Source organism: Equus caballus, chromosome 2 (assembly GCF_041296265.1).
Source record: "Equus caballus isolate H_3958 breed thoroughbred chromosome 2, TB-T2T, whole genome shotgun sequence".
NCBI lineage: Eukaryota > Metazoa > Chordata > Mammalia > Perissodactyla > Equidae > Equus > Equus caballus.
In genome coordinates this window covers 110329756-110390703 of record NC_091685.1, presented here as the reverse complement: position 1 = coordinate 110390703, position 60948 = coordinate 110329756, and the positions used below count along the sequence as shown (strand labels likewise).

Sequence of the window (60948 nt, the reverse complement as noted above, 5' to 3'; positions counted from 1 at the left end):
CTCTTTTTGCTGAGGAAGCCTGGCTCTGAGCTAACATCCGTGCCCATCTTCCTCTACTTTATACGTGCGACGCCTACCACAGCATGGTGTGCCAAGCGGTGCCATGTCTGTACCCGGGATCTGAACCGGTGAACCCCGGGCCACTGAGGAGCGGAATGTGCATGCTTAACTGCTGCACCACTGGGCTGGACTTATTTTCATTTTATAAGTTTATTTGCTTTACAGTATGGCATAAAATTATTTACTTAAATAATTTTTCCCATTATTTAATTTACGAAACAGTTTAAGAATGCATCTAATAGTTAAAATATATTTAACTTTAAAAAGTTCTTGTTTGTTTGTTAAGTCTTGCAAAAAGCAAAATACAGATGATCTGTCTTCAGCACAGCACTCTCTCAGCTTATCAGAATGGCTACAAGAGGCAAGGTCTATTCTCTTTTTTTCCTTAGATTTAGGATGTTTTGAACACATATACACGCAAATATTTATGGCGGATTGTACTGTTGTTCCTAATTATTCATTTTCTCCTTGCTCCTAAGAGGATAATACATTCTTGTCCCTTCAATTTGAGGCTAGGCCATGTGACTTGTTGAGCCCAGGGGGATATGCCAGCTCTAAGAAGAAGTGCTTTCACTTCTGGCCCCTACCATGAGAAAAGCATGTGTGACACGGCACTACTCCTTCACACTGGATCCTGGAGTGAGAAGACGAATGAAGCAGACGCCATTGACCCACAGCCTACAACAGAGCTACAGCCAGCCAACAGTCCTCATTTACCGTGAGTGGGGAATAACCGCTTGTCATCATTAGTTCTGAGATTTGGGGGTTATTTGTTACCATAGCAAAGACTATCTAGTACGTGTTTTAAGTATTGCCATAATAACTATTGTTCTAAGGTTTACAGCAATCATCGCTACTTTATACTTTTATAGCATTGGAGGTGATAAACGGCTATCAAATAGACGACCTCATTTGAGACTCACAGCTGTATTCAGATTGGGTGAGGATGGGGCCGGCTGGGTGGCATAGTGGTTGACTTTGTGTGCTCTGCTTCAGCGGTCCGGGGTTTGTGGGTTTGAGTCCTGGGTGTGGATCTGCATACTGCTCATCAAGCCATGTTATGGCGGTGTCCCACAAAGTGGTAGAAACAGATGTTAGCTCAGGGCCAATCTTCCTCACCAAAAAGAAATGAGTACGTAAGTTGAAGCTAAGAGAATTTCTTGAGTTCTCCCAGGTCAAAGTGCTAGTAAGTGGAAGGATAAGATTTGAATTCAGATCTTATTTCACATTGTCATTTTTCTGGACCTTAGTTTATTAATCTCCAATCTGCTTTACAAACTTCTTAAGGGTTGCATGCCATCCCAATTATCCATCATTCCAGCTCATGGTGCCCTTGTCTGGACAGGTACTTCATATATACTAATTCCCTAAGTAGCATGTCAAAACTCTCCCACAGACTCAGGGGAAAGATTAAAATCCTTAGTATGTTCCACACAATTCTGAGTTGTCTGCGTGCTGCACTTTTTCGTAGCTTCAAATTCTTATTTAGTCCTCTCCTTAACTGCTCCCTGGCCTCTAGCCACACTGGCTTTATTTCTGTGTCCAGTGAAAACTCATGCTTCCCTCAACCACAGGGTTTCGTGCATGTTACAGTCATGTGTCCCTTAAAGACAGGGATATGTTCTGAGAAATGTGTCCTTAGGCGATTTCATCAGCGCGCAAACATCGCAGAGTGCGCTTTCACAAACCTAGATGGTATAGCCCACTACACATCTAGGCTATATGGTACTAATCTTATGCTGCCCGTCATTGACTGAGACATCATTATGCAGCACATGAATATTCTTTTTTCCGCCAAAATGCCACCTCTTCACTCTAAATTCCCACCATGTACCATCTTCTTTCTCCTCACAATCTAGGTCACTCCTGTCCTTTCTGTAGTCAAAGGCAAGGAGACCTCCTCTGACTTTCTGGATCACATTGTACTCCAGGCTCTGAAAGAACATTTGCCTCTGCCTCTGTTGTGACGGGTGTGGTTCAACATGTATAATGTCTCTAAGTTTCACTCTTTTTCCCTTTATTTTTATTTTATAAGTGTTTATTTATTTATTTTACTCACTCTCGCACGTAGCACACTATTTGGTACACAATAAGTACTCAACAGACATTTCCTAAATCACTGAATATTCAGATGCAACACTAAATCTTAACTCAGCAGCTCTTGGTGCAACTGAGCTGATAGAAGTGGGCTAGAAGTGTCTTAGGTTTTGATAAGGGAAGGGGTGGAGTTGGAGATAGTGATGAGAAGGAAATTTGGTGAGAGAAAGCCAAGGTCATTGGTGGCCCTTGTAACATCACCAGGTAATAATCAGAGAGATAGTAGGAAGCATTCCCACTGAATGTTTCTACACAAGGCTCATCACTTTGAGAGGGCATATGCCAAGAACTCACTTACTTCCATTTAGTGGCTCAAGTCTTCAAACTTTCTTTCCAGTTTTCACAAAGGTTTTGTTTCCAGACTTGACAATCAGTGAAGCGTAGAGGTTTGCCTGTGTTTTGCTAGCCCTACTATATTAGGAAGCTTTTATTTCCTGAGATCTGCTTTTCTCTGTAGGTTTCATCTCTCCTTCTTCTTTTTCTTTTCTTTTGCTTGAATAAACAGCAACTTTTAGGCCAAACAGAACAGAGGATGAAGTATAACCTGTAAATCTATGAATGGCGCTACAGTCGGCCCAGTTTTGGAGCACTTACTCCTTCTGGTACTATTGTTACTTATGAGGGCAACCTCGCTTATTCTTGCCTCTTATCATTGTACACCTTTTCCTTTCCTATTCTGTTATTTGTAGTGCAGATCTGTTAAGGATTTCCACTCTTTCACTGGGGCTGCTTCCTAATCCTATTTCATACACAGCAATATAAGATTTCTACTTAAAAACAAGCAAATAAACAAAAACCTTCCTTCAGATTTTCTGATGATAGATGTATGTGTGGGTATTGGTCTTACATTTTTGAAAATCAGATGTTGGCTTATGATGATCAAAAGAGGGAAGTGGGATAGGAATAGAAAAACGTAGCAATAGTTTGCCTTTAAGAGACTGAGATTAGATGCAAAGATTCAATTCAATTTGAGAAGGATGAGGGAGGCATGAGTATTGATGTGGGCAGAGAGCAACTGACTGTGAGCGGCAACATCCAATGAGGCTAGCCAAGGAAACATCTCAATGGGAGATCCAGGGAAAGCTAAGACCTTGTTGCAAAGCTGGGTGAGTGCACAGAATGCATTTGAATCTCACTATACATGTTTAATCTCCCAACCTAGTTCCTCCATTTTAGTCAAGAGTACACCCAAGTCATCCCCAGTATAGACTTACCACTGCGTGACCCAGAGTCCCGTAAGCTCCTCAATCATCTAAAAGTCTCCACTCTTCTGGGAGGTCAGGGGCTGGTTAAGATGGCTTAACATTTTTCTATTAAAAATGACACACAGCGGCTGGCCGTGTGGCTGAGTGGTTAAGTTCGTGCGCTCCGCTTTGGCCCAGAGTTTCGCGGGTTCGGATCCTGGGCACGGACATGGCACCACTCATCAGGCCATATTGAGGCAGCATCCCACATGCCACAACTAGAAGGACCCACAATTAAAATATACGACTAGGTACTGGGGGAATTTGGGGAGAAAAAACAAAAGAAAAAAAAAATGACACACATGCTTTCTCCCCTTCCATGGCATCTACAGAGGATTACATGTAGTTAGCTGGGTTTAGTTTAGAAACAATCCTACCACTTCCCCAATGGGTGGCCCATGTTTAGTAACAGTAGTAAGATTAGCTACTGTTTGCAATCACATGCCATTAATTCATCAAGTAAATTCCTGTTCATTCTAGGTTTGAACCAAGACACCAACAATATGTGATTCCATGACACTTTCTGTCACCAACTTGGCAATGCCCCCATCTGTCCTCCCCTTGCTTGCCATCATGCCTATTTGGGTCTCCTGACAGAGGTCTAATACCCACATTCCAAAACTTTTGATTTTTGATATCCTCTTTCATTCATTCTGCTACTATTCCTGCTTGTCTGATCTTTTCATAATTCCTTTTCTCCACCATCCTTCTTAAAGGAACTGTGCCGGTATCCTCATCCACCCGCATATAATCTACCCATCTTCATTGTCAGTTTCCTTGTCATCCTCAGCCAGAATGTGATGGTACTGTACTTGTTTACCACATGTTTTTAATTGTAACATAAAATGTTAAAGGCATTCAATGATATTCACACATTTTTCTGTATTTAAAAAGACTTACACCACTATACTTATTTTTTTACACAGGTAGATCCACCTTCCCTGGCGTCTGCTCATCACCTTGCTGGAGAGTAGAGCATTTTGTCATAGAGATTTTCCCCATGACTAAAGACCACCAGAATCTAGGCTTTTACATATGGGAGTAATAATAAATACCTTCTGTGCAGCAGCCTGGATTTTGAGTAGGGACAAAAGATGTATCAGTCTACAACCTCTATATGATTTTCTGGAAAATGTAGAAGAAAGATGAGTTAAATAGGGTTTTCAGTATCACAGGTTCTGAGTGTCTCTGTAATGCACTTGCCAGACGGTTTGTCTCTCCCTTTTGCTATATAATCTCCGTTGGATTATTCTGATGCCCCCTAAAAGTGAGAAAAAAACCAATTTTCTCTATTTCTGGCAATAAAGGAGCAGAAAGTTTCTTTAGGCATCTTTATCATGGACTCCTTTTCTCTTTGATCCCAAGCAAAGGAATGGAAAGATTACTTTATTAATTATAATATAGAATTATGAAGCCTTATAAAATAGTTTTATATGATCCAGCAATTCCACTTCTGGGTATATACCTAAAAGAATTGACAGCAGGGACTCAAAGAAATATTTGTACACCATTGTTCGTAGAAGCAGTATTCACAGTGGCCAAAAGGTGGAAGGAACCCAAGTGTCCATCTATGGATGAGTGGATAAACAAAATGCAGTATACACATTCAGTGGAATATTGTTTAGCCTTGAAAAGGAAGGAAATTCTGACACAGGCTAAAACAAGGATGAACACTGAGGATAGTATGCTAAGTGAAAGCAGCCAGTCACAAAAGGAAAAATACTGTATGAATCCACTTATATGAGGTACCTAGAATAGTACCTCATATTCATAGCAACAGAAGATAGAATGGTGGTTGCCAGGGGCTGGAGAGAGGGGGAACAAGGAGTTATTGTTTAATGGATGCAGAGTTTCAGTTTTGCAAGAGAAAAAGAGTTCTGTGGATGGATGGTGATAATGGTAGCACAACAGTGTGAATGCACTTAATGCCACCTAACTGTACACTTAAAAATGGTTAAGGTGGCAAATTTTATGTTATGTGTATTTTACTGCTATTAAGAAAAATCCAGATTTCATCTCTAGTGTGAAACTAATTATAGGTTGCCTACTACGTGCCCGATGTTGCACTAGGTCCTTTATATACATTTTTTTCTGACAAACATTGTTTTCATTTTACAAGTGAGGAAGTTCATAGGATTTGAAATAATTTCGTGAAGTTATGCCATCAAGCAGCAGAAATGAAATCTGAATCCAGGTCCCTGTAGTTTCTCCATTACCCCACACTTCTGCTACCCTTATGGCGCTAACACACTTGTGCAAACACACACATACATTTCTGTATTTTCGTCTTGGTATGTAATATGTATTATTCCTTAACTTAATTAATTGTGTTAATTACTATAAATACAAATGTTGAGGCTAACCACTCAATTAATATCGAAAAGTTGATCCACATAATCACTTTATAGTATGTGGCATGGACCAATTCTCGTTGCCAAAAGAATCTGAGATGAAGAACCGCCCAAGCACAAACAGCTTTACTGGTTGCCTCAGGAAGCAGAGAATTAGACTGATTGCTTAGGCTTCAGGCTTTGCAATTACAACCTGGCATTTTAGTAATGGCAATTTAAAACCTAAGTTCCAAAAATGTTTAAGACCAAGTCCATCATCTGACATGTTTTTCTCCCACGTTTTTGGGAAAAGAATGAATTACTAGAAGATTTTTCTAAATGTTTTTGGTCTCTGAGTGAACTTAATATTTGTTCATCGTGTAACAAGAACAGTCTGTCTGGTGCAGGCAGAAACTGCATTGTCCCGGTTAACAAAATGGCTTCAGCCTTGCTCGAGCATGTATTTCCTAAGTAGTGGGCACAGAGGCAGGGTAATTGGCTACCTCCTGGTTGTAAGTATAGGTATGTTAACTGTGGGCCCGAGGGGAACCTCCATTTTGGGTTGTAGTTTATTACTAGGTGAGGAAATTACTGGACACCTCCAGCTGCCATTAATCAGCCACAGAGTCAGACTGGAGCCAAGTGAGAAGCCTGTGGGTGGATTCTGCCCAGTGCTGTGGAAATACAAGAAGACAGAGACAAATGTTTTCCAGCCTAGCAGCAGTAAACTCTGCCCTTTCACAGTCCTTAACATGCATGTTCAAATTGATTTCGTCCATTTACCCCCTCAACCTAACCATCTATTTTCCTTGAAGACTGACATTTTTATGTGTTGCTACCATGTTATTATGTGTTGCTGCTCTGCCGGTAGCTATAGTATTTCAGAAACATTTACTTCCAGACACAAAGGATGAGTGAGGAGGGGGTGTAGAGAAAGGGGGGTGAGGTCACATCATTTTAATTCCTTTTTTATGGGGTGCAAAACGTGCCCATCATGGCACCAACTTTCTCTCTCCCTCTCTTTTCTTTATTCCTTTGCTGTGTCAATGATTTCCATGAAAAAGCCTTGAATAAAATTTCCCACTTGAGAAACACATCTGTCAGGTGATGTCAACGCCTGGCTTACTCCTCTTCCTGTTGGGTTGCAAACATGGCATTCTCTCATGGTCCTGGAATGCTGACATGGTTGAGTGGTGAAAGCCAAACACAGGTAGGGTCAAGCTGAAAAAATCAACGGGGGCTTTCTGTCCTCAGCTTTGCTTTGGAGGATATGGGAAGAATATAGAAGCAATTTATTGTCTCTGCTGCTATGTGAATTCAGAAAAGGGGGATGGTGAAGATAAAAAGCAAGACAGCAAACAGTCCCCTGTCAGCTGCAGGGACGTCCGTCAAGACATTCCAAGCGCTTGTCCAGTTGGAGACGCTTGCCTCAGGATAAGCAGGAATTCAGATCTGACCCTCACCCTCCACATTTTTGGAACTGGATGAAAGTGACTTATCTGAACATGTAAGAATATTTCTGGCACTGAAGGCCAAAGACTAAAATTCAGAGTTAAAATAAATACTCAGAGAAGGAAAGGAAACAGTGAGGTTAAAGGTTTGATCAGATATGAACCGCTAAGCTCACTGACTTCACCATACTCTCGTTTTACTCTATCCGGTTTTCATGGGCTAATCTATGCAGCAGCAAACAGGGAGACGTTCCTTTTACTCTTCCTGTTTTTGTACTGAAGAGTAGAAGAGGAGAATTCCATTGATTTATGTAGACGAACGCAAATAAAATAAGCAAAACAAAATTAAATAAGCCAGTTTGAAGTGTGTAACCAGATACGAGTATTTGCCACAATTTCCTGTGCATCAGTATTTAGTTATGTATAGTATCTGATTCTATTGAGTAGTCATAATTAGTACCCAGGTACAAAAATAGTACCCTAAGTATGCATTTGCCGTTTCAGGATGAAATGGAATCTGGGGAAGGACATTGAGTGAGACAGACATGTTTACACACGTACACACACACATACTTTTTTTAAGAAAAGAATGTTATTACTCTAGCATAGATTAAACTTAAAGATCAGGGTTTTAGTCATCTAGTGACTTTCCAGGTAGCTCCTCTCTGGGCTGCTGGAGGTCAGGGGGAGGACCCCCGAGTGGGTGTGGAGATGGCCTTTGTGGTAATCCTTACATCACAATCATTTAGATGACAATCCCTTGTTTTCCCCGCAGTTCTCAGGGTTTGCATGCTTGGCTGTTCCTAATCAGAGGTCACCCCAGTGACACACTGAGTTCCTCTGAAGCAGGGCACCCGTAGGCCCTTAGGGAAACGAAGCATGTGGTTACTTTAGCCAGACACTCCGTCTCCATTTGATGGCTGTGGAATGACAGAGAGAGCCTTACTCACATCCACCGGCTTTTCTTCACCTTTGTGCTCAAGTATTGTCGTGGGCTGGGTGCTTGGAGCATTGGTTCAGCACTGCCTTTTGAGGTTGGGGGTGGTCAAATGATTTATCTGTCCTGTTTTCTCCAACAACTCAATTTTCTTTGATGGGAGCCACGCAAATACCACTTGATGACACAAACGTTCTCAGTATGAAGGTCTGATAGATCACACAACTACTGCAGGGAATCTTTTCTCCTGACAGTGACCGTTAAAAGCTATTTAAAATAACTCTTTAAAGCACATGAGAACATATGTACACAAATTACTTAGTCACTGTAAAAGTTACCTACCTTTATTTATTGTTTTGGAAATACGATGCAGAAGCTTTTCACGTTATTGAGAAGTGATTGTATGACCATTTGTTCAGAATCCAAAATTAGGACATACGTTGTAAAACATTAAGACTATCTTTATGGGAACCACAGGACAGACTGTTTAAAATCAAGAATGTTCCAGAAAATTGGAGAAAGTGATTGCCACAGTTATTAGCTTAAGTAATTAATGTTTTGGTAGCTTTTAGTCATTTTATCTGTGTAAATCTTTTCCCTAACAAAGAGAAATAAAAATGATTCAGAAAAAACATTTCTGTTTGAATTATCCAAGGAAATCTCTCAGGGGTCAGAGGAGAATCAAGATAGACAAAGAGCTGATAAAACTGGTCATCTTAATCTACCACTTTCTTCCTCCTGCCAAAAGTTAGCAGTCCAGTATGGCTTCCTGGTGCAGAAACGACGCTTGAGAACGATCAGCAACGTACGAAAAACCTGTAATTAAAGACTTGGAAGGTTTCTTTATCGGCTTTATCTTTTAAAAAAAGTACACCTGTTCAACTGCAAGCAAAACTCTCAGAGGCTATTTTTATTTGAATAAAATTCAGTGCCTAAAATTGCTAGAACATGCAAGTTTTTATATATTTTAAATTGTGTTTTTGCGTGTGTGTGGCCTTGTTATCAAGTATTCCTTCGGAAGATGCAAATCATCAAAAATGTTTGTGGGATGGTAGCTAGTGGACATAGGGGCCGATGGAGAGTAACTGAACAAGCAAATTAAATTTTACTCTCATGTATAAATCATCATAGCACAAAACGCTTATGTCTTATATTCCTTCTAACACATAATATTTGTTGAAAGAGCCAATCTTTTGCCTTTTCTTATTTTTCATTTTCTTGCAGTTCACTATTAGATATAGAAAGAGAATTGCCACTTTTGATTGAAGGAAAATGGCCCTGGCTTTCCTTTAGGTTCAACAAATTCAGAGAGCTAATTGTTAAGGCCGATGTCCCCTACTTTGAAGCCCTAAGGGGAAAGTCTTTTTGTCATAAAGCAGTAAACTTCATCTTGGTTAGATGGTAGTACAGGGTATAAACAAGAGAAAGATGATCAGGGTAAAGAAGCCACTGCGAAAGAATACCTATCACCGGGTAATTAATATTTTTTAGTTAAATATGTGTGACGGAGTTGTGTTTAGACTACAGGAGGAGGGAGGTGACTTTGGAAGACTATCAGTGCAGACACCTGTTATCAGTTATATCAAACAAGGTCTTTCACAGCATCAACACACGGTAAGAATACAGATTACTCTCCAGAATTCTAGAAAATACAACCCAGTCAGGGTAGGTAGGTAGTGATTTCTCTGAGTTATTTTGTCATCCTAAATCATGCTATTCCACATACTTCAAAATTGAGGGCAGGTAAGTACAAGAGCTGGCCACCATGATTCCATCTCATTATTTTATTCACACTACGGCTTATTCGACTCTATATCTCAGTTTATATTTTTAATGAGAGCTTCCATGCTTGCCTGTCTCTTCTACTTACTTTACTTTTCATTGTCTTTCTTTTTCCTAATCATTACAATAAGTATGGGTATGGCTCCTTTCCAAGCAGTTCCTGAATGCCTTGGACGCCTCCCCGATGCTGCAGGAGGGTTTCTGGAAGGGCTGAGTTAGAAGGGAGGAGTCCTTGGAAATATTTTTTGATTTCCAGTCTGGAATTTAAATCCTGAACTTTTATATCTGACTGTATGCAATACCAAATATTTATCAATAATTTCTCTACTCTAAACCATACTACTCAGGAATGAAAGCTTGAGAGTTTAATGACAGAGCAGTTTGATACACATATATATAATTTATATATAATGATATATGCAGTTGTATATCGTTATATATAAATGTATATACACATATACATTATATATAAATATATATGTATAATTTATATACATGCACACTTTCCCTCTGTGTGTAAATATATAACACAAGAAACCAACTTGAATAGATTTCCCTTGTTCTTAAAAGTTACCATGCTGGATTTAGTGTAATTCCACAAACATTTATAGAAAAACAACTATATACTAGATGTTAGCAACAGAGAGAAAATAAGATATGCAGATTTTTGTCCTTAAGGAACTTATTTATGAGACTGGAAAGTAAACAGAAAATATTATTGTATGACAAGGTAAACAGCAGAAGTGCTACCAGGCTGCTAGGCACAGGTGTACAAACTGCTCTAGGGGGGTTTCAAATGCAGAGAGAATTGTTAAAATTTGACCCGCAAGTTTGCATTTTGATTTGAGCTTCCCTTTGTGGATGATCATCAAATTTCTACAATAACCTTAAAACCCCACAATGCTTTTCTCAATTATTTCCCTGACTAGATATAATTTTTTCCCTTCCAATTTTGACATTTTGTTATTCTGGGATTAAAGAAATTTGGTCTAGCTGCTTGTTTTGGAAGGAGCAGAAAGTCTGAAGAATAGATAATGCTCCCTTTTCTCCCATTCCTAATTTTTTTGTTGACTTTGGTAAATTTTATAAAACTTAGCCCCATATATGTTAGAGACAGTTTCAGAAATTTTGTGAATCATTTAATAAATTATTACCTTGGTATTCAACTTTGACATAATGATCATTACATAAATTAATGCTTTCAAAACTGCTGAGTTTTGGTTAACTCTAGATTATAACAATGTGAATTATGACATATTTTATCTCATATTTTAGTTATCAAAACCATCCTGGATTAGCCTGCAGGAAATCTGGTCAATTTTTGTGATAAATTGGCTTGGCCATATCATGCATAATTCAGCTGCACAGCTGTATAGTCTGGTGTGGTCTCTGAGGGATGCAGCTTTGCATCAAGAAAATCTACTCCACTAAGTCTGATTCCTCTCTCAGAAACTATAAACATCTGCATACTAATTTTTAACACAAAATCAAATTGTAAACTTTATTGTAAATACTGCATTTATTTTTTTTCCTAAAGTTCACATGCCACGTTTTCAAGAACCGCATGAACCTTTTGTGGATGTTTTCTCACATCATTCTTGTAATAGATCCCTTATTTAGAAAAATTCTTTTTTTGTTTCTTGTCGTAGTTCCAATAAAAATGTTCCTTAGTGAATATGTAAAGTAGGTGCTGGATTTTTTATCATGAGGAGGCTGGATGGCATAGTGGCTAGGAGCATGACTATTGAAGTTGTAGGCTGCAAGTGTTCTTTTTCTGTTTTTGTAATTGCTGAATGCCTCAGGATGAACAAAACTAATATATACAGATACATGTTTTCTTTCACCCCATCTGTGATTGAGAAAAGGACAACAGGGAAATGTAGAAATCACTCTAGCATGGATCCAATCCCCGTGAAGTTGCCATCCTGGTTTAACTTAGAAATAATACATATATATTAATAAAGACAAAGGATTAATGTGAGTCTTGAAGGTACTGAGGCCACCTGAGTTCAGCGGTAATCGATAAAAAGACTATGAAACTGTATGGAAGCTGTTTGATGACAGGATTGATTCTGAGGGCTACGGTAGGTGTGCTAAGGGGAGTTTCCATGAACTTTATTAAAATATACCTCTTAACCATGAACGGCCCAGGGCACCCTCCAAACTGGAAGAGACCTGTGTGGATATAGCTCCAAAGTGGAGAATATCTGTTCCACAGTCATTAAAATAAAATTTCTTCATCAAGCTTCAGCAATGTGTAGTTCTTAAGGTTTTAAAAGGGAGGCAAAGGAGTGTTTCCAGATGTTAGAAAAATATCGTTTTAGGCAGAACGTTTAACAAATGAGTTTTTACTTTGGTTGTGCTTGCTTCTGAGGAAGTTCAGAAATTTCAACTTAAATAGTGGATGTGAAGTCCATCTTGAAATTCAATTTCAGGTGAGTATTATGTTCCTTTTAATTTCCTCTTTTACAAGACTCCTTAACCAGCTGGTATATTTCAGACACTGTTGGACACAGCGAGCAAGCTAGTTGCTAAATATTCTCGACTTCTTGCTTCTACTTTATTGTCATTTTTCATGGCGATTATCATTATTTATAAGCATCAGAAATAATGAATGGAGATGAAGATGAAATTAATACTATATTTTGGTTCCTTATTAGGATATTAGAATGACTATTTGACAAAAATATGTGTAAATTAAATGTCAAATATGTTTTCAAGATTTTATATAGATGCTTGCTATTACATAATCATTTTTGTGAATAGGAACATGTTAAAGTTCCTGGGAAAATATCAAGCAAAGATTATATTAAATGCTGTTGAACTGTTTTATGTATTTAGCCTCATTATAGGCAGATAGCTGAAACCCAAATTTTGCTGTGGTAACTATCTCTCAAGGTTATGATACCATTAGAACATAACCTGTGAACCATATAACTAAATTTCACCGATCCTTCAAAATTTTAAGATGGTCTAATTTTGTGAATTTATGATTGTTATATTTGTCTAGGATAATTTTGAAATGTAGATAATTTACTAAAATGTCATTAGTAATTTTCAGTAGCTCTTAATTCCGACATTTTGGTGTGTACTTTCCCTATTTCTCCCAGTACTCTAAGATTTTCTCTATTTCTCCCAGTTCTCTAAGATTTTCTGTATTTCTCCCAGTACTCTAAGATTTAGGAGACTGCAGAAGATTACTACCCATTCATGCAGAAAAACCCAAGCTGGAAAATGAACAGCACAGCTGGAAAGGCTAATGAACTTAGCTTTAAAAATGCTTGTAGAGGCTCGTAATCTATCCCTGGATCCCAGAGGTGGCTCTTTTTGATATAATCAATCCAATCCTGAAACTTCAGAACCATTCAAATATCACACTGGTGAAATACGTTTGTCCATAATGAAACTTCCACGATTTTTCCTCACAATTGTCTTTCACCACTCACCCTTTGCTTCTGACAAAGTGCATTTCTTCTATTCACTTTAAAAAGACAAGTTGCTAATTGACCGGCAAGCTAGCTGGCCTGGGTTAGAACTCTGTTATTGAATTCCTATAGTGGGAGTGAAAACAAAAATACTGACGGATACCCATGTTATGCCTACAATTAACAGAGTAAACATCTTAATAGGCATAGAAGACACAAACAGATGTTCTAATTGCATGTCTGTGAGAAACTGATGTTGACTAGCTCCACTCTGGCTTGGCCTTTGAGACCTCAGGAAGTTTCCCTCCCAGTGGGGATTTCAGTGATTTATTGATTTCAGGACAATGAATATTTCAGAAACTAGCAGGATTTTTCAGAGGTTAAATACATCCTTACAAAGGTTAGCATTAATTCATGCTTGGAGGGGATGCTTACTCTGCTTTAACCTGGGGACGGTCACATCTGCCACATTCCTGCCTAAGTGGGAGGGAACATGGGCCAGCGAACGGAAGGACTATGCTAATAGAGAATGTAGAAATAAAACATCAGCACAGATTTTTTTTTTCCCTTAAGCAGAACAAAAATGACGGAGATATGAATAATGGCAGACTCCTAAAAATTCCCAGTTGAAACACTGATTAATCTTGATCAAAACAGTAAAGATGTATTTTAGGCTTGTATTTGAGACACTCAGAATTGAATAGTGTTGTAAGGCTCAGAAACCTGAAAGTTTTTAAATGCTTAAGAAATGCTTAATTTACCACTCACCTCCTACATTGAATTTGCAAATATATTCTGATGTAATTATTTGGCCGGTGCTCACCACAAAGAGTCTAAAATGTAATTGATGGGTACTTTGCACTCGTGTGCTTTCTTTCCTCTTAGACCCACTCACAGACATTGAGAAACTGATATGTCCTCAGTGGTATTAATAATGATACTCAATACTGCCCCAGAATTTACTTCATGCCAGGTACTGTGTAAGTGCTTTAAACAAAGTATCTCATTAAAAGAATGCCATTACATTAAATGAATAAGAAAGAAACCATTGACAGAAGATTTCATAATAAATGCAAACAATATTTTGTCTTCTTAGCTTCTCTTTCAGGTTGTGTTCCATTATTGGTTATTTGCCATAGATCTGACTAAATGTTTTCTTCTTGAGATTAAAAAAACTAGCAGATCAGTATTTTGTGGTGGAACAGACTTCCTGCTTGAGTGTTTTATGGCCACGCGTCGCTGTTGGGCGCCTGAGTGTGACTGGTCTTAAATGAAGACATAGTATGCAGAAAAGAACTTAAAATATTACCTTAATATTTTTATATTGATTACATGTGAAAATGGTAATATTTTGGACATACTGACTTAAATAAAATACATCATTAATTTCACCTGCTTCTTTCTACCGTTTTTAATAGGGCTACTAGAGAGCTTAAATTTTAATAACCAGAATTACATTGGGCATTGTGCAGTTTCTCAAATCTTGGAATGAGATTGGATACCACCAACTTCATTTCCTGTTCCATACTGATTTTTGCATGGTACTTGCTTTTTATCAAAGTAACCATAGAAATCCCAGTTTCACAAAGATATGACATCATCAAAAAATGTTGTATGATCTAACATTGAAGTTGTGAGCTAACTTGATCCAGCAGTTCTCATGGTGTCTAGTACATGTTGAGTATTGCTTTGATTTCCTCAAACGTTTAAAATACCCAGTGACACCTCTACGCGTTAATTGAGTTTCCCGTCTGTGCTTTGGCACACAGTTTGGGAACTATGACCATATACTATTAGAAACCTGACAATTTTCAGTTTTGTACATATCTCTGTAGAATTATAAATTCTGCAATGTTATCAGAATATGTAATCGAATTCATCTTTATACTCATTCGTGTATCCGTTCATTAGTCATTAATTTAGTCATTCAGATTGTTTTTAAAATGTGCAAAACACTGAGTGCTGGGTGCTGATGATATAATAGTGAGAACACAGACAAAATCTGTCTCAAATGGAGTTTGCATCCTAATAAATTGAAACAAAGAAACAGATTAAAAACCTCTAAGTAGACAAATAAAAAGGTAATTGCAAATCACGTTAGGTGCTATGGAAGAAATGATGTCATTGAGCATTGTGGGGCAGGGGTGGGCGGAAGGGCAGGGGACTGGGGGCTGGTACTTTGGATGGGGTGGCTGGAGAAGCCTTCTCTGAGGTGAGATTTGAACAGACACCCAACACAACACAGAGAATAGCCAGTCTGAAGAGAATCGGAAAAGAGCAATTTGGAAAAGGCAACATCAAAGACCTTGAGAGTGGAAATAACTTGGGGCGTTTGAGCAGCAGAAAGGAGCCGTTGTGGTTGAGTAGGGGAAGGCTGACATGAGAAGCTGGAGAGGTTGGCAGGAGCCAGCGCATGCAAGATTTTACAGGCTTCAGCCATCAGTTTTGATTTTTGTTTTCCAAAAGCCAGGGTGAAGCCACCTCGCACAATGCTTTGTGTGTAACAGGTGCCAAGTAAATGTTGGTTGAATTAATGTAGTTAGGCAAATAATGGGTGCCTAAAATGGATACAGGGTCCGGCTTAGAAAATAAGACTAAAATACCTGGGACACAAAGAACTTTATCTCATCATTCGGGTCCAGAATATGCCTGAGTCAGGTTTTTTTGATCTGCCCTACCAAAAAGTCAGAATTACTTTTCTAGTTCTAAATGCTTCCTGGTTTGAGCCTGGCCTTTCTTGTCTGCGGCGAAATACTTCCCTCTTTGACCTTCAGTTTCTACTCCAGGCTTAAAGTTATCATTCCTGGCAACCCAAGCAGTATGCCGCTTCTGGTTTCTAGTTTCTACTGACTTGAAATCATTTCCCTTTTCTATATCTACTTCTTCCTACTCAGCTTTCTAAGTTTCTTTTTGATTTTTTACTATTCTTTCAGAAATAGACTTGTTTCTTTCCAGGGAAGATAAATGATCAATTATTTATTTTCTGATTTGCGGTTGATCATGGTTTACATATATGACGTTGTGGGGTTGGGGAGGCTCCATGTGGGGACCAGCTAAGACTAAAATCCTGTTGTTTGGGGAGTTACCTTGATTTAGTGGTAGGCTCCACGTCCACTCTCGGGCAGATCATTCTAGAGCTCATGAAACAGAAAGATAGACACACCAAATGAAGATGCTTGAATTACAAAGTTTACTAAATGAGTTGCAAATACACAACAATAGCAAAGGAAAGGGAACTGAGTAGATTAATTTAGCGAAGAGATGGAAGGTCCACACCACCCAAGACCTAGGTTATGTCATGTTTACACACTCTGGTCTTCCCTGCTAACGGTGGGTACTAGAAGCAGGTATAGCAGCTGGAAGGGCCCCCAAAACATGTCCGTGCTGTAATGCCCAGAACCTGTGAGTATGTCGTCTTACGTGGCAAAAGGGATTTTGCAGATGTGATCGTGTTAAGGACCTTGAGGGAGGGAGGTTATTCTGGATCATCCAGATGAACTCATTCTAATCCCATGTGCCCATGTGCACTTAAATATCTGAGAACATTTCGTGGCTGCAGTCAGAGACACATGCGAGGATGAATATAGAAAAATGTGATGTTTGTTGTTGACTTTGAATTTGAAGGAAGGGACCACTAGCTAAGGAATGCAACTGGCCTCGAGAAGCTAGAAAAGGCAAGGAAATGGATTCTCCTCTGGGGTCTTCAGCAAAGAACATGGCCCACTGGCATCTTGATTTTTGTCCAGTGAAATTTATGTCAGACTTCCAACCTACAGTACTGTGAGATAATAAATTTGTGTTGTTTTAAGCCACTCAGTATGTGGCAATTTGTTATGGCAGCAGTAGCAAACTAATACAGGAAGTGAAGCAAGGGGGCTAGGCAGGTAATTGGTGCCTTCGGCCAGCGCACACTTGCTCTCTCAGTGAGACGCAAGAGCAAGGGTGCTGGCCAGCAGCTGGCCACAGATGTAGCTTGCTGAGCATCTATGGCTTTTATGTGCATTCTGCAAACAGAACACATCTGGGGAACGAATTGGTGGCTGCACCCAAGATACCATAGGTATCAATCTGAGGTGGCTTGAGCTCCTACGAATATTTAAGATTTGCTGGGTCTTTCCATCCCTTTCTATCTGAAAATAAAACTCTCATGTGTTTCATTATTTTTATCTATATTAAGCACCATATATTCCATTTATTTAATCTATCTTTAATATGCGTGACTGACTTACTCTCTGACATTTTATAAGTTTTATCCATCCCATTTTTTCCTGACTTCTGTAGCAGATTTGAACACTCCCAAACAATGCAGCAAACCTATGGTAAGAATCCCACAAAAGACAGTCCTCCATAGGTGTGAACAATTGGATGTATTCAATTGTGTTCCTCTGTTGAATACGTTCAAGGATGACCTGTGACCTTGATGAGGTCTTTGCCTCACACCCCCCCAGTGGAGGATGTCTTAAGAATTTTCCAGCACTTCAAGCGAGACAGACTTGAAATAGATGTGCAGGCTTTTCCAGTTGAGAATTTGTAAATTCTCTGTTTACAGTCTGAAAGTGAAGTAAACTGTTTAGTTATGCCAATGCATCAGTGGGGGCTTTGTGAACAAGGACAAACTCTATCTGTAAACATTGGTTCTGCATGTAGCGTACAGAGGGAAGAAATCGATTTGCGCACTTGAGGGATCACATACGATGACAATTGTAGGAGAAGCAAAAGCAGTTTAAAAATTATATTTGGCTTTTGTTTCAAGTTTTAAATATTAAAAAACAAACAATAGATGATTATGTTTTCAAAGTAATAGATCAAGGAGGCTATTGTTTGCCTAACTAGTTCAGAAAAATGTGGCTTTTGATAAAGTTTTGAACTCAAAACTAGAGACCAGGCTACTTTGACTATGTTTTCACAAACACTGCTAATAAGTGATTGGGTTTGTCTTCATCCTTCCTCATTTTAAAGTTGTCTACGGTGGTTGGAGATGGTCTGAAAGATGAAGTTTTTTCCTGATGTGGAAAATCAGTTAATGCTCTCTTGAATCAAAATATTTGTGGTACTACAGGTGAAGCCAGGTTTCTCGTTTCGAGAATCCTCAGTTATGAGAAGAACAGCCCATTTCTGAAGAGCAGGAGTCACTTTGCATTAACTGAATTTAGCTAATTGACTCCATATTTTCATTTATAAGTTCTTTCTCTTCTCAATTTGTATTTGAAGGATAGGAAGGTATTATTAATATTTAGTTATTTTACCAAGATTTTACATGTGAATACAGAAGTCAATGGCATATTAAGCTCTTCAATTATATAGGAACTATTTAAGAAGCCAATTTCTTCTAAAACTCAGTTTCCATCCATTGTTTTCTGGAAGAATTGATCAGTGGCTAATACAATAAAATTAATTTCTTTGGCCTGGAAAAATTCAGTTATACTATTCAATTTCATAGGAAGAAAGCAGTTTTTTCAGCAAATGTTATAATAATTGAACTGGATAAGCATTAATTTGATTCAGATTTACTAGGATCAGCCAAGTGGCCACTATTTGCTGGTCTGTAACAATGAGGGCTTAACATTGAGTTTTCCTGCTGTCACCAGCTTGCAATTTTCTCGGAGATCCATCCTCAGAGAATTAAACAAAGGCCATTTTAACAATTAGTCCATGAAGGTGTTAAAATTGTCTTATGGCTCATTAGTTCCACTTTGATGTTGCCAGCATCTATTAAATAAATCAGGGTTTAGGCAGTAGGGAAGAAAGATCATTGTAATGGAGACCTTGTTGCTACTGAGAATTACAAAAGATGTTGAGAAGTCATAAAAAGCTTATTTAATAATGACAATAACATGAAACCTGAAAATTATTTTAAAATGTCATTTAAGGACTTTTTATTAGGAGATGGTATGGGAAATAGGAAGGAACAGACTGAATTTTAACCCATGGTAAATCAGTGATGCAGTGGGCATGCGTGCACAGCCCCCACTCCAAATAAACAACAGCTATAACCAAATAGAGTATGGATAGCTCTATACCTCTATTAAGTTAAAGACTAGATAAGTTTTTTTGGAGTATGGGAGCCTTAGTATTAGGTCTCAAAATTAGAATTCTAAAATCTAGAATTGACAGCTAGCTCTTTCATTTTAAAAAGGAACAAAGCTTAATCTTGTAGCTCAAACTGGATGGAGTAGAAGTTCAGTAAGGGGCTGCAGATGTGGCTCTTACCTTGGGCATAGTGACGACCATTGCCAGTAGTCCACATGGTTTCCTCCTCTCACTTTAGTTTGGGAGGATAGGAAGAGGTGAGAGCCAGTGGGTGCCCTGGAGCCTTAGGTAGAGTGGACAAAGGGAGGAACCATGTCAGGGAGCTTCTGTACTCTACGGTCCCCTATGTCTGTCCCATGCTTCTAGTCCATGTTGTATGGACCAATTCAGTAGCATCTCAAATCATCTTCTCACTCCTACCCTTTTCCTAATACACACAACACCAAATTCTTTTCCTGATTGAAGCTCCCAGATTATTTTTCTCCCATTCCAAGAATATCTTTAATTACTTTACATTGTATTGAATTGATTTAAATGATTTAATTGACTTGTGGCATCTAAGGCTTCTGTAACAAGATTGTTTCCCCTAATTTCAGTCATCATGTCCTTGAAGTTTGCTCTTCAGTCTTTTAGGTACATGAAGGGAATGAGTTGCTGGAAAAACTCTCAACCTACACGAATGCATTGGAATTACTACCGACATGACACAAATGTAGGGTTACGTGAAAATGAATTTACAGCCATGGTTTTAGTGAATTTGTATATGATATTATTAATATCACTTCTATAATGTGCTATCTCAATTTACCAGTTGTGCTTGTGTGACACATCTGATGCAAGATCCTCTATTTTGACTGTCCATCATTGTTGTTTGCATTATGGGAAAGTTCCCGGGAGATCCATTGTAATTGCAGAGCAGGCAACTTTTGACTCCTGTTTTTTCCTTGCATATTGAGTGGTCCCATGATGTCTTTAAAATCCAAGAGTCTTGCCTCTGTAGAGACAGCTAGAATGTACTCTCTACAGAGAGAAGAGGTGGTTGGCCAGAACTACACCCACAGAAGTTTTACTTCTTCTGAAAGAGCACCATGTGTCTAAACAGGATCTTATCGAGCCTGATACAAAGGCAACTTTCAAAATTTAAACTCCTTCTCTTCGAATATTGCCACTCTATGCTCTGTGGTCTTGAGCAATCTCTGAATCTCAGTTCCCATTTTTGAAAAAGTAAAATAAAAACCAAGATTAAAGATATACTTAAATAAAAAAATTTTGGATAGTCGACCAAAAAAACTTTGTCAATAGTTATTTTTTTGAGAACTAGCACAAGTCCAAACCAGGGAATGAGAAGTAGCATGGGGTGAAGGAATTTGTATTTTGGCATACATAAAGACAGATGTTGATCATTGAGCCCTCACTAAAAAAACTCTATGGAAAGATACTTTATGTAGATTCACAAATGCCTTGTAATTATTTAATTCTAGTTCAACGTTTTCACAGTTTGGGGGAAGTGGCATGGAAAATTTAGTAACAACCAAGAGCTAGGAATGAAGATTATGAAAGTGGATGTTTCTGCTTTGAAACTACAAATATTATTTTTCTCATTCTGAAAATAGGTCAAAGATAGCTTTCAAATGTTATCTCTCTCATGGAGACTGCTGAAAATTATGCTTTAATGAAAATACTTATACTTTTTATTAAGATAAGTGATAAAAGACAAGCCTCTGCTTTGAGGTATCTATTAGGTGTTTAGACACATTGCTTTCTATTTCTTTTTAAAATATTAGCTGATCTTCCAGCAGAAATGTAAATATTTATTTAGTACCTTCTAGGTATTTTGTATGATGCATACCAGGTACCATGAAGGATACAGAGGCATTTAAACTGTAACAAATATAATATAGTAAAAATGGCGTCTAAGCCCCAGTTGCCCAGAAAACAGAGCCTGTGGTGAAGCTTATGTGCTAATTTTTCTTGGAGGAATTGAATTCTGAGGGAAGCAAGGAGGAGGGAAAAAAGGGTGTAAGTCAGAGAAGGAGGGAAAGTAAACACAAATGTTACATTAGTGCCCCAGCCAGAGCTTAACAAGAAAGACTACATAAACATGGCGTCGTCTCAGGAGAAGCAATAAGGGACCTTGTGCACTCAAATAGGTTCGAAGGAAGGTAGAACTGAGAGAATTTATTTGCCAGCTCTTCTTTCCTATCCCTCCCTCTCCTTCTTTCTCTTTTGAATTCCTGTACTTCCAGGTTCTGCTCTCCAGCCCCTGTGGAGGTCCCAGATCAGCCAGAATCAAAATGAGTCCCACTGGGTAGGACATAGGCATTGGGGATTGTTTGGCTCCAACTGTCCAGACGCAAAGGAGGCTATGCTGCTGGTAGATGAAGTGATTCTGGGACAAGTTGTCCAGGCTTTTAACTGTGGGGAAGCAGGGCAAGTGACAGAGGCAAGGAGGGGCAGATGAGAATGGTCTGATCTGGGAGGTGCATAAACTGGGCCTCGGCAAAAGTATTTACTATTGGACAATTGTTTTAAAAAGTGCGTCAGGTGTTCAGAGAATGGAGAGATCTCTAGCTCTTTTGGAGTTGTTTTTGAGCCTTCATTTTAAGAAACAAGAGGAAACAAACATCGAAAGTATGCCTACACAGTGCCAAGACTAATTTTTTTAAAAAGAAAGTGGAAATAAACACCGGATACCCAAACTTTGTAGTGGAGAATAAGACATATTCAAAAAGAACCTTTGAAAGCAAGAGTGAAGCGTCGTTTGGAAAGAATACTAAAACGGATTTAATCATGTTTAAATAAAGATTTGTACAAATGGTTAGCCAGATAAAATAATTTATGTCTCACATTTCATAGTTCTGATGTCAAGAAAAGATCCTCTTTTATTACGTTGACGATCTCTCTTATGACACACAAGAGAAAAATACAAAGTCAACCAAAAATAAATTCCTAGTTGTCAAGCATGATGGTGAACAGAAATGGCTAGCCTTTGTTAAGGTTTCTGACTTTATTACATACTTCTCCACATCATAGGAAACATTTTGGTCACTTTTTATTGTTCTGTAAGGATAGAAAAACATTAATACATTTTTTTAAGAAAATTGTAACTTCAAAGAACTGTAGAAAGAGCCAGAGACTCAGGTAATGTTACAAGTAGATAATTAATAAGAATGATCCTAAACTATAAAAATAAAATAAATCATAAGGTCTACCTTACTGTTTTAGGCTCACTTTCTTCTTCCTAGAAAATTTTATACCCTATCCTTTAAGATCGTGCTTTTTCTAGGGTAAAACATTGTTAATATTGAAATATGTAGCAAAATCTATATAAAAAGCATTTTGTATAGATAAATAAGAAGTAATTCATGCTTTAAAGAAAACCTGTAAAACTAGCTGCTAATGCCAAAAGGAACGGAAAAGCTGCGATTTTTGTTAGGTCTGCTTCTAGCGAAGTAGCCTCGCAGGTGGAGGCAGGGCTGGCGCGAGCAAGTGTGGAGGCTGGGCGGCAGCCGGAAGTCATCGGCCCTGTATAATAGCATAGTGCTCTCTCTGTAGTGAGTTTGGGTAATAATTATTGATCTAATTATCTTTGGTTTCTGCTTCTCAGGGAATTCTGCTTTTCTTGGACTTTGTATAAGCCGTCCTTAGGATTACCTTTACCAAATTGGAAACTGAAGGTCAAGCATTCTTCCCTTTTCTGCCTCCATAACCTGCACGTGAGCAACACACACTGCAGGGAAGGGAGGGTGACGTGGGCCCCTTGAAGTGCCAACTTAGAGTCGTGGAACTGCATGCTTCACTTGACGGAACTGCCGTGAGATTGTGGTGCGTTCTTTTCAACCCATCCCGATGGAGCACATTTGTGGTAAAAATCACAGAAACTCTTCAAGATGGCACAGCGTAGTCCTCGTAATTCTGAACATAAGAAAGCTAAATGTATCTGAGGCTTTCAAACACAGAAAACCAAGTCCATATGTAACCTCTATACTGCTGGAGCAGACTGTCTGTTGAATAGTCTTTCATAGGACTCGTCTCACTCCATAACATGACATTAGCCTTTCTCAACCAATCGTCTTGTTGGTTTGGAATGACTCGTCCCTTCTAGGCAGTGTTGGAGCTCGAGAACCTCAGTCAGTGGTACAAGTGGTTCTACAGCTGGTAGAACTCACAAAATATTGATGTGCTGATACCCCAGTTTGCATAACCAAGATATTTCGCAATCTCTAAAAACTTAACATTATTAATATTTATTTCTTTAGGACAAAAATACTCAATGTTATGAACTCTCACAATACATATAATGCCCACAAGCATGGACACCTGACGTCCAATTTGTTACCATAAACATTTGTTGAACATCTTATTTGACCCCATGTTAGGTCCGGGTGTATAAAGATAATTAAGTTAACACACAAAAAAAGAGGCAGAAAATCTACAAGAAACAAAAAGAATCAAATAAGATAAAGCACAATCATCTTTTAATGTAGGGGCAAAGAGTTCTAGTCTCATTAGACCTTGAGGGCATTATTATATAGTTTTTGAGCCTGGAATACCAAGAAAACTATAATCTTCTTTTAGGCATATTATGTTTCAGAAGGTATGAAACACAGGCATACATATGGAAAAATCCACCAAATTGTATAAGATCTATACTTTTTTTTGGTATGTAAATGATAACTCAATTAAATGGAGGCATAAAAGTGTGTATTACATGACATCCAGCATCATTAAAAAAATGTGGGGCTCATTTCGATAATCCCTCACCCATTCACCGACTTATTCAGAATATTTATCATCTGTGGGTTCTGCGTAGCTCAGGCTTTCCATGTTCTAATATATAATCTGCATTAGCATAACATTAAATTCCTTTTTGTTTATCTCATCATCACTTTGGGTGAATAATTCAGCTTCTTCAGCGTGATCCCTAAATACCTGCTCATTTACCTAATTGTTTTTCAACATATACAATTCCCATATTATATGAGTACATTCTTCAGTCTCATGAGAAACACTAAATGCTATAATTATAAAAAGAGCTTCACATTGTGTCATGCTTTGGGGATTTTCTAGAACACTGGACTAGGCGCGAGCAATTTTCCGCCAAGGCCCCAGATCTAGAACAAATATTCTGGTGCTCTGCAGCCCTGCAACACCCTCACCCCAGACTCCAGGGTTGCAGGTCTCTATTTTCAACTTTATGAAACTTCCTACTAAACAATAGACAAATGGATTTTGTGGTCAGAAAGCCCGTGTTTAGATATAAGGCAGGCTAAAAATGTGAATTTATGCAGTTTGAAGAAGGCATAGAGATAATGTCAACTTTAATTCCTGTTTTTTTCCAAACACAGAGAGTAGGCCAAAGGTCATGGGTGGAAATTAAAGAAAAATGAAAAACAGATGTTAGGAAGCTCACTATAGGCATGGAAACACAAGCAGCACTGAATATTATTAAAGAAAAAAAGACCACTGCTTAAAAAAAAAAACCCAGAAAGTGAGGATCTTATGAAAGTTCTATTTTCATAATGGTATTTTAAAAATAGTTTGACTTTTTAGTATTTTACTAAAGTGATTTAATTCCATATATTCTCTTCCTTACATCTAGAATCAATTTGCAAGCAAAAGACGATCCTAAAATCTGCCCATTATAAACTCCCTCTATAAAAGTAAAGCCTGGAAAACAGTCTTTTCTCAACAATTGAAAATACAGGTGCTCCACCCCTCAATCCCAGCATCAAACTTCAACAAAAAAAGTTTTTCTTTTCTTTCAATTGACAGTGGTTGCTACTTTTCAAAATATATTTATTCTCAAAAATTATCTTTCCGTTAGGACACTTGAATAAGTTTCCTTGACATTAATAAGAGCTGTGCAGATTTAGATTTAGGTGAGAAATAGGTACTTAGGCAGAAATTCATGTTATTTTTTTTATTTTATTTTATTCTTTTTTGAGGAAGATTAGCCCTGAGTTAACATCTGCCACCAATCCTCCTCTTTTTGCTGATGAAGACTGGCCCTGAGCTAACATCCATGCCCATCTTCCTCTATTTTATATGTGGGACACCTGCCACAGCATGGCTTGATAAGCTGTGTGTAGGTCCACACCTGGGATCCGAACCCGCGAACCCTGGGCTGCTGAGGCAGAATGTGCAAACTTAACTGCTGCACCACGGGGCTGGCCTCGCAGAAATTCATTTTAGCTTATAGAACACATCATAATGACTCTCAAATGAATTGTTGACTTTTTTTTGTATTTAAAGAAGATCTACGTGTTTTGACACGTTTTGACTTTTATATATTATCTTCAGCTAAAATGAAGAAAGATATTGCAAGATCCATAAAAATGCATAAATGTGTGTATGATGTCTTGAAATCTTATAACTAATAACAGATATCTAGAGTCTGTCCCGAAACTTTCTCCTTTGTTGACTTTTAGAAAGTCAGAAAAGATTTATAAAAATGAAAAAGAGGTGTTGTACCATGATTAAAAAGCAATTCTCAAAATTGAACAGCACACAAAAAGTTAAGAGAAATTACTAAAAATATATATTCCTTAGCATATGTTTTGATTCAACAGCCCTATCTCTATGTATTTGTTTTGTTTAGTATTAACTGATGGACTCAAACGTAGACAAAGGGGAGTTGGCACGCATCTGCACAAGGCATGTAATTAAGAGGATGTAATTAAGCATCATTGCTGGATGCATTTACATCAGAGATGTAATTAGGAAGAAAGGAGAGTCAGTGCAACAGCCAAGGAATCAATGCCAAAGTGGACTTGGAAATGCAGAAACTGAAGTGAGTGCCTTTGCAGGAGGAGCTGCCACGGTGCTCCCAGTCGAGGGCTCTAAGGGCAGTAGCAGCAGTGGAATAAGGAAGAGCCTGGGAGCCACCATGTCCAGACTCATCGGCCTCTAGCAAAGCATCTCCCCTTGTCCTCTCTTGCTCTCATCCTACCCTGCCAAGCGAAATCCATGGCATACCATTTTTATGTGCATTCTTATTTTCTTATGAGTAGACACATTAACATGATGGGTTTAACCATAGTTCATCTTATTTATGAGCCTCTGGTTAAATGTTACTAACCTGAAGTCAAGTATCAAACACAAGAATTTAGAGCTAAGATCTTGCAAGCAGTACTTACTAACTATCCCACAGGATCACAATCCAGCCAGTCCTGGTTTTTCTTTAGCTGTTTTAATATTATCAACAGTGAGCACTTACCATGCTTGTTAAAGGCCAGGCACTGTTCTAAGTGCTTTAGATATGTTAACTCAATCTTCATGATAGCCACATGAGGCAGCTATTATTATTATAATTCCCATTTTAAATTTGAGAAAACTGAGGCACAGAGAGGTTAAGTAATTTGCCCAAGGTCACATAGCTAGTGAGTGGCAGGGCTAGGTATGACTCTCAAATCTGTGCTCTTCACCACTACAAGACCATGTGTGCCTTTCCACAGTTGCCTGACAAATCATCTTATGAGCATCTTTTATTGCTGGAAGGAGGGAAAATTATTGGATTGGAAGTGCGCTGAGTTGTTCATGCTGTATAAATAGTGAGGAGGAATTGTCCCCAACTCTATGAGTCTATTTTATGTGTTGAATATATAGCTTGCACATGCCACTTACCCCGATATACTATCTAATATCACTATGTAAATTCATCATCATCCCATCTGTAGTGTGAATAACTCATAGCCTCAACATTAGCAAGATAAACTGATTCACAATAAAACAAGATAAGATTAAGTTTGAAGACTAATTAAAAAGAAGGAAGCTGATCTCATGCCCATTAAATTTCTAGTTTTGGTCTGTTTGGAAAACATCCAAAGGGTTAATATATGTGTTTGACTAAAGAATAATGAAAATTCAGGACTGGCGGGAAACTAGGTAAGGATGAAAAGAAAGGAGGAAATGCAAAATATGAATAAAGAAGACTTGAAGGCAATAATTCCTGTTCCCTCACCTTATACAGAGCCTTCATACATAAGAAAAGGTTAACCTTAGATCCATCTTGCCCTGCATATCAGTAATCTTTATTATGAAGACACAACAACTTTATTTCATAATCATTTTCTTCCGGCCAACCAGCTGTGGTTACTCAAGGCAGATTAACTAGAACCTGATGGATTTCAGCCCCTGTTCAGCAATGCCAGCCAAATACTATAATTACACAGGATGCAGGCTGAGATAATGTCGACCTTGTACTTAGAGATAGTCCTAGATAAGTTGAACTGTGGGATTTGCAGGTCAGGCTTTTCAGTCACGGGTTCTGTATCTGTTCAGGGAGAGAGACAGGAAGGAAAAAAACCCGTCTCATCATTTCAGCTGTCCTGAAACAGGGTATCTAATAAAGACTAAGCCTTCACGAGAGAGGAGTAGATTCACAATGTAAATCTTACAGAGCGGTGTGGAGGATGGGCCTGTGCTGAGGTGGATGTAATCTATTCATCTCTGAGCCCACATATTCTGTGGGAAGGACGGGTGAGGGCCTTTCCATTTGGCTGTTTGCATGGCGCGCTGCCGATGTTATGAAATTTACATTAAGTTGGAAAAACAGTCCTTGTCATACTTTATCCTTTTGGAGGAAATGAACTTCCTTAATAAGAACACCGCTTTATTTCCCCCATGAATTCGGATAGGGAACACATTCCTGAAGGGTGTTCTACCAAATAGAGAGGCTGCGAGGGAAAGGCTTATTATTCTAAAAGCTTTAATGACCCAGAAGCAAAATATTTTTGGTCCTTATATTATAGAGATAATTTGTTTAAATTCAGATGTCAAGTACCAAGAACTGTGAGATATGACTGCTGGAAATCCACCAAGGATGAGGGATCCAGGGGATATTCCTTAATGTTTAATGAATAAGTCCCGAAATGATTTGGTTTTTATTAACTAGTTCAAAATACCTCACTTCTAGGTACTTGTAACCATATTAAACTATGCAAAAGTTTCCTTGCTTTAATCAACTTTAGGTTAAATAGGAAAATAGTTTACTACATCAAATGTTGGGCCACGTCTTTTTGTGTAGTTTAATGCTTTCTGAAGCTCTGCATATTCAGATATTTGTGCCTTTGCCCATTGACATTCTTTTTTGAAGGATGTCTTTTCCCCACCCGCTTTCTCCTAGTGAACTCCTACTCATCTTTCCAAGCCTGCATCAGCACTCCGCTATGTCTGGCATTTTCATTACCATGTTCCTTTTCCTTTTTTCCAGTAATTAATTCCTCCTTCTCCTTTGGGTTCATAGAATAATGATCCTGCCTCTATTATCCCATGTATCACATTTTATTATTAGTAGGAATACTTAATAGGCCATTTCTCCAGCTAGAGCTCTTTAAGAACATAGAGGCTTATTCGTCTTGGATCAGTAGCACAAAAGAGCCAGCAGCATGATAAGCTTTCAGTAAAGGTTTGTTGAGTGCATGGGTGCATGCGTCAACAGTAAACCAAGTTAATCTAAAGAAAGAGGTTAGTCCTTAATATAGCTGCTAGTTTTTTATTCTTTCAAAATATCAAAGAAGCACGATTGTGTTTTCCAATATGTAAAGCCAGCTGTAGACTAAGAGGCCATTGAAAGATGACATTGCTCTTCCAGGTATGTTAGAATTCGTCTTCACTATTTGTCATTTCCTCTTCCTAGAAAAGAAGAAAATTCCTCCTAGCTCTCCAGAAAAAGAATTTGTAAAAGAAGCATTTCTAGTTTCTCTCCACCCCCTCACTTACTCTCCTCCATTGACTGTTGCAAATGAGGATGAAACAAAGCAGAGTTGGCTCAGTGTTTTCTGGGCCCTCCTGATAGGTCTGCTGCTCTGCTTTCTACCCTCTGGCAGCATAACGAGGGACGCTCGAGGGGAGGGGTGGAAGGGGGGCTTTGAGAGGTGGGGTGGGGGGGTGTGCGGGGTGGTGAGTATTTTTAATGCAGGGGTTATTTATTAGGCCTGTAGAAGAATGTGGCTTGTCAGTAACAAAGCTGATCATCTTTATCTTTATGGGTAACAAAGGCACTATCTGACTTCCATTTGTTTGATGCTTTTGTCCATCCTTCCTAAGTATCCAAACTCAGAGAGATTTATTGCTTGCCCCCCAAGTAACTCCAATACAATGTTTCTAGTTGTGCATTCCCAGAATATTGTGGCATTATAAAATTTCAGTGAACTCATTATAAGGACACTGAACTTAATTTAAATTCAATTTTTTAAAATACAAAGTTAAGGCACAGATATTAAATACTCTTGTTTGCCCCCAAAATTAATTCAGAATCATTCAAAACTTCTCTTTTTTTTTCACAGAATGACATCAGACTTGTAGAAGTCTAAACCCTCATCCAATACAAGTTTTGGACGCAGGTCACCTTCGGGGTTGATTAGGCCATATTGTTTCAGCTTTTTAATATATTTCCTTGAAATCAAGGACCATATGTCTTTTATCTGCGTACCCCCTTCCCTGCTTAATGTTAATAAAACAAACATCTTTTGAGTACCAAGCACTGTGCCTGGTGTTGTTCATAGAAAAAAACCATAAGACATGGTTCCTTTGTCATAAAGGATACATGTACATGTAGAGAAATGCTTACAATCCATTGTGTAAATTGCTGCAATGAAAACATGTACAGAATGCAAAGGCACTCAGAAAAGGGGCTATCTAATACTGCCTAGGAGAAGGGGCTGCAGCATAGCCGCAGGAGAAAGGGTATTTGTGTGAGTCTTAGAAGGGGAATTTTTCAAGTAGAAAAAGAAGGGAAGAATTTTCCAGTCAGTGATATTAGCATGTGCAAAGGCACACAGGGAAAAAAGATCATAGCACACTTAGTGAACGTAAGTGTTCAAGGAGGCTGAAGGATGGGTGAGTGTGTAGAGAGTGGTAGATGAACTCAGCAGTGAACCTTATCAGAGAATAAAGGACTTCTCACACCCTGCCAAGCATAAGGACGTTGACCTATAGGTGAAGGAAAGCCATTGTAAGAGTTGAACAGGAAAGTGGCTATATTAGATATTGTAGAAGAATCACATGAGCTGTCGTGTAATGGAAATGGGATGAAATTAAAAGCAGGAAGGCTACTTAGAAGGTTTTTGTTTCTCTTTGATTTTTGCAATGGTTCAGCTGACTACTGAATCAGAGTCAGTGGGAAGGGAGACGAAGAGAAAACGATGGATATGAAGGATATTTAGCCTGTAGAATTAAATAAAATTTTGTGGCTGGATGAAGGAGGGGGAAAGGTTTTGGGAATAAGATAAGTCTAACTTTGAACAGATTTGATTTCTTCAGATTGTTCAAGTGAAAAAGACAGAAAACAACAAATATTACAGCCATGAATCTTGGGAGAGTGTTCTGAGACTGATAACATGATAGAATTGAAATTCTTTAACAGATGAGTAGTACTTGAACCACAGGAATGTGCGGTGCAAGAAAATGCCAAGATCAGGATCCTGGGGAACATTAACGCTTCAGGAACTGCCAGCGAAGCAGACTTAGAAGGACTGCTCAGAGAGGTAAGAGGTAAACCAAGAGAAAACAGTGCTACAGAAGCCAAGAGAGAAGAGATTTTTCTGGAAGTAGGGAGCATTCATCATTGTCAGAGGTCACAGAAAGGTCATGTTAAACAAGAATTGATAAACTTCTGGTGGATTTCTTAATTAAGCCGTTATTGATGACCTTTACTCAAGATTGGAGTGAGTTGAGATGGTGAAATAGCAGAGATGCTATATTCCAGACAGTGGCTCAGCTAGATGTTATATAAATAGTTATATTATAATTATATAATATATAATAAATATATAAATGAAGAATATATAAATACTTGAGCTTCTTGGGGTCCTCTATTTGTCTACTTGGCTTGTTATTTTGCCTCATCAACTTTTGAAAAAGATGTTAGGCTGAATGGATTTTAATATCAGACTTCATATTAAGATGGGAATATTTGAATCATATACCCACAGCAGGGTTTATTTTGTGGATCTGTTTTCTACTTCTCTTTTCCTTGACTACGTAGAACTAAGTGAGATTTGCCACTGTTCCAGGCATAATGGAGTCAGTGTGGCCCACCCTGCTCACTGCGCATGGGAGGCAGTGTGAAGACATCATGAGCTCCACCCTGCCCTATGTTTGCCGAACAGCTGTCACTGACCCCCCCCGAAAGGTCTGCAAAATATGAGCCACAGAAATATTTACCTCCTTGAATATAAAAACCATAACGTAAAGTATGCTATCAGAGTGTAAGTTTCCAACTGCGTATAAAATTCTTTACAGAAAGATATAGGTAGAAATTAAAGAAAAAAAATAGGATACCATCTAAGTAGTTTAAAATACTAGTCTAGTAAATTAATGCAACTTTAAAAGCTAGAGATCAAAAAGCAGAAAAAGATTCAGTAAGGACTATCTATCTGTACTTTATAGAATTATTTGATTGCAGGATCTTATCAATAGCTTGAGAATGATAATAATAGAAATTTCTGCAAATTAATTACATTTGAAATAAATACTGATATTTTCTCAAATTGCCAAGTAACGCTCAATTTTACATGTTTGTTTTGGGCTTTGTCAGCTGGGGAAAAAAAGAACAAGTTAAATTTCCAGGAAATTAGGTTTTGTTAAAAGTACCGTAATGTAATTATCTTATCATTGTCCAGGATGATATTCAAGAAAATGGTGTGCCATGTAAGATGTATTGCTGGCTATTCTACAACTCAATTACATCCATCTTTAAGGACTGAGTGAGATTGGCCAGAAGTTATATTTAATTTCACTGCAACTTTCGACTTCTACTTATTTTCAGCCCGATTTGGTAGGAATTGGCTGGAGCTATTTCAACGCAAGCAATCCTTATTTTTCTTTTTTGACCCTATGATCTCTTCTTGAAAATAAATCTCTTCAATGACAGGCTCGTTCTGAGCTGCTCTCAAATATTTTCCCCATTGCCTTTGTCTTCAATTGGAAACCTGCCTGAATGGCCCCGGGGAATAACAAGCTTCTAACTGCATTACAAGATCCCTCCTTTTTGGAAATATATTCTGGTATCCATAGTTTTGATTTCCTATTAAGCAGTTGATTTTGCCATTAAGTTATATCTGTTATGAGTAGATACTATTTTATTTTTTAGAAAATCCCCATAGCAGGATTTCAAGAGGACAGATGCTCATGTATCAGTTATGGAAATAAAATCCGGGGGTAAACACTTAGGGTGAGCAGCATGGTGCTGCATGGTGTCAGAGGCCAAGGCTCCTTCAGTCTTGCTGCTCCACCACCCTCAGCATTCTACCTCAGGTTTCTACCTCATGTTTCAAGAGTACTATTCTTGCTGCCACCATCTTGTCAGCGTTCCAGCCAGCAAAAAGTAGGAAGGGGTGAAGAAAGGTAGGCCCCCTTCCACTAAGGAAATTTCCAGGAAATGACACACAATGTTTTCATTTACATCCTCTTGGCTAAAATTTAACCACAAACCCACACCAAGCTGCAATGGAGCCTGGGAAATGTAGTCTTTATTCCAGGTGACCACATACCCAGCAAAACCCTGAGAGTTCTATGATGAAGTGAAAAAGGGGAGACTGGATCGTGCAGAACAACCAGCAGTCTCTGCCACAGTTTACTTCTTCCTTACTCCTTCTGCCGCACGATTTCTTCCATTAAATCTCAGTTTATGATCTTCCTACTTCACTAAAGCTTTGTTGGATATTAGCCATCTGTTTTCTTCAGTTGTTAGAAAAATGACTTCTATGCTCTTGTCTTTATATATTTATATTTCTGCTCATGAATTTTTCTTATCTACTAAACAGTATTCCTTAAGGACAGGGTCTCATGGATCCCAAGCTTAGTGCACGGCTATGCACCCCAAAGGAATTTAATAAAACCGTGACTAAAAATCAGAGGCACACAAATTAGAGATGAAAATAAATATCAAGTAGTACTATTCTTGCCAGAAAAAGGTTCTTTTAAAAATATCATAGAACCTATCGTGTTTTCCTGGAAAGCTGCTCTTCTCCGGTGAACAAGTCTCCTTTGTGATGGACTGAGGAGCTCCCTTCTCTGTCAGAGGCACTGTGGTTTTCCACTCACCAGAGAGATCGGAAGAGGTCCTGTGCAGCCTGCAAGGTGAGATTCGAGGGACAATGTCCTTGGATCTAAACGGGGAGAGTGCTTGGAAATATCTATGCATCCTAGCAACCTCACCTTTATGATTGGATGCATACTTCTTCGTTCTCTTAATGTACGGGGAGAGATTTGAGAATGAGAATGAATGTAAATGACTTGTGAAGTCCGACTTGCACATTTAGTAAACTGATAAATGGAAGACTCATGCATCTAAAAATAATGAAATAGCTAATAGAAATAACTTTTCTGGTGTTGCCACTCTCTTTACTGATAAGCTGTTAATATTTATAAAGACCTCTAAACTCCTGGAAGCTTACGCTTTAAAACGTTCCTTTGTATGTATATATTTACTGACTGACATTTCCTAAATCAAGTTATGACTGTTTTATGTACCAGTTAAAAACCCACGTTTGTGGTAAACATTTTAATAATGGCCATTAATTAGTGTTGTAAGATAAAATAGAGGATGCCCAATTAAACTTGGAACCAGATAAAAAGTGAATTTTTTTAGCATGTGTATATCTTATGTAATATTTGGGACATATTTACACTAAAAAAATTGCTTTTTTTCTGAAATTCAAATTTAATTGGTTTCCTGTATTTTTTATTTGCTACATCTGGCAACTCTCCCTTTAATGACTCATGCCTCCCCTGGCCATGCCATTTTGTCATATGGCATTGTGACTCCTCTCTCAAAAGGCCGAGCCTATTTCTTCACTCTGGGAATTGGCCTTGTGACTTGCTTTGATCAATAAAATGTGGCAGAATAGACATTGTGCAAGTTGTAGCACCCAGGTCTAGGCCCTTGTGTGGCTTCTCCCGTGGGAATAAGCAATTGTCCCATGACCATTTATTGAATGCACAACCTTTTCTCACCCATTTTCAGTTACCTCTGTGTCAAATATCAACTTTTTGTAAATATTTGGGTCTGTTTCTGGATTTGGGGTTTAGTTCCATCATTGCAGCAATACTGTGTTGTCTTAAATGCTTTAGATTTATCACGAGGCTCCCTATCCAATAGAGCCAATACCTCCTTGAGTCCCAAACAAGAAGGGCTCTGCCCCAAGTCCCATGCTTTGGATGACCCACATATCACAAATACTCAAACACGAAGGTGTTTTGTTATATTTTCATCTTGGTGTCCATAAAGTTTTTTTGAAGGTTGGCTAACTAATTGAGCAAAAGAGAATTATGAGAAGAATTCATGAGCCAAAACAAGCCCCCCAAGCCAGGAGATAAGGGGCCAAAAGCCATGTGAGTATGTATGGGAGGGAGAAGACCTGCTTTGCCCTGAAAACCACAGAACAAGCGTCTCTTTTTGTTCAATGTTGACTGCTCCAAATTTCAAAATGGTGTCCAAGCAGACTGGGTTCTCCAATTAACTGTGTTTATTTCTTTGCTTTTGTTTGGGAAGTAGCTTTGAAAGGCATTAGAACTGCAAAAGTTCTAACTGCCAAAATACACGAGCCCTTTATGGAAAAATAGCATTTGCATGACAATGAATAAAAAACTTATTGTAGTAGTAAGATAGACGTTAACTGTCTGAACTAAGGCAGTACCAATAGGTACAGAGAGCAATCAGATGATGTGGAATATTCAGAACTTGATAGCCAATTGGGCAGACAATGAAGTCAAGGAAGAAACCCAAGATGAGTCTGATGTTACTACTCTGAGTGACAGAGTGGAACTTGATGCCATTAACTGAGATTGGAACCACAGGATAAGTAGGATGCAAATGAGTGTGTGTGCATGGGTGTTGTGTTGTGAAATAAGGGTTAGGCGGTGGAAATATACAAAAGTGCAACGGAGAACACAAAGATTTGGAGCAGTTTGAATTTTGAATACCTGAGGAGCAACAGGTGGAGAGTCTTAGATGAGCAGAAGGCTACTGAGGATCTAGAGTTCAGGGAAACTAGAATACAGATTTTTTTTTAAAGGACACAGGAATAGATGAATCTGTCCAGGCAGAAGTGAGTAAAGTGATGAGAAAGGAGGGTCAAAGGAAGAAGGCTTGGAAACAACATATTTTAAATACATTTCTCTACATTGAGTAGGGAAAGAAGCAAGAAAGAGGCTCATGGAGAGGGCACACTCTGCCCAAGACTGGCTTGCCCTCCATTCTTTCTATAGCAATTCAAAATGCTGTGGACTTCAACTTTCCCTCAGTGCGTGATTTTATCGAATCTCTGTTTAAGCGTTGTCAATGAATGAATGAATGTGCAGTTTAAAACCTTTTGCTTTTGTAAATAATACTCAGCCCCAAATAATCTCCCAGTCCACTTACTTCCCTCCAGTGTTGTCATATAGTCACCCTTTTAACATCATGAGAAAAGACATTTTTAATTTTGTAATTTAGACAATGCCTTATATGGTGCCATGTAAGCAACTGATGCTTAATAATGAGTGAAATGCTCACTTGGATATTATTTTTGCCTCAATAGTTATCTCAGTGTATCAATACCTTAAAAATAGACAGTGGCTCTGAGAAAATAGTGTGTTTTGCTTCCCTCCGGATGCCATGCTGTGGGAACTTTTGCCACTTGGCATAGTTTGGAGTCATGGCGCATTTTGAAAATGAAAGCACGAGGGTCCTTTTTGAAAATATCAGAATTATTTTTTTCTATCTTTCCTGAAGCTATTAATCAGTCTTATTACTTTTAAAGACATTATAACTTTTGAAAAACACGTTTTATCTCATTTAGACATGGAATCATGTATTTAAAGCCCCAAAACTCTACATAAATACAGTACAGATGAGCTCATAACTATAAAAGGTTTTGGATTTACTTTTCCTTTTATTATTTTATTTTATAAGTATTTTTTTTTTTTTGAGGAAGATTAGCCCTGAGCTAACATCTACCACCAATCCTCCTCTTTTTGCTGAGGAAGACTGGCCCTGAGCTAATATCCATGCCCATCTTCCTCTATTTTATATGTGGGGTGCCTGCCACAGCATAGCCTGATAATCGGTGCATAGGTCCACACCTGGGATCCAAACTGGCGAACCCTGGCCTTCCGAAACAGAATGTGTGAACTTAACCACTGTGCCCCTGGGCAGGTCCCAGTATTTTTGTTTTTTTAAAAAAGCGTTTGAAAAAAATGACAAGGGAAAAGAGTATTTAAGCACATTTAACTGAAGTAGAAGCACTTCTTCTCAGTGATCTAAACTTCCAAAAAAGGAGTTTGGATAAAGAGTAAATTAAACACAGAGTAAGGAGAAGAAAGAAAATAACTATAAAACAGAAATCAATTAAATAGGAAAAAGAGGGCAACAAAAGAAACCAAAAGCTGGTTCTTGAAAATTTATAAAAATCTAGGCAGATTGTTCAAAAAGGAAAGAGCTAGATAGAGATAGAGATAGAAATAGAGAGATAGAAGGAAATAGTGATAGAGGGAGAGAATGGGTATGTGTGTGAGAGAGAGGTGAATAAATGAACAATATTAGGAAAAGTGGGATGCCACTACAAATATTACAAACATTAAAAAGACAGAAAGACAATATTATGAACAAATTGATGTCAATAAATCTGACAAATTAGATGCAGTAACAAAATTCCTTAAATTCCTTGACAGACACAAATTACCATAACTGACTTAACGCCATAGACAGCGGATGGTGCGCTGGAGCCAGCTCATATAGGCCACAACTTTTCTCATCTTTTCCACATTCAGGGACATAAATTGATAGCTTGAAATCAGTCATGGTAGGAAGATTTATAGCACAGAAATTGGCAACCACTGGTCAGAAGCATCATCATTTAGCAACGGGAAGGAACTTAGATGCAATTAGCCTTTGAAAGACAACATGTAATTCTCACTCACCGCAGCTAAAAAAGTTGATGAACTGTTTGATGTTGTTTAAAAATGGGAATTGATTAATTCACTGGAGTCTAAGGTTATTAGATATTATAAGATCTGAAAAAATTTGAACGTAAAAAAGGAGAAAATAAATTTCTGTTTGGGGTGATGAAAAAGTTTTGGAAATAGATATTGGTGATGGTTGCACAACATTGTGAATGTAGTTAATGCCACTGAATAAAATGGTTAAAATGTAAATGATATGTTACATATATTTTACCATAGTAAAAAAGTAAAAACAAAAAAGGAGAAAGTACAGTTGAATTACTTCTAGTTAAATTTCAGTAATACACATTAGACCCATAGCTTGGATTTCTTAATATAATAAAATTCTGTGTGAAAAAAAGTAGATCTTATTAGTACATTTCCATTTGGTACGTCCTTTAGGCATTCCTTGTTCAGTCCTAGTTCAGGATCTGTAGAGTTGCATAGACACTGCTCATATGGGCATTACAGAATAGGAGCGAATCTGGACGCTGAGCCTTTGCTTCTGCTGACTGACTGTTTAGAACTGCTCTGACCTGACTGGTTCAGTGGGTCCCTCTCCTCTCCTGATTCGAACATTGTCTGAAGATGACCACCAATTCCTGTGTCCTTCTCTTGAGCCTTGGAGTCTGCAGTTTTGCCTAATTTGCTCATATTTATCCATTCACTTATGAATATTTACTAGCAGTGGATTCGCTTAAGGTCACTAGATCTCTTTCTTGTCTGTGTTCGAAAGAGTTGGACTACTATATACCATGGTGACATTTTCTGTCTGACTGTCTGATGAACCACCCCTAATTAGCAATGTAAGACAATAACCATTTTATTATGCTCATGGATTCTGTGGGTCAGGAATTTGGAAAGGGTGCAACATTGAAGGCTTGACTCTGCTCTGTAATGTCTGGGGCCTCAGTGGGGAAGACTCAAGGCTGGAGCTGCCTTGAGGAGTAGAGGCTGGAATATCTGAAGGTTCGTTCATTCAAATATCTGGTTCCTGGGCAGGAAGGACTGGAGAACCAAGACTTCCAACCAGAGTGCTTGTACTTGGCCTCTCTATGTGGCTTGGCTTCTTAATAGTATGGTAGCTTCAGGGTACATGCTGGCTCAGGACTCCAAGTGCAAGAGTTCTAACAAGGTGGAAATGGGACCACCTCTTCTGACCTAGCCTTGGAAATTGTGCATCTTATCCTGCATCTCATTCTATTGGTGCCAAGTGAGTGTGAAGCTCACTCGTATTCAAGGAGGTGGTTCTTAGACCCCACCTTTTGATCAGAGTAAAGGTCATGTTGTAGATGAGAATGTGAGATAGGATAGATTTTTTGAAAATCCAGTCTGCCACACCATATGATTTCTAGCTATCTTCTCATTTAGCTGTTGTTTCCATAACCTGGTGTGACTCAGGAATACTTGAAATAGAATTTTAGCATTCACCATCCCCACTCTACTTTCATTTTCATCCCTATGGTGGCCTCCTTTACTTTAGCCATATTTTTTAGTTATAAGGCTAAGAACCAAGTGGAATGTCAACTTTTAAAATTACATACTTTTGTGTGTGGATGTTTATTTTTTATAACTTTCCACAGGTGAAGAAGGAAATGTTTTGTTATGACTTTAAAGACTTCCTGCTGGATGTCCAGATCCTTGGGAAAGTAAAACTGAATATAGAAAGAACATTGCTAATCAAATCAACAAGTAATATTCATTTTGACAGAGTTTGATAACCAAGAAATATTTTTCTCCCTTTAATTGTAAAGTAATAATCCTGGCTTAGATTCAATAAATATGAGTTGTAATAAGCCACTTTAAGAAAAATATCGTGTACTTTTACGAGTACATTTCATGATGTGAATTTCAGTTGCAAATTAACTTATTTGACCAATCTTTGTTGCGTACCGCCTATCCTTCAGACACCACATTAGATACTGGGTCTGCAATGGTGAACAGGACCTAGAATGATGCCTTCTTCAATGGAGCTTCGGGTCTAGCTGGATAGGAGATGTGAGAGTGGGTAATGAGAGTCATCATATGAGTAAATGCATAAATGAACGTACAATTACAAGTTATGATAAGTAAAGAGAACGAAAAAGATCAGGTACTACAAGAGAGAATAAAAAGAAAAGCTCGTTTAGATTAGAAGAATGAGGGGAGAAACATTCGAGAAGGTGAAATTTAGCTGATACCTAAATGATGGTAATTAGTGTGACAAATGTAGGAAGAAAAGTTTTTTAGGCAGAAGAAAGAACTTTTTCAGAGGATCTGAGTCAGATAAAACTTTGTTAGATTTTGTTTTATTTGATTTTAGGCACTGTAAAGAGAGAAAACATTGATGAGCTTTAAGAAGAAGGAGATGCCCACATTTGCATTTAAAAACGGAGCTCTGGCTGCTCCTTTGCAGAAAACAGATCAGAGCAGGGCAAGAGGGGAATTGGTTCTTTCTTATATGTTTGTGAGGATGAAAAAAAATTACCTAGGGAAATAATTTATCAAGGAGAAGAAATAAAGGAGCTTCCCAGATTCTTAATTGCACAGAGATCACAAAACCCATAATCTCATCTGAGAGTTATAAAGGATTTTATGAGTCTGTACACAATACCACAACAAAATTCCTCATGCTACTTCTTGCATGCTTTCTGAGTTCTTACCTCCTGCCTTTGCACATACTGCTAATTATAACTCCGAGTGAAAGCCCTCCTCTCTCTAATTGTTGAAATCTTAACCATCCTTCAAGTTCCAATTTAAATGCTTCCTTCTCCAGGAAGGCTGATGCCCCAACTAGGTATTTCCTTTTTCCTGACTTCAATTCTTTTGCACGTACTTTTAAATGTTTCTTATGCCATTTTTCTGTTGAGTGCAGACCTGAAGTTACTTGTGTAGTGCTCTATTCTGGGTTTGATTTATGTTGTAGACCTCAGTGCCTAGCATGGTGGGGAAGGAGAGGTGGTATTTAGTACACGTTGGATGAATGAATTAATGGGCAACTAAAATTTACATCCTGAGACTTAATCACAAAAGCACATGATTTTCTATTTTTTTAAAGAGTGGATTACTAGGACCCCTTTTTTCATAAGCCATTTCCTACTGTCAACTCCCCAGCATCTCTCTTCGACAGTGCATAAATCTTTATTAAATTAAATTTAAATTTAAATATGACTCATTTTTTCAATTTACTTTAAAAGTGACTAAATAGGATTTACTCACCTACTTGGATTATATGTACTCTTTTCTTATCGCCAATCTATAAGAAAATTTATATTGATAAAACTGCATTAAAAATGACACAAACTCACAATACAAGGGTAAAATCAATCTCAAATTTGTTATTTTCCATCCCCAGATATCACCCAGCTAAGTAAATTAGCTAAATTATCGTCCTTTTATGAGTTTCAGTTAATCATTCTATCAATCTCTTAACGCCTTTAAGTCTGTTTTTATTATTTAGATCTCCAGTTCCACTGAATCATTAGAGGGATTACTTGCAAGTGTAGGGTTATGCAGTATTGTGTAATGTCACTTGGTGTTTAGGAATAAATCAATACACGTTTAAGAGATTAAAAAGTAATGAGAAATCAAGTAGTACTTAAACAACTACAATACAAAATATATTGTATTTGAAATAAAATGGGATGTTTAATTCAGGGAGACGTAAAATTCACGTGCTACAAGAGCACTCCACATGGTCCATAAGGAGCTGTGACTACGTGACACATCCACAGAGCATCTGACTGATGTTGGTTCAGGGCTTATTCAGTATAATCTAAGCACTACAGAACTTCTCATAGATACCGTTATGAGTGTATCTTACAGTATACTTCCGGTATTCACATTTTCCTCCAAATTTGTTAAACTTGAAAAAGAAGAGAGACAGTGCTTATGTTTGTTCAGTAATAAGTAAGCAGATGAATAACAGGCTGATTCAGATCTCTTCAGAATTTCTTCCTTTTGCGTAAGTACTGTTTGTAATAAAGAGGGATTTGGCTCATAATTTCTAGTTATAGATGTTTTCACAGTTCAACTTTGTGATTTTATAATGGCTTACACATAGCAGTACTCAGTTCTGGCATAAAAAGAACCAGCTATTTAGTGGAATAAGGGTTGAAAAAAACCAATGTAATAAGTCACATGATTCTAATTTCTTCCTGGTTCCTTCTCTCCCAATTATGTAATCTTGAACCATTTTTTTTCTATAGTAAAGAAAGAATAGAACACAAGAAGACCTGTTTGCTTCTTTGTCAGTTATCATGTCGATGGATCAATTAACCTTAGTGTTTGTCTCCTCCTCTCTTTCCACAGATTGCTTGCAAGGGTAAGAAATGACAGAATCAACATTCCACTGGGTCGCCAGCAATGCCTCAAGACTGATGTCAGTGAACTCATTTGATGGTTTGCTTTAAAATTACGGTCATCATTCAGTTTTATTTTTATCTAGGCTGATTGCAGATTAGTGTATTTGGAGAAAGGATTAAGTATTTTACCTGCTTGCATCAGAACTACGTAAAGAGAACTCCTGGACAATATCAGGTAATAGATAATTAGTTTGGCAACTGACCAGAATGAAGTCCAGGCAGGAGTATTTTATTGCTCACTAACACAAGTGAGCATTCAGCTTTTGGGTCAACTCAGATACCTGAAAAACAGCTACTCTGGCACATTTACAACCTGGTGAACAAATTTATGCAATTTTACGTCCCTCTGCTGATTTACCTGGAAAGACCATTATGTAAGATAATGAATTTAACAGATGAAAATCGGTAAATGCTTTTGCACGCTGTCACTTTATATTATAAGGGAAGATTTGGCGTTTTCTCACTTAGGCTTGTCCATCCTCATGTGATCTCCATATTAGAGATGTGGCCCTCCTTTTGGATAGAAAATTTCCCTTGATTAATTTTCCCTTGGATATTGTACTTGTTTAACCAGAGTATTTCTAACCTGAGTCAAGTGCGTCTATTAGCCAGGCATCTTCAAATCTTCAGGCTAAACTGGCAATGCAAATACAGAAATTTTTTCTTCTTTCCTCTATTTGCCCTTTAAAAGACAGATGAAATTCTAACTAGTGTATTCCCTGAGATGGGGTTACGGCTGGGGTAAGAGTGGAGGTTGGGCTTGAAGTGAAGTGGCAAGTAGGGGGTATTTTCTTCTTTTGATATCTTCCACTTTTTCATGACTGATGACCCAGATTATTCATTTAGACATTATAAGATTCCCCAGTAAACCTGAGCTAGCTAAACAAACATAGTATCGAGAGAGGGATAGTTGGAATGAACCACAGAAAAGACTAACTAAGAAATAGCTTAAGAGGAGTCAAATAATAAAATTTCCAGAAGAAAATAACACAACAGATACATCAACAGCAATTGCAAACCAGCAAACGCAAGAAGACCGTTAAGAGTAGGAACACAGAAGAAGTTTGAAAGAGATGCTTAAAGACCCCTTTGAAGGGAAAGGAAAGAGAAGAGTGAAGACAAGGGAAGGGAAGAAACAAAAAAGCTGAAATTTCACGATAGACCCAAGTTATTTCATTAAGGAGTAGCTTTGTTTGTGCCATCTGTTATTGGGATTGATAACCTTGTGATTTTTTTGGCCACTTTGTCAATGTACAAAAACTAAAATGAGATTTGTAATCACTTTCATCTCTGAATGTCACATTTGACTTTTATGATTTTTAAATCATCATAAAATAAACATGAAGAGTATGCTGTCAAGGAGACAAGGTGTTGGATTTGAATCTTGGCTTCACCACTTACCAGCTCAGGATGCTTACATTTCTATGCTTTAGATTTCTCATCTGAAAAATGAGGAATGACAACATCCATGTCTTAAAATTACTTGTGCTTTAAGTGAGTTAACACATATTAAGGTCTTGGAAAATACTGCTTACAACATAACGCTATCTAAGTCATTATTTTTGGAAAAAGTCTTATAACACAACACATATTATTATCATCTTCTTCAGAATCAAATAAATTACTTTTTCTTCATAAGGAATCTCAAGGAATTTACAAGTTGTAAGGTATTTCCTTGATCATTTGTCATCTTATATTTTGAACTGAGGGGCAGGTGGTTTTTTAAGATTGTTTAAATTCTGGAGATGATGAGGCAATCATTTTGAGGAGTTTTGTTGTACATAACTAGAAACAAAAGGAGATGCTTTGGGATTGTCAGCATAAAATCTTCTAAACATTTTCTGAACTCAATTTTCTTTACTTGAAATCTCCTGGCCCAAGAGTGGTCAGGGAAAACGCTGGGAATGAGTTTGATTAGAAATTGAAATAAATCTGCTGAAAATCTAAAATTTGTGATGGTTTATCGCATTCCTTCTATAATCTAATGTGCCTCGAGGAGTGATACTGGATGATTAGAATTGCTGGTTTATGAAAGCAGCTGGTGTGGGTTTAACAGTTTAAAACTGCTCTGAGAGCAGAAACCAGCATCGCATATGTTTTAGCTTAATCACATATGAGTTAGCTTAATCTCTTGATATGAGTTGAACTTATTTGGAAAGAGTTAATCAGAAGTCACGATGCAGTCATGTGCACAACAGCGATTGGCCATAGCGTTAACTGACAAAGAGAAGAACATTATTGAGAAAGAATGTTATATGCAGTTTTTGTTTCTGGAATTCTCCATGTGACTGGCAACAAAAAAGTTTTGCTTTTTTTCTCTACAATAACGGTAAAAAAAGGCATGACGGTTAATACTACTGTCTTTGCTACTATTACTTCTGCCCAACCGACACTACAACAGTAATAGCCTTGGTTAAGTGGCTACTATGACAGGTCTATGTTAAATGCATTTGAGATATAGTTTCACACAATTGTTACGAGAACTCTCTGAGGTCGTCACAAGCAAACCCATTTTGGGGGGATAAAATGAAAGATCAGAGCTGTTAAGTTATTAATCCAAAATCATCCAAATAGTATTTAATAGAGTTGGGGTTTGAATCCACTCTCATATGACTATCAAACCACATGCATTTTCTATTGTACCAAAGGTTCCCTTAATTTCGGACTTCCCAGGGCTTTAAAACTTCAAAGAAATTTCAGACTCCTTTGTAGACTTGAGTCAGGATATTTTTAAAAATCACGAATTATAACCTCAGAATCACCTGAATCTATCTGGCTTTTAATTTATTTCTCATATTTATATTTTAACTGAGTATATTCAAACTTATGACTCAACACATTGTCTGTATTTCTTATTTTATACCTACTGCCGTGAACTCTTTTCTGGATTGGCATGGGCATAATGACTTAACATTTGCGATCACTATACGACAGTATAGTGACTTGATTGCTTCTAGCTGTAGGTTAAATCTGTGTTTTACGTTAGAAGAGTTATTGAAAAAGTTGTGTGTAAAGTTCCTCTGCCTTTGTTAGACTAAATTCTCTCATTTATTTCTATTATAAGTTGAGAAATGTGTTCCTGTGGAAAATAATTTGGCTCTAACCCATAATTACACACGATACTTAAAGATCCTGAAATCCTTGTGATTTTCATAATGTGGGTTGATATGCATTTATTTTTAATCACTGCAACTTGGTTAAATAAATATTCCATCAATATGATTTTGCATGCTCCTTTTAAAGTAAATTATTTTAAATGGTAGCATTTCGAATGTTTATTTTCACTTTTAAGAAAGTTTTATTTGACTTCATGTAACTTGAATTTGCAAGTAAGTTGGAATAAAGGCATTTCACTAAATTCCTTTATAGTTTTTCAAAGGGTATATACAGACAGCACTTGTCTTTTTAACTTTAAAATTGAACACATACGTGTACATTGTTGTACACATAAATGAAGTGTTTTCTAAAGTGCTCTCTGTACAGATAGAGCCTAGTACATTTTTATGATTTCGACCTATTCCTAGATTTTCTGACTGTTCCTAGATTTTCAATACAGGATTCCATGTTCCCTTCTACCATCAAATACTACTACATGGAGTCAGCTAATTGGTCTTTCTCAGAGAAGAGGCGTAAAAGGACTAAACTATGTCTACCAGCCTAAGGCCAGTATCATATATGATTTAAATACTCCTAATCTTTGCTCAATTTACCTCTGTGTGGACTGGATGTTAGTGTTCCCCCATCCTCCAAATTCATATGCTGAAGCCCTAGGCCCTGACATGATGATATTTGGAGGTGGGCCTTTGGGAGATAATTAGGGTTAGAGGAAGCCAAGGGATCAGTGCCCTCATAAGAAGAGGCACCACCTTGCTGTCTCTCTCTCTCTCTCCCTGCCATGTGAGGACATATGCAAGCCAGACAGAGAGGTCTCACCAGACCCGACAATGCCAGCACCCGATCTCCAACTTCCAGCCCCCAAAACTGTGAGAAAATACGTGTTGTTTAAGCCAGCCAGGCTGTGGTGTTTTGTTATGGCAGCCCAAACAGATTAAGACAGCCACTAAAATCTGGCTCCTCCTTCTAGTAATTGAATGTTCATTAATCTTAAACTTAAACTATCCTAAATTTGGGAATAAAAATCATTACAATAAACATTGTCAAGAAAAGGTCTTCAGACACTCCCTCCTGGCAACTAAGAACTGGAGTGTTGGTGAATGACTTCAGTCTGTGCCACCAGCAGGGTCACTCGGCAAGGCAAAGTTGGGCAGTTGATCAGCAAACCTGCTTCAAACTCTTATTTTCACTTTTTAAAATGTATTCATTAGGAAAGGAAAGAAAAGCATTTACTTAAAGAGAGTCTTAAAAATAGTGAAAAACCTTTAATTTATTTTGTTTAATTTTATTTTATGTTATGATTTTGGAGAGGGATATAGTTTAATGGCTAATAGTAAGCCTCAGTGAATTTCAGACAAAAACCAAATTAGATTTTCATATCACTTAGTATATGAAAATGGTCTTGATATGTCTTTACACATTTTTTTAAAGTGAAAACATGGCTTAATTTTTTAAATGCAAGACAATTTGAATAACAGGAATACCCTTGTAGTGCTTACCGTGTTCCAGAAATTTATATACATTTACCTTTCACTGAAACCTAACAGCTAGGCCTGATTATTATTCCCATTTTATAAATGAGGAAACGGAGGTTCAGGTGAGTTGAGTAACTGGTGCCTGGTCACATTGACAGCCAGAGGTGCAGCTGCAATGTGACCTTGGGCCGTCTGGCTGTGGACTCCGTGCTTTAACCGCTATGGCACTGCACCTGTGTCTTTTGTTTGATTGCTCACTTTTCTCTGTGCTCCATCCTGTGGAGTAATTCCTTACATTTTTTTCTGAACATGTTCTGTTTGGCATCAGCATCTTTTTTTTTTTTTGACTGAGGAAGATTATCCCTGAGCTAACATCTGTTGCCAATCTTCTTTTTTCTTCTTCTTACTCTTCTCCCCAAAGCCCCCCAGTACATAGTTGTATACTCTAGTTGTGAGTGTCTCCCTCTGGTTGTGCTGTGTGGGACACCACCTCAGAATGGCCTGATGAGCGGTGCCATGTCTGCACCCAGGATCCAAACCAGTGAAACCCTGGACCGCTGAAGCGGAGTGCGTGAACTTAACTACTTGGCCACAGGGCCGGGCCCTGGCATCAGCATCTTGATACTATCTTTTCCTATTATGCTGCTGCAGTTTTTTAAAAAATATCATTTTGTCATTTATTATTTTAAATATTAAATAGACTCATCCTTTTTCTGTTAATCACTCATGTCCCATAAATTATTAATTGATACTAAGTATTGAATGTCAAAGCCATCCCTACTATAGAAATAAGCAAGGGAGTGTGGAAATGGACTTTGACCAGTCTGTTCTCATTGGTAAGGCTTTCTCTGTTGTTAGATGTATCAGGGCATGTTTTCCTGTTGCCATTAACTGTCAGATTTTAGAACTGACTTTGCTCCCTTGTATGATGGTCACTCGTCATTTTTTGGCTTTCTGTTTAGGAAGATCAGGTCAGGGCATCCCACTGTGCCCAGGGAAAGAGGATGCCATCCTGACATCAGGTATCATAGTCCATGCCGCAGTTACTTATAATTATAAATTAATTTACAAATTACCTGATTACGATATGAATTTCTAAGTAGATGTGCCTAATAACAAAAAGTATAATAGTAACCAACTCATGGGTTGTTGTGAGGGCTTAAAGAGCTAATCCATATGATGTGCTAAACAGCGTGTGGCATGGTAAACACTCAACAAAACTAGTAGGTGCCATTATTATCATTGTTTTGGAGAGAAGGACTGGGCAAGTGACTTTGAGTATGTTGATGCCTATGATAGCTTTTTTTTTTTTTTTAACAATGAAATATATACATTGGTATTCTGGCTTTTTAACAAAAACTTTAAAAAATAACATTTAATTTTCATAATACCATATAGGCGTATGTTCTGCATAGGTCAATAAGACCTGTTAAGACCCGGGTATTGCCATCACAGACTTTTCAATAACATTGGGGGAAGATATAACAAACTCATATGAACCATAGACACAGTATGAAAAAGTGTGCAATTAAATCCTCTGTTGTGGTCTAAGGACTGTGTGGTGCTCAGAAGAGACAAACCTCAATTGGGGTTGAAAAATTCATAAAGATTTTAGTCATAGTAATGCTGGAATACAAGGGAATACAAGTTCTCCCTTAAAGAAAAGGGACTGTCTAGTAGAGGAGGAAAGATACAGGCGTAAATATCCACCCAGAAATAAGCATGACATATACCTGTGGAAGTTTGTAATATTAACTGGTAAATCATCATTGTTTCTTATGCCTTTCTCTTTGCTTATAACAGGCACTAGGCAAAACTTTTTCCCATGAATGAGAACATAATTTTCAAACGCATCCCAGATCATTGTTTCTGTCAGAGTCAATGTTACTTTCTAAGTAAATGCTAAAACTAATGGCTTTATAATGATATTTTTACAGACTTTACTTATTTAAATAATATCATAGCTATTAAATTACTACATTGGATCTGGCAGATGAAAGTAGCTGTGTTTTGTGTTACAAATTTGTATGAAGGCTGCCTCTTCAAAAAAGAACAATGACCTTAGGGTGGCATGATCATGTCATCCCATTCTAAACAGGTCTACATTTTTCACTAATAATTTGAAAGGGCAGGGTTGTGGACTTCAATGCAGAAAAAGTCATAATTCATTATTAAATATCTAGTCTGACATTCATTTGTGAAAAATATACAGAAAAAAACCCCACATGGAAACATTTACAAATGAGAGGAGTGCTTATTTAGAGGGGTAGAGTAGGTACATATGAATGGATTTGCACCTCTCTCTTCCCTCATCTTGTCCCCTCCTTCTCCTGTCTTTCTTCTTTGTGTCTAATCTAAATTATTGTTATTTGAACATCTACTAACTTTATTTCTAGAGGTTAACCTCCACAAAATGTTCCCCAACTCAATCTGGGAATTCCTCAGGTTTTGGCTTCATCTGTGCTTAAAAATAGACTTTGAACCTGCTGTGCTCCTGCCATCTTGCCTTACCATGTTTCCAGATAGCCAACTAGTTCCTTTTGTGAGTCTGGCATTTTACTGGAAAAGCCACCTTCCATTATTAATCGTTAATCACCAGAATGACCACCACCTTGGTCTCGGAGAAAGAAACACTGGTATCCGATAGGATAGTCCTGTTTTTGTAATTTCCCCTACATTGAGACCATTTTTAACAGAGTTTATGGAAAGTTAAGGAATAATGGAAAGAAGCAACATCAAGACAGTAACTTGCAGCTACTGCCCAGGTCATGTCTTGCTACCAAACTGTCTCCATGTGAGAGGAGTTGCTCGCCTCCCATGCTTGGGACTATTTCAAACATCCACAGGCCAAACTATTCTAAGCTCTTCTCCAGTTCAAGGTTTAGTGCTTACATATTCATTTTCTATCACAAGTTTGATATCTTTCCAGAATTTTTGACAGCAGGAATTACTGTTCTCTTTTATTGATAGGACTTCCTACAGTGTACGGGTGTGTATCTGGGGTAGCCGTGGGTACCTCACCCTACCGAAGGAAATCTGCTCTTCCTCTTGGCTCCTAATAAGGCCACCTTACAATAGCCCAACAGTAACATGTTTTCTATGTCTGGGTTATCCAGTCTTATAAAAACCACAGGAGGAAAACAACTGGGTTCAGGCTAGCCCACACCAAGTTCAGTCCAGTCCCTCTCCCATCTTTCCTTAGCAAAGATTAAAACAACCTTTGTGTCTAGACCGAGGTAGGCTTACTGGATACATGCATGCAATGTCATCTCATCCCGTACAGAATTTGAGGCAGCTTAAAAAATATGGGCAATCTAAAGCAAAATAAGAAATCAGGCCAGAGAAAACAATTAGAGAAACAAGAAATGGATGAGAGCAGTGGAAAAAATAGTACACAAATATTCATGTTAGAACTTTCTAAGGTTGAGCCACAAATTTGGCTATGAGCTTTCTGTTAGGCAAAGAAAAAGTGTAACACGATTGTTGGTTATTGAGGTGTTAAAGAGGTTACTTGCGTGGACTTTCCTAAAGGGAACACTGAGTAACAGAGAAGTCACACAAGGGATGCAGGAAATTATGTTTTTATTAACATCCCCAGAATAAAGTTACCATTTCACATCTCCTCCTCCATCAACACTCTAGTCCAAGACTCCATTATCTCATACCTGGATTACATAAAACTGCCTTCTTGTTAGGCTCTCTTTGTCTACTTTTATAACATTATTTGTATGGCAGCTTTTTAATAGTGTCTTTTCAAAAGTTCAATTAGATCACTTGAGTCTTCTGTTTATTGGGAAATCTTTCTGATGGCTTTCAGTTGTGAGACAAATGTAATCCAAACTCTTAACATGGTCTCAAGTACCCTGTATGATCTGGCCCCTTCTCACCCCTTCAGCACCATCTCCAACCCCATTCCCTTCACTCACTCTGCTGAGGCCACTCTGGGCTTTATTCAGTTGCTAGAACATAGCAAACTTGCTGCTTCTGAAACACTAAGCTCCTGTATTCACACAGCATGCCCCCAAACCAAAGACACGAACTGTAGGTTTTTATCATGATAGCACTCACATTCAGGTACCCAAACTTTCCAGTTATCTCCTGCTGCATAGTCAATCATCTCCAACTTAGTATCTTAAAACAGTAATCATTTATTTAGCTCACAATGCAATTTGAGCAGGTTTTAGCAAGGAAGGCTTGTCATTGTTCCATGAAGTATGAGTAGAAATAAGGTTTGACATAATTCGGTAACAATTTTACACTGAAAACATTCAGCCAACAAGGGAATGAATTAAAGGAACTTCCCCAACCTGATAAAGGGCATCGCTGAAAAAAACCCAACAAAACCTAACCTCATGCTTAATGTTGAAATAGTAAAACCTTTTCCCCAAGGATCAGGAAGATGTCAAGGATGTACGTTCTCACCACTCCCATTCAACATTGCAGTAAATGTTCTAGAAAGAACAGTAAGGCAAGAAAAAGAAAGAAAAGGTATAACAACAGGAAAAGAACAAGTAAAATTATTGTTATCTGCAGATGTTATGATTGTTCACATAGAAACTCCTATGGAATCCACAAAAAAACTCACTAGAACTAAGAAGTGAACATAGTAAGTTCACAGAATACAAGTTGTATACACAAAAATCATTATGTATTTATATATTTGTAACAATTAGAAAATGAAATTTAACAACTATCATTTTCTGCAGCATCAGAAATTATACAATGCTCTGGAATAAATTTACTGTAAGAAGTTGTGACAGACACAGCCTAAATTGACCCCAATGTGTTATGCTCTTGGATAATTCCCCACATCGCCCTTGAGTATGGGCAGAACCTGTGACTGGTTCTGACCAACATAAGATGGCGAAGGCGATGAGATGCCACTCTCTTCATTAGATCACTCTGTCTTGCCAGCACACACTGGAAAGATTCTCCTGCTGGTCTCGGAGGAGCAAACAGCCATGGAGTTTACTCCTCCATGGACTTCTTATGGAGAGGGCTACATGGGAAAGAGCTAGAGGTGGCTTCTAAACCTGATCTAGAATAGTAAGGACAAGTTTAAAAAGGAAAACATAAAGTTGGAGTACTTATCCTACTTGATTTTAAGACCTACTCTATACCTATACTAATCAATAGAGTATGATATTGGCATCAAGATAGACAAATAGATCAAAGAAACAGAGTAGAGACCAGAAATAAAGCCCCATATAGGTGTCAACTGATTTTTGAAAAAGGTACCAGGAAAATTCACTCAAAAAAAAGTTAGTATTTTAGACAAATATTGTCAGAACAACTAGAAATCAATATGGAAAAACATCGATCTTAACTGTGTCTAACTTTTTACTCCCCAACTTTTTTAGATGGATCTTAAGTCTAAACATAAGACTCACAACCATAAAGCTTCTAGAAGAAAATGTAGGAGAGTATCTTTGTGACTTTGGGGGATGCAAAGATTTCTTCAAATGGTCAAAAAAAACCCCCCATTTTCACTAACTTGAAAAAAAAGATAAATTGAACTTCATGGTAATTAAAAATTTATACTCAATCAAAAACATCATTAAGAGGGCTGGCCTGGTGGTGTAGTGATTAAGTTCGTGCACTCTGCTTTGGTGGCCTGGGGTTCACTGGTTTGGATCCCAGGCACTGACCCACGTACTGCTCATTAAGCCATGCTGTGGTGGTGACCCCCATACAAAATAGAGGAAGATTGGCACAGATGTTAGCTCAGGGATGATCTTCCTCACCAAAAAAACCCAAAAACAAAACAAAAAAATTAAGAAAATCAATAGACATGCCACAGATGGGAAAAATATTAACACACACGTATCTGAAGAAGGAGCATATCCAGAATATACTAATTAAACCTACAAATCAATAATAAAATAGTCTATTTAAAAATAGGTAAAATGTTTGAACAGATATTCCATAAAAGACTAGGTGTGAATGGCTAATAAACGTCTGAAAAGGTACTCACTATCACTAATCATCAGGGAAATGCAAATTAAAACTACAATAAACTCTTGCTCTTCCTCTTTGCTTCCGGTCTTGAAAACGTTAGCCCTAAAGCCATTAGGTCAGGTAGAACACAAAATGCGTTCACACCAACAGAGACAGGGAGAGCTAAGTTATCTCAGAGGAGTGGTCAGAGTGCCATTAGAGCGTCAAGGCATCTGTGAGGGAAGGTGGCCAGGCATTAGATGTCAGAGCCTGGGCAGGGAGACGAGGCACCCATGGAGGAAGGTGACATGTCATGAGGTTTCAGAACCCAAGCAAGGTGAAGAGGACATCTACATGAGGGGAGTCGTGGCTTGGGATATGGAAGCAGGAGTGGGTAACCGTGTGGAGACAACCAGCCCCACATGGGAGTTTAGAGCCTGAGTAGGGTGAGGAATGCGTCTGTGTGAGGGAAGAGGTTCTGGCACCTGGGTGATTGTTACGTATGCGGGATTACTCACGTAAGGAAATTTACTAAGGAAATAGGAGCCAGGTTTCTCCCTGTTGGAGAATGGATTTACTAAATATTGGTGGCAGCTATCAGGGTGTATATACAATTTTAAAACTCAGGGAATTGAACAATTAAGATCTTTTTATTTTGTTGTAACTTGATTATACATTATTATTATTATTATTATTTTGTCAATACTTAAGTCAAAGCATGTGGGAGAGCTAGAGAAGTCTAAAATAGGCTATCTATACCTTTCTCCAGCTGTCCAGGAGTCATTTTCTAATGCTGTCTGTATGCATCCATATTGTTGTGTGGCTAAGAGTTATTAGTTGCAAACAATTGAAGTAGATTCCACTAGATAAAAAAGTAAGGAATTTTTTTTCTATTTTGTTTGCACACTGAATCTTCAGGAGAGCTGGAGAATTAGACTTGCAGGTTTCTGGACAGTCATCACTCCACAGAACTGATCCCAGTAAGGACACCCACTACCATCACTGGGCACAGAAGTGGCAGTTCACACTCCAGACCTAGACACTGCTGCTAGATCAGTATTATCTCTGCCTTCAGACACTGGATGTAGCTACTGTAGCCACCACTCTGAGATAGAATGGATCAGTCATAACCTTCTCTTCGACTTACTAGCTCCTAATTTAGTTTACAAAGAATTTTGTCAAGAACAGATTCCATTAACTCTGATTAACTTGATGATTAGAAAAGTGATCAAGAGAGAACAAAAATGAGACAAGATTTGTGAAGAGATTCCTTTGGAGGTGAGGAGTGGTAGAATGCCACCTCCTTCCCTTCAAACCTGGCTTCCATGGAACCACTCAAAGAGTTTGCAATGTGTTCTCTAGAGATGGGAGACAGGACTGGAGCCTGATTCTGGGCTGAGTAAAGGAAAGTGGTTTCAATGGTAAAAGTGGCTGTCCTGGCATCAGCTTAACTCCAGGGAAATCTTTGAAGCAAAGGATTCATGGGGTACATGTGGGCCAATGAGAGAGTAAGCACTCTGGGTCCTTGGTGGAGGCAGAAAGGATTGAAAGAGAGTACCTGGAAGAGAGAGGCGTCTGTCTGTGTCGTTGGAATTGTGGAAGAGATTTTTTCACAAGAGAGAGTTAGCTTTGCAAAATGGTCATTCCCAGAGATGGGAAGAAAGCTCATTAGAGCATCCTTCACCCCTTTCATGGATTGTGAGGGTAGGGAAATGTGCTAGACAGAAGAGAAGATGCTAAGCATCCACAGCTCCCATTCCCACCTTGGTCTTCCAGGCTTCCACCGAGAAGCAAGCCTAAATGGTGAGGGGGAAATTTTGCATTAAATCAAATTAACAATTCTGATTAAGACTTTGGAATAAAATTTCAACTTCTTAATTGACAGTGTGTGACCATTTATTATCTAACAAAAAGGATAAAAGCCATGGACCTAGTGGAATTTTCATCTACGAACAAAGAAAGTAACTCCATTGAATAAATACTGAAGAAATAGTGAAAGATTTTAAAAAGTTGCGTCTTAATTATGTGTATGCCTATATCAGCTGGCTATTGTTGTATCACAAACCACCCCAAGAATAGTTTAAAATGGAAACAATTTAATAAATTTCTCATAATTCTATCAACTGGCTGAGTCTTGATCCATCTGACTGACTTGGTTGCATTTAGTTGAGGGCTTGCCTGGATCTCAGTTGAGATAGCTGAGACGGCTGGACTTCTCTCTCTATGTGATTTTTCATCCTCAAGGAGGCTAGAAAGGGCATTCTCACATGGTGGCAGCAGCTTGTAGGAGTACAAATCCTAATACACAATTGCTTATCAAGTCTCTATGTGTGTTACATTCAGTGATATCTCATTGACCAAAACAACTCACGTAGCTCAGCACAGGGTCAGTACAGGAAGGAAATATACACAAATAGGGATACTGGGAGGTGTGTTACCTTGGAGACCATTCCTGTAGCAATCTACCACAATCTACCTTCTGATCCCAGTGGTTCTCACTTCTCCCATGTGCAAAATACACTTATTTCCTTTCAAGCCCGTAAAGTCTTGAAGTTTATGATTTTGTGAATCGTATCAGGTTTAGAATGGACAAAGCTTCCTAGATGTAGTTCCTCTCAATTCCAAGATCAGTTATCCTTTCCTCCTGTCCCCCAGTACGCAGTAGTAGGCAAAACAGGAGCAGGGCAATCATAGTAGACACTGTTTTTTGAGGTAGGAAGAAATGGGAGCCATCTAACATCACAGGTCTGTAGCAACTCTAAAATCTGGCTGAGCATATGTCATTAGGGCTTCCTACTCTGGATGCAAAGAATCTTTCTCACCAAAGCTGAGTTTTGCTCCCTGGGAAGAATACGTATTCTGGGTTCTTGACTTTGCCATCTGAGAGAATTTTCCCTTTCCACAAGAAGGTTCCTTGTTCACCACCGAGTAGCTTCCTCAGCCTGGTTCTTGCCTGTGCAGCAATTGGAGGCCCTGACACCGCTTTTCATCTTCAACTGTCTCAGTGTCTTTAAATCTAAGCTGGTAGTGCTTTCATTAATTCCATTCTCTTGAAAATATTGAGAATTTTCTCTGAATCTTATCAGAGTTTACTCCACATTCCACAGCCATAATCATAATTCTTTTCAAGAATTTTTCATGGTAAGCAGAATAATGGCCTGTAAATTTGTTCATGTATAATCCCAGACTTGTGGATATGTTATATTACCTGGTAAAGGACAATTAAGGCAGCAGATAGAATTTAAGTTGCTAATCAGATGACCTTAAAATCCAGATTATCCTGGATTATGCCAGTGAACCCAATGCAATCACAGGGATCATTAACTAGAAGAGGGAGGCAGGAGAGAGTGTCAGAGTGATATAGTGAGAAGAAGATTTAACTGGTCGTTGCTAGCTTTGCAAAGGTAGAGGGCCAGGAGCCAAGGAACGTGGGCAGCCTTTAGCAGCTGGAAAAGGCAAGAAAATCCTTCAGGAGGGAACACAGCTCTAATAACACCCTAATTTTAGCTCAGTGAGATGAACTTTGCACTTCTGACCTCCGGAACTGTACGATAATAAATTGTGTTGTTTTAAGCCACTAAGTGCTAATTTGTTACAGCAGTAATAGGAAACTAATGCGTTAGTCTGTATTTGGACTACCTAGAAACGATTTTATCCAAACGCCACCTACTGTGGGTCAATCTTCGATACTGGACCTTAGAAACTAGAAGATGGGATCAAATGATTTCATAGCAGCCTTGTTCATGGTGGCAAAATCCTGAGAGGAATCTATAAACCCAGTGTTAGTAGAATGGATGAATAAATTCTGGAATATTCATACAATAAACGTGTATTTTTAATAACAAAGAGTAAATATCTATGGCATTATCATGAAGGAAAAAAAGTAAGCCCTCCTTGAAAACATAAGGTATGAATCCTTTTATATAAAATTCAAATGTAGTGTGTTGTATGAGGATACGTACACATGTTCTAAACAGCAGGGAAGGAGTTACCCAGAATTCAGTATTGGTGGCACCTGGGGGAAATGTGATCAGGAGGACAGCACAGGGCTCTCTAAGGTATTGGTGACATTCTACTCTTTAGACTAGGCGGTGAGTTTAAAAATGCCCATTTCATTATTCTTTATACATTTATATTATCTAGGCCCCTTTGCATATAAAATTCACAATAAAAAGTCAAAAATTAAGGAAAGAAAGTAAAAAATAGGAAAAATATACTGAATATTTCCTAAAGAAAGCTGATGTTGCAATATTACTGTTGAACAAATAAAAGGCACTGTTAGCAAATAAAAGAGGTCCATTAAGCATAATAAACAATAATTCACATAGGAGAGACAATATGCCATAGCTTAATTTTTGATTTATTAATTCTTAAAATTCTCCAATGAGGGACAGATATTGAGAAAATTTGAGATTTACAGTAGGTTTTAAAAACCAAATAGTAATTTTGTTGTTGTTCTCACATTATGTTGGAGGAAGTACTCATGTTTGTTGAGGAAGGCATATAAGAAATGATAGAGAAGTATTTTCAGTAGAAGATTATAATACTAATGAATACAATTTTATAATTTTAAGTAGTTTATTCTGTAAAAACTTTTTGAAATGGATAAATTGACAATCATTATAGGTGAATATAGTTTATATTTCTCTATTATTTACAAAATAAGAGTGAATAGTCAAAACACAAGTATCTAAGATTGACTTATAGTAGGTGGTGTTTGGATAAAAGGGTTTCTAGGTAGCTGAAGGGTGTTGTCCAAATGCAGACCAATGCATTAGTTCAATTGTCCTAAATTAAACAGCCAAAGAAGAATACTCCTATGTTCTTTTGAAGACTTAGTTGGTAAAACATAAAGGAAAAGAATTCAGGAAGATGACTTGAAAATTTTTGATGATCTGAATCGGATAGCAAAAGCTTTAACATTATTAATAAATACCAATTTCATACCAAAGACGTGTCTTAGGGCTTAGTGTGGACTTTGCTCGCTTCAGAAAACAGGAATGTGAAAATGGATATAAAATAAATCAAGCAACCAGATTTGGGAGCCCTTTAAGATTAGATTAAGATTAAAGTTAATTTGTCATGCATGTTTTAGTTTTAGTCCTAAATGGAAGCCAGACAATGGATGACGGCCAGCACCCCTCCAGTCTCCTGGCTCCTCTTGCTTGTTTTCTATCTGCTGCACTGAGCCGCTCTTGCACAAGTGTCTGTGACCTACACTATGACGTGGGAGAATGTTCAGGAGCACCCACTGTGTTTGGCATGGTGCTCCATTACTTACCATCCTCTGATGAGCTCTGAATGCAGACTCACCCATCATTGCACCAACATATCACCTAGAGCTGGGCATGTATTAGGCACTTAATGAATGCCTATTGAGTGACTGGTTGAAAAAATGCATATTAATAAATAACAATAAAAGATACATAGTGACTTTTGAAAAGAAGTTGTATTTATCTTACTATTAAAAAGACATGCAGTTATTTAAATATTATTTAATGTTAATGATATGAGGGCTTTGTTGTAGTTCTGCCACTGACTTGCCGTGTTATCTCACATAAGACACCAAATTCAGACAAGCAAATGAACTGTAGACGGGTTTTTATATCTATCATTATTTTTCCTCACAGTTCTGAAATTTTACAACTCTTTTTGCCTCATTTGGCCTCCTTTTGGAAATTTTAATATGTATAGCTTTAAAGGCCTATTTATTCTGTCCTTAGATAGGTAGGAACTAATTTAATGATCTTCCATTTCACATTTATAGAAACAGAGAAGTTAAACGACTGGACCAGCTTAAGCATGGTGAAAAGAAACAAGTCCAGACTCCACAGTGGACATAAATCTGACAACACCTGATGTTTCTGTGGTTCTCCTAGCTTTCTGCTCTTTCTTCAGGAAAAGAGCATTTTCATCATTTTCTAATTAGTAAAGAGATACATGGTGAGTTCAGAAAACATAGGGAACAGAAAAACACAAACAAAAACGTTCTTATACTTCAACACACAAATAACTACTTTTAAGGATTTTACTATATCTTTTCTTGGCCTCTATCTTTCTATTTTTGCATATATTTACAAAATATGTATTTTTGTACATAGGATTTGCTATTTTTGTTTATTTAGCAGTATATCAGCAATGTTCTCAGGTCTTTAAATATTTAATGCATAATAAATGATGCTACTTAAATAATTTAATTAATATTTAATTACAGTAAATTATAAAGATTACAACAATTCACTTAAGTAAACCCCTCTACTTTTAAACATTTAGGTTGTCTTTCAGTTTTTATCATTATAAATTATTATTGCATTTGGAAACCGATTTCATTCACATAAGAGATTATTTTTAAAATCTTGATGATGATTTGTAGATATATATATTGGGTATGTACCAAAGTTCCCCACTTCAACTTTTATATTTTGCTAAAATCTGATTTTTATTTTTGGAAGGACGGATTTCCACCTGCTTATCTCAACATGATCTGGTTTATCTGAACTTGGACATGAGCAGTGACCAGGTGCTTATCTCAACATGACCTGGTTTATCTGAACTTGGACACGAGCAGTGACCAGGTGCTTATCTCAACATGACCTGGTTTATCTGAACTTGGACACGAGCAGTGACCAGGTGATCTCACAGGTTACAACTAGATCTTCATGCTATTCTTTGTCACTTGGACAATTACTTATTGAGGAACTGGGTGAGGACTGCAAATGGAAATAATTACAGATATAACTCTTGCCCTGGGTACCAGGTACTCCCAACCTTTAATTGGTTATTTCCACCCATTTCAATGAACTTGAGAATATTTTTATCCTACTTCCCAAAAAAGGCCATTTGGAATTTTTATTAAAATTATGTTCAATGTGTTATTTAACAAGAGGAAATATTCACATCTGTAAAATACCAAGCCTTCCGATCTATTCCTGAGCCTATTTATAAGCATATTATATATCATCTAAAACATTTATCTACGCATTATCTAAAATCCTCGAATTCTGAATGTACTCAGGTCATGTAAGTCCTTTAGTAAAATATTATCATTTCCTTTCTATATGCTCTGTAAATAAACTGTTCATGTCTCAATTATACTGTCAATTACTCAGTGCTTACTGGATGCCAAACACTCTACTGAGCATTTTACATGAATGATCTTATCTAATCCTCGTGACAACCAAATAAAGAAGGAACAATTCTCATCCCAGATACACAGATGGGGAAACTGAGGCTTGAAAAGGTTATATATCTTGCCCAAAAGGCAATACATCTAGTAAGTGCTGGAATATTTTGAGACCAAATCATTTTGAAATTTTTTTAAGTAAATGTTTTTTATTGAAGTGTAACATATGTAGAGAAACGTACAAAATAGTAAATGTGCAGCTCAATGAATTTCTACAAAAAACCATAGTCATGTAATGTCCATCCAGATAAAGACAGAGAACATTACCAGCACTCCGGATGCCTGACCCAGGCTCCCTTCCAGTCATTATTCCCTCTAAGCCCTAGTCTAACTTTTATCCCCACAAACTAGACTGCCTGATTTCAAATGTCATGTAGCTGGAATCATAATGTATGCTTACTTCTGTGTCTGGTTTCTTTTGCTCAACATTATATTTCTGTTTTGTTGTTGGGTTTAGCTACAGTTTGTTCTTTTTAATTGTTGTACAGAATTCCATTTTATGTATAAACCACAGTTTATCCATTCTACAGTGGGTGGCATTTGAGTTGTTTTCAGTTTTGGGTTCTTACAAACAATGTTGCTATAAACATACTTTTATATGTCTCTCGGTGTATAGATTTCTGTTAGCTCTGTACTTAAAAGTAGAATTGCTGGGAATGTGTATGTTCAACTTTAGCACATATCCTAGATTTCCGAAGTGATTACACCATATTCCACATTTCACTGCAATTTGCAAGAGTTCCTGTTGCTCTGGAACTTTCGTTCTTGTGCTTTTAAACTGACAATTACTAGTAGAATAGTGGGCTATTTTATTCGGTATTTGATCATTATATCTATTCTTCAGTGTCTCCCTTATACTTAAAAAAAAAGCTCCACAACTCCAGTATATCTCCATTTTATTTTCTAATTTTGAGTATTTATACATTTTTATCACACCAATAGTTTTGTCTATTATTGGTTTGATTTCTAGGAAAATATCTATGGGGAATACTTGTCAATTCCATTCTTTCACAGTTTAAAAAATTCAATATTTGCTTTCATCTTTATTAATTCTTAGTTTCCCTTTTCTTAAGTTTATTTTGTTTTATTTTCCTAACTTCACTAGCAGAATGTTCTTTTAATTTGTTTTTATTGTATAATAGTAAATTATCTCTGCTGATGGAGTGATGGAGTTGAAGAGAAGTCTGCTGGAGGGATTCGGGCTCTAAAAGATATTTTCAGTCCAAAAACAAAGAGCCCAAGAGGGAGAGGTGAATAAGGAATTAATTATCCTTTTCCTTCCCCAGGACATTGCCATGTCTACATGTGTGGATGAAAAGCGTGATTTTAATCTTGCAACCAGGAGGGGAGTTAGCCACAGGGAAAATTGAGGGTAGAAGATGAAAGACACCTTGGTCTCTTCTGACATCACAGAGTCAGTGTGTTTCTTTCAAACTTCCTCTTCTTAAAGATCAAAAAAAAAAAAAAAAAAAGAGAAAGACATGTTTTCTCTGATTTTTACACTGTTTTGAGTTCTGCTTTCTGTTATTGGCCAAAGAGAATCCTCATTCTCTACCCATGACTTTATTCATTTTTGTTTTGCCTGATTTCACATGGACTGAGAGGTACGATG

General features: G+C 37.8%; 1 long non-coding RNA gene across 2 annotated transcripts; it reads left to right on the top strand.

Moving 5' to 3' along the window:
- Positions 1-12204: 12204 nt before the first annotated feature.
- Positions 12205-43576, top strand: LOC138922994 (uncharacterized). 2 transcript variants are annotated; one of them, XR_011436112.1, is made up of 4 exons: positions 12205-12336; positions 30725-30845; positions 33321-33441; positions 41575-43279. It is a non-coding gene; the product is annotated as an uncharacterized lncRNA (long non-coding RNA). The 2 variants fall into 2 exon arrangements; XR_011436111.1 differs by lacking the exon at positions 12205-12336 and having other exon boundaries at positions 30420-30845; positions 41575-43576.
- The last annotated feature ends 17372 nt before the right edge of the window (positions 43577-60948 follow it).